The 71,365-nt window shown below is 41.8% G+C and overlaps 3 protein-coding genes and 1 long non-coding RNA gene across 8 annotated transcripts; 2 read left to right on the top strand and 2 right to left on the bottom strand.

Annotated features, from left to right (window-relative positions):
- Positions 1-643: 643 nt before the first annotated feature.
- On the bottom strand, positions 644-21,247 carry LOC106568986 (zinc finger protein 644). Of its 4 annotated transcripts, none has more exons than XM_014139917.2 (8): positions 20,978-21,247; positions 20,185-20,286; positions 19,295-19,395; positions 8,316-10,911; positions 2,557-3,126; positions 2,268-2,393; positions 1,954-2,059; positions 644-1,680 (listed from the first exon to the last, which is right to left on the bottom strand). In XM_014139917.2, the coding sequence occupies exons 2-8, from the start codon at positions 20,228-20,230 to the stop codon at positions 1,485-1,487; spliced, it is 3,741 nt and encodes a 1,246-aa protein (XP_013995392.1). In that variant the 5' UTR covers positions 20,231-20,286; positions 20,978-21,247; the 3' UTR covers positions 644-1,484. The 4 variants fall into 4 exon arrangements, with proteins under 4 accessions (XP_013995392.1, XP_045549828.1, XP_045549829.1 ...); XM_045693872.1 differs by having other exon boundaries at positions 20,890-21,246; XM_045693873.1 differs by lacking the exon at positions 19,295-19,395 and having other exon boundaries at positions 20,890-21,246.
- A 378-nt stretch (positions 21,248-21,625) lies between these two features.
- Positions 21,626-48,401, top strand: LOC106568985 (probable ATP-dependent DNA helicase HFM1). Of its 2 annotated transcripts, none has more exons than XM_014139915.2 (40): positions 21,626-21,798; positions 22,695-22,799; positions 22,925-23,037; positions 23,287-23,575; positions 23,833-24,101; positions 24,410-24,451; positions 24,603-24,673; positions 24,763-24,895; positions 25,161-25,312; positions 25,906-25,983; positions 31,740-31,895; positions 32,205-32,405; positions 32,525-32,613; positions 32,720-32,763; positions 32,889-32,990; positions 34,599-34,744; positions 34,943-35,037; positions 36,769-36,902; positions 37,355-37,402; positions 37,519-37,599; positions 38,033-38,124; positions 38,297-38,403; positions 38,490-38,537; positions 38,765-38,862; positions 38,986-39,120; positions 39,974-40,059; positions 40,284-40,367; positions 40,547-40,704; positions 41,017-41,120; positions 41,298-41,507; positions 41,654-41,716; positions 43,295-43,419; positions 43,630-43,697; positions 43,814-43,920; positions 45,992-46,075; positions 46,293-46,676; positions 46,937-47,009; positions 47,531-47,636; positions 47,847-47,983; positions 48,106-48,401. In XM_014139915.2, the coding sequence occupies exons 2-40, from the start codon at positions 22,729-22,731 to the stop codon at positions 48,170-48,172; spliced, it is 4,650 nt and encodes a 1,549-aa protein (XP_013995390.2). In that variant the 5' UTR covers positions 21,626-21,798; positions 22,695-22,728; the 3' UTR covers positions 48,173-48,401. The 2 variants fall into 2 exon arrangements, with proteins under 2 accessions (XP_013995390.2, XP_013995391.2); XM_014139916.2 differs by lacking the exon at positions 21,626-21,798 and adding an exon at positions 22,383-22,475.
- Positions 48,402-53,314: 4,913 nt separating this feature from the next.
- Positions 53,315-55,078, bottom strand: LOC106568984 (uncharacterized). Its single transcript, XR_001320426.2, has 3 exons — positions 54,379-55,078; positions 54,190-54,257; positions 53,315-53,757 (listed from the first exon to the last, which is right to left on the bottom strand). It is a non-coding gene; the product is annotated as an uncharacterized lncRNA (long non-coding RNA).
- A 5,973-nt stretch (positions 55,079-61,051) lies between these two features.
- LOC106568983 (putative RNA polymerase II subunit B1 CTD phosphatase rpap2) lies at positions 61,052-70,831 on the top strand. The gene is made up of 12 exons (XM_014139912.2): positions 61,052-61,185; positions 61,461-61,509; positions 63,445-63,559; positions 63,830-63,928; positions 64,037-64,102; positions 64,215-64,303; positions 66,009-66,044; positions 66,321-67,398; positions 67,672-67,757; positions 68,039-68,119; positions 68,876-68,944; positions 70,218-70,831. The coding sequence occupies exons 1-12, from the start codon at positions 61,131-61,133 to the stop codon at positions 70,399-70,401; spliced, it is 2,007 nt and encodes a 668-aa protein (XP_013995387.1). The 5' UTR covers positions 61,052-61,130; the 3' UTR covers positions 70,402-70,831.
- Positions 70,832-71,365: the final 534 nt, after the last annotated feature.

The raw sequence follows: 71,365 nt of genomic DNA on the forward strand, positions 1-71,365 counted from the left end.
GTGGCCTTTTAGGTGCACCTGTGTAATGATGTTTAATCAGCTTCTTATCAACACCTATCAGGTGGATGGATTATCTTGACATAGGATAAAATGCTCACAAACAGGGATAAAAACACATTTGATAGAAAAAAGCTTTTTGTGTGTATGGCAGTGGTGGAAAAAGTATCCAATTGTCATACTTCAGTTAAAGTAAAGATACCATAATAGAAAATAATTCAAGTGAAAGTCAACCAGTAAAATACAACTTGAGTAAAAGTCAAAGTATTGGGTTTTAAAAATACTTACAGTAAGTATCAAAAGTAAATGACATTGCTAAAATATACTTACGTACCAAAAGTAAAAGTATAAATCATTTCACATTCTTTATATTAAGCAAACCAGACAGCATGATTTTCTTGTTTTATTCATTTACGTATAGCCAGAGGCACACTCCAATTTACAAACAAAGTATGTGTTTAGTGAGTCTGCTTAAGTAGTACTTTAAAGTAGTTTTACTGAAGCATTTCACACCACTGGTGTATGGAACATTTATGGGATCTTTTATTCAGCTCATGAAACATGGGACCAACACTTTACATGTTGCGTTTATATTTTTGTTCAGTACAACAGTGGGCCACTGCTAAAGAAAACACCAACAGGTCAATCCAGATGACAAAACCATAGTTTTATTTAGAACGTCAAAAAATTGTTTCAGCATAATATCGGTATGATAATCATTTAAGCAAATTATTTAAAAACATTAAATACAGGTGACAGTTATTCATGAAAGGCAGCAACAATCCACGCTGTGACATCATCATCGAGAACACAAACTGTGACTGATAAACCCTATTCATTTAGGAGTTTGAGTTAATATGCAGATAACTGCTGTTTGTGACACTCTCACCCCCCCAAAAAAAGCCATCCGTGTTTTGAACCTTAAGTTCTGTGATTAACTCACACGCCATACTTACCGATATTGATAGTCATCAACTAATCCTCAGGCAGATTTCCTATCAATTTTTTTTACCCAGAATCCCCTCCACACATAAACAAATGGTAGCAATATGATCATGATTTGAATACAGAAGAGGATTGTATTTGTCCCATTTTCATGTGTAGCATAAATGTAAATATATTATTATACAGATAAAGGGTGCTCCCAAACTGGACCAAATGGACAGAGAATTGAATAATCTGAGGTAAGAGTTGTCTCTATTGGAAATGGCTTCCACACTACATTACTGCATAAACACAAGAAAACAGTCAGCCCACATGGAATCATATTCCTAACATGGGACATTTAAAATGCTGATAAAATGTAACAATATACCAAAAATAAAAATGTGTTTTAAGAGATTAGGTAGTCAAACTCCTGAAATTGTGTGTTGTAGTAGTGGCCATTTTTTTTCTTCAATTATGACTGTATAAAACTGAAGGAACATCCCATGTACAAACACATACACTCAGCTGAACCAAAATATATACTTTTTTTAAACCTTGGCTTAGGAGGCAGTGTGAGTTGCCAGTGACGGGGTCTGTCTGTCAGAGGTGGGGTAGGACGGGTCCCTGGGCAGTGAGGTGACCTCCCTCATGCCTGCTCCTGTGTGAGGGACACTGGCGTTCATAATGTGCCTTTGTAGATGCTTTATCCAGTCCTCCTGGACCGACAAGGGGCCCTGGAAGACCAGGTCACAGAATCTGCAGAGGATCCAAACACAGTAAGACCCCCCCATTCAGAAGTGGGCCTCAAAGACACTTAGACGCTTCAACCAACTCTTTGAAAGCAAATATCTTTGGTCAGCTTAACATTCCTTTTAAAGCATCACTACAAATAATGCATTGAATAGAGCTTCGCCCCAACTTAAAATCTGAGTAGTAAAAATGTAAATGAATAAAATACAATAATTTACACCAATGGCATAGAGAGTATGTGGTCAAACTTTGTGGCATATAAGATGAGGTACAGAGTACCTGCAGGTTAGTCTATACATCTCCTCCGGTGCGTGTGGCATAGTGGGGGACATCTTCTTCTTGGAACCAGGCCTTGATCTCTGCCTCCTTTGTTTACAGTCATACGCTGAAACATTAAGAACAGGGCAGAGCAATAGGCTCAGGTAAGTTCAGTCTTGACTGGTGACCATGTGTGCACTTAGGCAGGGAGTCTGTGTGAGGCAGTGACATTAAGGAAATCATTGTGTTCACTGTACAGTAGTAAGGCTGTAAGAAATGTGCAGTAGTGATGTTACTTTGTGAACATCTGCCGCTGATGACGCGAAGGCACTTACTTGTTCCCTCCAGCAAGGCAGTGCTCTTTCGTTTTGCGTATGCCCGCAAGTGATTGGACAGACTAACACCGCTATGGAAGGTTGCCTTGCAATGGACACACACCTTCCTGTTGAATTCACCTTTCTCTGTGAAACAATATTGAATGAAAATCAAGTCACATTTTTGACCACATCGGCAATGGTTTTGCACGCAAACATAATCCATTTGGCATTCACATCTTTCATGCTAATATTTTGTCTTTGGTTAACAGCCCTTTATCCCAAACTTTACATTTAGCCTTGGTCTCACCCGATGTAGAGTTTGAGAGTGTTGAGTTGACTTGTGCTCCTCTACTGTACTCGCTGGTGGAGGAAACTGCCAGGGCGCTTCTTGCCGTTTGAGATGAAGTCCTCAACTTCGAGTCCTCCTGACACTTCCTCTTCTTCAGAATTCCTATCAAGGCACTCGAGAGTGAACCCTTTACCTCCAACTTAGTCTCTGCCTGTTTCTTATCCAATGTTTCCCCTGATAGAGAATACATGGGCACCAGTGGTTTGGCATTGTTGTAGAGGTTCTGAATGGGATTCCGTTTAGGGGGTGTCAGGTGATTAGAGGTGACCTGCTTTGAGGGGATTCTGGAATGGGAGGGGATCCGTTTCTTGCCCAGAATCTGCAGAGCTCTCTGGAACTCTCTCTTGTCACGCATCAGCTCCCGGAGCAACAACATTGGGGACTTGGACTTAGTGGCAATGGTTTTTCCGAGCCGTTTCAGATGGCCCCGAACATGGTTAGATAGCCCAGTTTTATTATCAAATGAGTCCCCACATAGTGGACAGGAGTGCCCTCGGACAGGAGCGCCCTCAGACACAAACTTGGGTGCTGAAAACATAGCAACACAGCAGAAATAATTGGTCAAAACATTTTGTATTCCAAGGAAATTAGTTCCCATCCCCATTCAAAATTAAAGACAAAAAAAACGAATTATTGAGTAATGTTTTCCACAAGTACATAGAGTAGCAAGCCAAATATTATAAGTAACCAGCCAGGTTCCCTGGGCCGGAGAGCGAGGAGTTTTTGCCGAAGGGGCTCTATTTTGGTGGCCTCTGGTACATTCTAATGTCTTGATTCCATCCGAAATACACAGTGAAATTAATGAATAGTTTGAGTTTACCTCTCATATTGGAAAAATGTGTTGTGGTAATGTGTATTAAGACTTTACAATTTAAATGACTGAAAGTGTATTGTAGGGTGTCCAATCAAAAACGCATATTTTGAACAATGGTTCAAATAACATGTTAATTGTGTAGATAATCCTCTAAGAAAACAAATGGTCCAAACCTCATGTCTCTTATCATAATCCGTTAAACCTATTGGAGTTTTTACCCTTATAGAAATGGTCAAAATTAGGGTGCTTAAAACAAATGGAGAACACAGAAAAAAAAGTGGTCATAAATCAGGAAAATAGCATGGCATCAGCTAGGCTGGATGCTGTGTGAGAATTAAGGTTACAGACAGGTTCACCATTGAACTCGTCATCGTTCTTCTCAAATCCGGAGGACATAAAACAATATATAAAAAAGGTAAGCAAGATGATGATTTTGAAACAAGTATTTTCATATTTTAGTATACGCTGTTCATATTAATGCGATGTTCCTGTTATTTTTCAAAGACGTCTCACAAAAACAAGCGTATCTCTGCGAAATGTTAACGTGTGTACCCAACGCTTTTTATTTTCAATGCCTTTTACATTTAATTCAGCTTGTGTCATGCTAATTTTGCTATTTGCGACCCGCGGAAACAACAACTTGGAAGACACGACCACAAAATGTGAAATCCTAAAAAAAAAACTTTAAATTCACTTATTTACAGTTTTACTGCAATATATGCATTGCCGCAATGTTTGTTCTTCAAATTATGTATTTTATTAAAACTGAAAAATGAAGTAAATAGCCCACATTATCTTGAAACATGTATTAAAGGTTAAAATGAACAAATTAACATAGCCTATATGTATTTAAAATTATTATAAGGTAGGGCCCTATAAAATCTTTTCTTTTTTGTCCGATTCCATTTTCTCTTGTTTTTCCAGGTTTCTGGTTCCCCATTTTTTCGCTCTCAAAATCACACTACTAGAAAAACAACACAATTGGAGTCCACTTTTGAGGTCTGTGAATGATTTTTGGGTGTAGTTACCCTTTAATTCAAGTGTGCACCGAGCAAGAGGCTGTTAAGCTGCGTTTTTATTAGTGCACATGTGATGGTAGAGTTTGCAAAACAAATAGCCACTAGATTGATGAAAATAATCATGATATCAATATTCCAGGTAAGCATAGGCTACTTTGTAGTTAACATTTAATTGAGAAGGTTTTTGGGAAAGCCTCTCAATCTACCAGAAGACTGTTTTCATTAGCATCATCGCTAATGGCTATACAAAGTGTTAGACATGCATACTGCGCGCACACACACACACCCACACACAGGGGCATTCTCATTGCCTCTTCAGAAAGTTGCAGGAAATACGAATCACTCACGCATTCTGTTCATGTCCTATGATAAACTTGGGCAAATTAATCCATTTAGCAGTGTTGGGGAAGCTACTCTGAAAATAAACTCAGCAAAAAAAGAAAATGCCCCCTTTTCAGGACCCTGTCTTTCAAAGATATTTGGATTTTTACGAATTAACTTCACAGATCTTCATTGTAAAGGGTTTAAACACTGTTTCCCATGCTTGTTCAATGAACCATAAATAATTAATGAACATGCACCTACGGAACAGTCGTTAAGACACTAACAGCTTACAGACGGTAGGCAATTAAGATCACAGTTATGAAAACTTAGGATACTAAAGAGGCTTTTCTACTGACTCTGAAAAACACCAAAAGAAAGATGCCCAGGGTCCCTGCTCATCTGCGTGAACGTGCCTTAGGCATGCTGCAAGGAGGCATGAGGACTGCAGAGGTAGCCAGGGCAATACATTTCCATGTCCCTATTGTGAGACGCCTAAGACAGCGCTACAGGGAGACAGGACGGACAGCTGATCATCCTCGCAGTGGCAGACCACGTGTCACACCTGCACAGGATCGGTACATCCGAACATCACACCTGCGGGACAGGTACAGGATGGCAACAACATCTGCCCAAGTGCTTGTAGGCCTGTTGTAAGGCAGGTCCTCACTGGCAACAACGTCGCCTATGGGCACAAACCCACCGTCGCTGGACCAGACAGGACTGGCAAAAAGTGCTCTTCACTGACGAGTTGCGACTGGCAAAATGTGCTCTTCACTGCGAAGTCGCGGTTTTGTCTCACCAGGGGTGATGGTCGGAGTCGTGTTTATCGTCGAAGGAATGAGCGTTACACCGAGGCCTGTACTCTGGAGCGGGATCGATTTGGAGGTGGAGGGTCCGTTATGGTCTGGGGCGGTGTGTCACAGCATCATCGGACTGAGCTTGTTGTCATTGCAGGCAATCTCAACCCTGTGCGTTACAGGGAAGACATCCTTCTCCCTCATGTGGTACCCTTCCTGCAGGCTCATCCTGACATAACAATGCCACCAGCCATACTGCTCGTTCTTTGTGTGATTTCCTGCAAGACAGGAATGTCAGTGTTCTGCCATGGCCAGCAAAGAGCCCGGTTCTCAATCCCATTGAGCACGACTTGGACCTGTTGGATCGGAGGGTGAGGGCTAGGGCCATTCCCCCCAGAAATGTTTGGGAACTTGCAGGTGGAAGAGTGGGGTAACATCTCACAGCAAGAGCTGGCAAATCTGGTGCAGTTCATGAGGAAATGCACTGCAGTACTTAATGCAACTGGTGGCTGCACCAGATACTGGCTCTTACTTTTGATTTTGACCCCCCCCCTTTGTTCAGGGACACATTCTATTTCTGTTAGTCACATGTCTGTGGAACTTGTTCAGTTTATGTCTCAGTTGTTGAATCTTGTTGTGTTCATAGAAATATTTACACATGTTAAGTTTGCTTAACCTCTTGACGGTCGCCTAGGATAGGGGGCGCCACAGCGCATTCTGAAAAAAATTCGTGCCCATTTTAAACGGCCTACTACTCAAACTCAGAAGCTAGGATATGCATATAATTAATACTTGTGGATAGAAAACACCCTAAAGTTTCTAAAACTGTTTGAATGGTGTCTGTGAGTATAACAGAACTCATATGGCAGTCAAAACCCCGAGACAGATCGAAACAGGATGTTGAATTCTGAATTGAACTCAACTTCATCACATTGCCTATTAATCACACCGTGAGCTATGGTTCATTGAGCACTTCCTATTGCTTCCACTAGATGTCCCCAGTCTTTACAAAGTGATTTGAGTCTCCTACTGTGAAAACTGACAGAATGACACGCTGTGGAACGTGGTCACACGGAGAGGGCCATCACCATTATGACGCCGGCGCCCCTGGTTACCCTCCCCTTTCGAAATGTTTTGAAACACAATGCAATCGTCCTCCTCGAATCTTATTGGAGCTCTGGTTGAAAAAGGCCCTAAAGATTTTTGTTATACAACGTTTGACATGTTTGAACGAACCTAAATAAGAAAAAAATGCATTTTGTTGAAAGAGTAGCCCCGCGCACGTCGGAACTTTTGGTGCAGCCTTCAGAACGCGCTAACAACAACAAGCTAATGGAACATAAAGGATGAACTTTTTCGAACGAAAATACATTTGTTGTGGACCTGGGATTCCTGGAAGTGCCTAAGGATGAAGATAATCAAAGGTAAGGGATTATTGACAACAGTATACAAGACTAGATTTGATATGCGAATGTTCCAAGATGGCTAGCCTATTGCTATTGCTAGCCTATTGTTCTGAGTATCGCATCCCCTTTTATCGCAAAGTGTGATTACCCAGTAAAGATATTTTTAAATCTGGCATTACAGGTGCTTTCAAGAGATATTCATCTATAAATCTTACAATGACAATATTACATTTTAAAAATGTTTTCGAATAGTAATTTAGTAAATTGTAGCGCTGTTTCATCGGATGCATTTGAGGGAAAATAGTTAGTCAACGTTACGCACCGATGTAAAATGCTGTTTTTATATATAAATATGAACTTTATCGAACAAAAGAATGCATGTATTGTGTAACATGATGTCCTAGGTGTGTCATCTGATGAAGATTGTCAAAGGTTAGTGCTGCATTTAGCTGTTTTTTGGTTATTTGTGATGCATGTGGTTGGTCGGAAAATGGCTATGTGGCTACTTTTACGATATACTCCTCTAACATAATCTAATGTTTTGCTTTTGCTGTAAAGCCTTTTTGAAATCGGACAACGTGGTTCGATTCAGGAGAGGTGCATCTATAAAACGATATAATTTGAAAAAAGAAATTGAATTTTTTATTTTTATTAAATTTTGTTATGATAATGGCGATAGGATATTTCGCTGGATGTCCGTCCCGTATCCGCACAGGGGTTAAAATAAACACAGTTGACAGTGAGAGGACGTTTCTTTTTTTGCTGAGTTTATTTATGTGTCCAGGTTAAACGTGGGACATCCCTCATTATAAACAGTCGGTTAAATTCATGGTTATTGCATCATTTTCATATCTATTAGAAGTGATTAATAGACGGAACAACAATGTAATTTTACCAATTCACTGGCCAGAGATCAGGGCATTCATCAGCAAAGACGCAGTGCAAGCTGATAGTATTTGACAACCAAATTGAAGTCAAATGTTATTGATGAAATCAAAGTGTGTCAGCTGTACGTTGATTTACGATTCATAACTTACATTTTACCGGTACTACCAGTAGTAGGCCAACCGATAACACCACGATGGAATGCGTTTGAAGTAATGATGCGCCACCAAGAACAGCTATCATGTCCAGCAAAGTACATCGCCAGTGGGACGCTCACACTTCGTACAGATCAGCAGGTGGGGGCTTAATCACGCTTGATCTATATAGATCGATGCTTCTAATTGTGCATGTTATAAACCACTTTTTTTGATGATGATAGAGAATAACCTAATGGCTGGATTTATTGATTTTTTCCCCCAATGCTTAATTTAGATCAAGGAAAATAAAGGAAAAAGATAATGGAAAATAGTACCTTTTTTCAGTTGTATTGCACCCATCTTTCGACGGATGCGAGGTTTCCTGTCTTGAGAAGCCACCTGCTCTCGTGATACCACATGGCGTGCATTGTAATTCAGTCCAACTCTATGCAGATGCCCTCTCACGTGATTGGATAATCCCACACCTGACTCGAACTCTGCAGGACAGTAAGGACAGGTCTTCCGCTCCCCACCCCCTTCTGAATCAGCATCTAAAAAGGATTCACTTAGTGGCACCGAGTTGGGCGCAAGGTTCTCTCCAAAAACCTGTGTTTCTATGCACTCTTCCTTGACAACAGGCTTCTGCTGAGAATTCCTGTCTTGACCTTTCTCAAACAGGTCTTCAGAGGTTCCAAGGACTCCTTTCATAGACATTCTTCTGCTAAAGGAATTACCAATGTATGGTTTCTCTTGCTTGATTTCACTTTTAGCGAGAATTTTATTGGTGGCATTTGTGGTGTCATCACTATACTGAAAGACATCCTTATTATCACTGTCTTCCATCTCCTCCACCATATTTTGCATTTTCTGACTTTGCAAATGTTTCGGTAAAATTAAGTAAGAGTCCTGGTCAATAGTATTGCGATAAGGGGTGGACATTTTTCTTTTGGAAGGTGATTTTTTCATAACTGGCATTTCTACGACAAGTTTAGAGACATGCTTGCTGTTGAGGTCTGCACTATTACCTTCACTTATACTGGAATCACAGCCAGAATTTAAGATATTTTTCTCCAACTTAGATGCCAATAAATGTTTGTGGCCATTTGAAGAAGAAGTTGGATTTTCTGAAATTCCTGTCAATGTTAGTCCAAAATCATGATTATGGTCACCATTTGTGCCCTCGACAAAAAAAAATCCTGTGGTGACATCATTTTTTTCATTCCTCTGCTTGTCACGTCTTTGTCGAGACAATAGATTATTTATTGACTTGTCAAGTTTTGACTCTGTGGTTTGAGACTTGAAGCCTCTTTGCGCTCTGTGAACTACCTTATCCTTTTTGAAAAGATCAGAAATGTCATTTGAATCACAAGGCAAATCTGTTCTTTTTCTGAAAGCCAGTTTTTTCACAGATAATTTTGATGTCAGCTCTGAAGAAAATGAATTTACTACTGTGGGTTTCCTAATGGGGAAGTGCTTCTCAGAAGGCGATTGTGCATCCTCATTTCTATCTCTACTCTGGAAAACGTCATATTCCTCGTATGTCTGATTATGACGAATCTCAAGATGATTTTTAAAGATGTTTTTGCTTGAGGTGCCATAAGAACAATGGTTACAGGAGTAGGAATGAGGTGTTTTATCTTCCTTTGACCTAAACACTCTGGGTTTATCTGGTTCGTCCAGGTTTTTACAGAGACTGTGTTCTTTGTTCATGTGTCTCTCAAGTTCCAACACAGTCACAGCCATATAGTTACAATTCTTACAGTCATAGTACCGCTTGTCCTTCTCATGAGTCTTGGCATGTTGAACAAATGTATTCGGACAATTTGTTCCAAAAGTGCACTGGGGGCACTGTAGCCTTGCATCTGTGCCTTCATCCTTCAATTCATTCATGCCCTTGATCTCCTCCATGAGTCTCTCTCTTCTCTCCTGGTGAATGGTCATGTGACGAAGGAGAGAATTGCGAAAGCGGAACGACTGTCCACACTCTCTGCATATAAAAGGCTTTGGAATGTTGATCAGACTGGGCGGATCTGTGTGAGTCCTCATGTGCCGGTGCAAATGGTTCTTCTCTTTGAAATTGATGTTGCACTTTGTGCAAGGAAAAAACAGCGGCTCCTCCTCTGAACAAGAGTCAGTCAGCAGTTTCCCTTTCAGTGTTTTAAGCCTGTGAGCTACGCTTTTCTCATGTGGATTTCTTGCAGGCGCGTTGAAAATAAGTTGCTTGATGGCCTCTACAGTTCCATTGGGATACGGTGCTTTCTTCCTTGTCAGCGATTGAGGTTTGCAGCTTTTTCTCAAGGATTGGACCTTGTTGATGGGAACAGGGTCTTCTAGATCCTCCTCACCAAATACGCCCTTTGTTGACTTGAGGCTCAAATCAGAGAACAGTTCCTCTGAGGGATCTACCATGACCACCATGTCCATTTTGCGTTTCCTCCTCCTTTGGCTGTTTGGGGGAGGATCTGCCGTTGGTGGCTCCTCCATGGGAGAATCATCGTGGTCGTCCCACAGAAACTGCATGAATTCTCTCTGAGGGTCCCAGCTCAGGGGACCCTCATAATTATCCATTGAGTTCTCTGAAGATTCTACATCGAAACCCCATATCCCTGTAGTGTCAATGTCCTGCACAGTCTTCAACTGAGTAATACTCTTTTCCTCCTCCTTTTCTGTTGACAAGCTGTTGAGTTCATCTGATTCGAAGGCCTGGTGTAAAGGTTCATTCACAGACAACGCATTTGTGTTTGAGAGAACATCAAGGACACTGCTATTTTCTCTCAGAGGAGAAGTCCGAGGTCTGTCCAATGTTTCTATAAACAAGGGCGTCTGATTTCTCATTAGATCTTGAAAGAGATCTAAAGGGTCAATCACAGGATCTGCATCTTTCTCTTCTTCATCAATACCGGTCAGATCAGACATTTCTGCAGCTGAACTCTAGGAAAGAAAAAAAAAAAAAAAGAGAAAGTTGTTTACTTTGCCCATCAATCATCTAGCTGGCTACACTTGCCAAATATGGTACCTCTCCTTTAAGAACTCTCTACCACCACCAATGGTGCCTGCTGTTGGTGCACAGCAAAAAAAACATTACTTCTGGGAGCTGCTGCAAAATATGGTCTCAATTGTATTTATGTACAGTACCAGTCAACATTTTGGACACACCAACTCATTCAAGGGTTTTTCTTTATTTTGACTATTTTCTACATTGTAGAATGATAGTGAAGACATCAAAACTATGAAATAACACATATGGGATCATATAGTATTAAACAATCAAAATATATTTGAGATTCTTCAAAGTAGCCTCCCTTTGCCTTGATGACAGCTTTGCATTCTCTCAACCAGCTTCTTCCCTATATACATCACTGGCTACTTTAACCTCTCTTGGGTAGGGGGCAGTATTTTCACGGCCGATGAAAAACATACCCAAATTAAAACGGCCTACTAGTCAGGCCCAGGAACTAGAATATGCATATTAGTAGATTTGGATAGAAAACACTCTGAAGTTTCTAAAACTGTTTGAATGATGTCTGTGAGTATAACAGAACTCATATGGCAGGCAAAAACCTGAGAAAAATACAACCAGGAAGTGGGAAATCTGGTTCTTGTAGTCTTTTCAAGCCATTGCCTATCTAACACACAGTGACTTTGGGTTCATTTTGCACTTCCTAAGGCTTCCACTAGATGTCAACAGTCTTTAGAACCTAGTTTCAGGCTTTTGCAGTGAACAGAGAGCAAACAAGAAGGCCAGGAAGTTGGTGACTCAGAAAATGTCATGAGTTTTGTGGCGCGCGTCCACGTGATGAGGCATCTGTGTTCCAAAACGTTTTAAGACATTGGAATCGTCTGGTTGGAATATTAAAGTTTTATGTTAAAAAGGCCCTAAAGATTGATGCTATACAACGTTTGACATGTTTCAACGAACGTAAATAGAACTTTTTTGGGACTTCGTTTCGTGAAATTTTGGGCGCGCTTCCTACATTTGGAGTAGCTTACTGAACGCACAAACAACAAGGAGGTATTTGGACATAAATTATGGACTTTATCGAACGAAACAACATTTATTGTGGACCTGGGATTCCTGGAAGTGCCTTCTGATGAAGATCAAAGGTAAGTGAATATTTATAATGCTATTTATGATTTTAGATGACTCCAAAATGGCGGGTATCTGTATTGCCTGGTGTATGTTTCTGAGCGCTGTACTCAGATAATTGCAAAGTGTGCTTTCCCCGTGAAGCTTTTTTGAAATCTGTCACAGCGGTTGCATAAAGGAGATGGTTATCTATAATTCTTTGAATAACAATTTAATATTTTATCAACGTTTATGATGAGTATTTTTGTAAATTGTTGTACTGATTCACCGGCAGTATTGGAGGCAAAATATTTTCTGAACATCACGCGCCAATGTAAAATGCTGTTTTTGGATATAAATATGAACCTTATCGAACACAACATACATGTATTGTGTAACATTGAGTCCTAGGAGTGTCATCTGATGAAGATCGTCAAAGGTTAGTGCCTAATTTTAGCTGCATTTCTGGTATTTATGACCCCTCTCCTGCTTGGAAAATGGCTGTGTGGTTTTTCTTGTGTTGTACCTGTCCTAACATAATCTAACTTTATGCTTTTGCCGTAAAGCCTTTTTGAAACCAGACAATGTGGTTACATTAAGGAGAAGTGTACCTTTAAAATGGTGTAAAATAGTCGTATGTTTGAGGACTTTGAATTACGACATTTTGTTGTTTTGAATTTGGCGCTCTGATTTTTCACTGGCTGTTGAATAGTGTGAACCGTCCAAGAGAGGTTAATAATGGAACACTAGTCACTAATAGTGTTTACATATTTTTGCTTTACTCATCTCATATGTATATACTGTATTCTATTCTACTGTATTTTAGTCTATGCCACTCCGACATTGGTCATCCTAATATTTATATATTCCTTAATTCCATTGTTTTACTTTTAGGTTTGTGTGTATTGTTAGATATTACTGCACTTTTGGAGCTAGAAACACAAGCATTTCGCTACACCTGTAATAACATCTACTAAACATGTGACCAATAAAATTTCATTTGATGAGGAAGTCACCTGGAATGCATTTCAATTTACAGGTGTGCATTGTTAAAAGTTAATTTGTGGAATTTCTTTCCTTCTTAATGCGTTTGAACCAATCAGTTGTGTTGTGACAAGGTAGGGATGGTATACAAAAGATAGCCCTATTTGGTAAAAGACCAAGTCCATATTATGGCAAGAACAGCTCAAATAAGCAAAGAGAAATTACAGTCCGTCATTACTTTAAGACATGAAGGTCAGTCAAGCCGGAAAATTTCGCAAAAACCATCAAGTGCTATGATGAAACCGCCACAGGAAAGGGAGACCCAGAAATCACTTTGCTGCAGAGGATAAGTTCATTGGAGTTAACTGCACCTCACTGGCTGACCACACCGCTCGCGTGTTATTCAATTATTGCACCCACACTGCTCGCGAGCGTCTGCGTTGCCAAGGGCTAAAATAGAAATCAGTTCTATTTCTGATGCAGATCGCACTGCAAGTCCTGCCTCTCCCATCTCCTCATTGGTTTATAGAAGCAGGTACCCACGTGCCATCTCCTCATTGGTTATACCCACGTGGGTGAATGAAAGACGGACGAGGTCGGTGGCGGTAATGCACCTAATTTATGAAAGTTGCCAATCGCAATATAAAGTCATGAGAAGAAAAAGCCTGGAAGGAAGAGAGATGACTAGAAACAATTCGGTTGACCGTTTTATGTGTGGATTAATTGGTGGAGTAGAGGACCTTGTGCATTTCAGGTAAAATAACTCAATGTTTATATTCCAAGACAAATTAGCTAGCAACAGCAAGCCAGCTAAATAGGACAAATGAGCTAGCAAGTGCAAGCTAACTAGCTAAATTGCCATAAATGTTTAATGCATTTTGACCTGTCCCCAAATTAATATAATTGGTTCAGAGATTGTTTTGATATTTTAACCTGCGTGTCGTGATCGCGTTTGGTGTGGGTGGACAAAATACATTTATCCACGATGGCGCACAGCCGGTTTGGGTTCCGTGTCAGATTGCAGCCCCAATAAATGCTTCAGAGTTCAAATAACAGACACATCTCAACATCAACTGTTCAAAGGAGACTGCGTGAATCAGGCCTTCATCAAATTGTCACATGCGCCGAATACAACAGGTGTAGACCTTAGTGAAATGCTTACTTAACTGCATTGTTGGTTAATGGCTTGTAAGAAAAATACCCCAAAAAGATAAGAAATAAAACAAATAATTAAAGAACAGCAGTAAAATAACAAGTCTGGCTATATACAGGGGGTACCGGTACAGAGTCAATGTGCGGGGGCAGCGGTTAGTCGAGGTAATATGTACATGTAGGTAGAGTTATTAAAGTGACTATAATTGATAAACAGAGTGCCAGCAGCATAAAATAAGGGGGGAGGGGGGCAACGCAAATAGTCTGGGTAGCCATTTGATTAGATGTTCAAGAGTCTTATGGCTTGGGGGTAGAAGCTGTTTAAAAGCCTCTTAGACCTAGACTTGGCATGGTCGAATTGCTGCAAAGAAGCCACTACTAAAGGACACCGTGAAGCATGGGGTGGTGGTGTGATGGTGCTTTGCTGGTGACACCGTCTGATTTATTTAGAATTCATGGCACACTTAAGCAGCATGGCTACCACGTCATTTTGCAGCGATACGCCATCCCAACTGGTTTGCACTTAATGGGACTATCATTTGTTTTTCAACAGGAAAACACACCTCCAGGCTGTATAAGGGCTATTTGACCAAGAAGGAGAGTGATGGGGTGCTGCATCAGATAACCTGGCCTCCACAATCACCCGACCTCAACCCAATTGAGATGGTTTGGGATGAATTGGACCGCAGAGTGAAGGAAAAGCAGCCAACAAGTGCTCGGCATATGTGGGAACTCCTTCAAGACTGTTGGAAAAGCATTCCTCATGAAGCTGGTTGAGAGACCAGCTTCATTGAGAGAGTGTGCAAAGCTATCATCAAGACAAAGGGTGGCAACCTTGACGAATCTAGAATATATTTTGATTTGTTTAACACTTTTTTGGTTACTACATGATTTCATGTGTTATTTCATAGTTGAGGTCGTCATTATTATTATTAGAGAATTGTACAAAATTGTAAAAATAACAAAACCCTTGAATGAGTAGGGGTGTCCAAACTTTTTACTTGTACTGTATACTGAACAAAAATATAACATGTAAAGTGTTGGTCCCGTGTTTAATGAGCTGAAATAAAATATCCCAGAAATGTTCCATATACACAAACAGCTTATTTCTCTAAAATGTTGTGCACAAATTTGTTTATATCCCTGTTAGTGAGCAATTCTCCTTTGCCAAAATAATCCATCCACCTGACAAGTGTGGCATATCAAGAAAATTATTAAACAGCATGATCATTACATAGGTGCACCTTGTGCTTGGGACAATAAAAGGCCACAAAACACAATGCCACATATGTCTCAAGCTTTAAGGGAGCGTGGAATTGGCATGCAGACTGTGGAAATGTCCACCAGAGCTGTTGCCAGAGAATTTAATGTTAATTTCTCTACCATAAGCCACCTTCAATGTTGTGTTAGAAAATTTGGCACTGCGTCCAACCGGCCTCACAACCGCAGACCAAGTGTATGGCGTCAGGTAGGCGAGCTGTTTGCTGATGTCAGAGTGTCCCATGGTGGCAGTGGGGTTATGGTATAGGCAGGCATAAGCTAATGACAACAAACACAATTGCATGTTATCTATGGCAATTTAAATGCACAGAGATGCTGTGACAAGATCCTGAGGCCCATTGTCGTGCCATTCATCCGCCTCATGTTTCAGCATGGCCCCATGTCGCAAGGATCTGTACACAATTCCTGGAAGCTGAAAATGTCCCAGTTCTTCTATGGCCTGCATATTCACCAGACATGTCAACCATTGAGCATGTTTGGGATGCTCTGGGTCAACGTGTACAACAGCATGTTCCAGTGCCCGCCAATATCCAGCAACTTCACACAGCCATTGAAGAGGAGTGGATCAACATTCCACAGGTCACAAATCAACAGCCTGATCAACTCTATGTGAAGGAGATGGGTCGTGCTGCATGAGTTAAATGGTGGTCACACCAGATACTGACTGGTTTTCTGATCCACGCCTCTATCTTTTTAAAAAAGGTATCTTTGACCAACAGATCCATATCTGTACTCCCAGTCATGTGAAATCCATAGATTAGGGCCTAATTAATTTATTTCAATTGGCTGACTTCCTTATATGTTGCATGTTGAGTTTATATTTTTGTAGATAAGGATCACTTTTGATATTGTAAACACTTTCACAATGGAGAAGAAATCTACTGTTATTTAGCCTAGTTGTAAATAAAATGACTGATTTACAGAAATGTTTGATATGTTGTTGGATTACATTTCATATATAGTGCCTCAACCTGAATTTAAAAAAATTGATTCAATTGCACTTTTTTGTCACTGGCCTACACACAATACCCCATAATGTTAAAGTGGAATTATGTTTTTCGAAACTTCTACAAATTAATTAAATTAAAAATTAAAAACTGAAATGTCTTTAGTGACCAAGTATTCAACCCCTTTGTTATGGCAGGCCTAAATACATTCAGGAGTAAACATATGCTTAACAAGTCTCATAATACACTACATGACCAAAAGTATGTGGACACCTGCTCGTCACACATCTCATTCCAAAATCATGGGTATTAATATGGAGTTGGTCCCCTCTTTGCTGCTATAACAACCTCCACTCTTCTGGGAAGGCTTTCCACTAGATGTTGGAACATTGCTGCAGGAACTTGATCCATTCAGCCACAAGAGTATTAGTGAGGTCGGGCACTGATGTAGGACGATTAAGCCTGGCTCGCAATCAGTGTTCCAATTCATCCCAAAGGTATTCGATGGGGATGAGGTCAGGGCTCTGTGCAGGCCAGTCAAGTTCTTCCACACCTATCGACAAACCATTTCTGTATGGACCTCGCTTTCTGCACGGGGGCATTGTTATTGTTATGCTGAAACAGGAAATGGCGTTGCCACAAAGCTGGAAGCACAGAATCATCTAGAATGTCATTGTATGCTCTAGCGTTAATATTTCCCTTCACTGGAGCTAAGGGGCCCAGCACGAACCACGAAAAACAGCCCCAGACCATTATTCCTCCTCCACCAAACTTTAGAGTTGGCACTATGTATTGGGGCAGGTAGCATTCTCCTGGCATCTGCCAAACCCAAATTCGTCACATGGTGAAGCATGATCCATCAATCCAGAGAAAGTGTTTCCACTGCGCCAGAGTCCAATGGCGGCAAGCTTTTGTTCGGTACTGTTACATCGCTGGGTTCTTCTTTTTTGTCATGCTATGCCCTTGCATGGTGAGGATGTCCCTGGTCCCAACGATTGCATACCGCAGGGTAGATTGAACAATTCTGAAACTGGATGTTTTAGATAGGCGAGACGAGTTGGTTAGTCTGATTGAGTTTTCCAGTTTTGTTTTCTGATACGCCGACACGTACAAACTTGATAGAACACGATATTGGCGTTGGGGATGCTGACCTCATCCGTCAGCGGTTCTATAGTTTGTTCAGAGAAACAGCGTTGTCTGGATGCTGAGATCAGGTACATGTTGGAGAGTGATATTGCAGAGCCTTCTTTCTCCAGCTGGGCTTTTCCCTGTATCTTGGTCAGTAAACCGGATGGGACAAACACATTTTGTACGGACTACCGTAAGGTAAATAGTGTCACTAAGCCAAATTAATTTCCTCTTCCTCGGATGGAGGACTGCGTTGATCAGGTCGGAGTAGCAAAGTTTGTGAGCAGGTGCCACTGACGCGTAAGGCACGCAAAATCTCTGCCATTATTACACCCTCCGGTCTGTACTCGTATTTGGTTATGAGTTTCGGCCAGCGGAACGCACCTGCCACTTTACAGCGCCTTATGAATAGGGTTGTTTCCGGTCTGGTCGGGGGCACTGTTTGTCTGGACGATGTATTGGTTGAAGCAGGTACTTGAGGAGCATCGGTCCCGTATTCAAGCCTTGTTCGACCTCCTGGCTGTGGGTCGCCTCACTATCAACTTGGCACAGTGGGAGTTTGCTCAGGTGACAGTTACGTACCTTGGTAAGGTGGCTGGGCAGGGTGAGGTGCGCGTCCTGTTCGGGCTAAAGTGGTAGCTATTGGTGCTTTTCCACTGCCAACCACTAAAGAACTGATGCGTTTCTTGGGAACGATTGGTTATTATCGTCGTTTCAGTAGGAACTTTCTACCATAGTCGCTCCCCTGACAGATTTGCTGAAAGCTAAGTCGGTTTAAGTCTGGTCTCCTCTCTGTCGCAGGCTTTTGATGACGCAGAGAGGCTTCTTACCTCACCTTCGGTGCTGGCTGCTCCTCGCATGGCTTCGTCATTCCTCTGCAAATCAGGTGGGGGCAGGTGCAGTCCTGATGCAAGCAGATGTGTCCGGTGTTAAGAGGCCCGTTAGTTTATCTTCAAAGAAGTTTAACTGTTATAAGTTGAACAACTCCGTGGCGGAAAAAGAAGTGCTAGCACTCATATGGGCGCTACAACACTTTGAGGTGTATATCAAGTCGGGTGTTGTACCTAAAGTGGTCTACGCCGACCATAACCCTCTCACCTTGATGTCTATGATGTGTCCTAACCACAGGTAATGAGATGGTGTTTGTTTTTATGGGCATTCCATCTCGATGTGCTGCACAACAGGGGGTCTGATAATGCCGTTACTGACGCTCTCTCTCGTGCACCCTGTTCCTGAACGTGTCTGGTCCTATTGATCAGTGGACACGCATTTTCTTATGCGTGTGGTCCCAGAGTTGTGACGTATGCGTGTCATTTACGTGACCAGCTACAGCTTATTTTGTGTTTGTGTTGTCCTGTCATCGGTTCCCTGCTGTCCTCATTTCCCCTCCCCCTCTTTAAGGTTGCTTCCTGTGCACAAAGGTTGCTGAGGTCTGGGGAGGACAAGGTTGGCTGTGGCAGATGGGTTAGCGTTAACCAGAGCAGTATTTTGTTGCTGTTATATATATTGTTGAATATTTACATTTCTATTTTTTTGGTTGGTGTGGTGTTCCAGTGTCCTTGGTCTTCCCCGGTTTTATGAGGGGTGACGAATTCTTTCTCTCTGCTCGTTTTCTTAATAGGATGTCAGTGGGCGGAGCTGGGAGGGTCGTCAGCGAAATGGAACACCGGTTGGTAACAGTAGTAATGAATAAATTGGCAAGATTTCTTTAAACTGAGAATTCTGTGAAATGTCTTGTGCAAGTTTGACACAATACCTGTTTAGCAAAGGTTTCAACGAGAAATGATTCAGCTAGGAGCTTGCAGGGATCTGTAGTCTTGCATGATGTCTTCCTTGATGTTAATGAGCATTTCGAATCTGAGAGTAAATAGACCCAAATATATTGATAAGTCACCCTGTCCAAGAGAGATTTAGATGGTTATCAAAACGTCACGCCAGTGTAAGCCTACACAAAACACAGACCTTATTTTAAGTGTTTAAAAAATCCCCTATGTGAAAAATGAATGGTGGAAAAACAATTTCCCTCTTTGCCCGCTAGGTTTTATGGGTATTATGACACCTCCACTGTGGGGCTCTATACACCCCTGGTAAGCATCCCATGAGGGTTTGATTACCCACAACACTATATACAGATACATTTTTAATATAAAAAAAAATGTAATTTCTCATGTACATGACGACAGCACGGTGAGCGATGAGTGGGCTAAATATGCCCATTTAAGGACACCTGTCAAACAAGCCATAAATGCATGCATGTCACAACATATATCTTATAATAAAATGCTAATCGGTCACCCCTTGCTCAAGACCAATGGGTAACGTTGTTGATGAGCAGTTGACAGTTGTGCGTTCTATAGTTAACTTTCTAGCTATGCGTTGCAGAACTGTAGCCCAGCTATGCTAAAACAAAGCGCAACCTTTACACTCGAGCACCAACATAGTTCCTCGAGCCCCATAAAGATCCAAAGGTGCTTTATTTCTCTTTAAATCTTCCTGTTGTTGGACGCTTGTAATAGCCTAACGTTACCCAGTCCATAATGTCCATACCAAAACAAAAACCTCCACCAAAACCACACAAAAAACGCCGGACATGTTTGAGCAATACCGAGAGGTGACAATATTGTTAGAGAAGACTTGAAACGTTACCTTTGAACGGTGTAAATGCAAACGATATGCACTTCAATCGTTGCATTGAATTATTGCTCACTTTCGTCTTCCATCCATTCCACAGTCGCCATTTTCCTTGGTCTACGTAGGTTAAACCATTTTTTTGAGAGGGAATACAAGAACGACACAAATGCATTAATGAGTGCACTTTTTAATTGCACAACATTTTTTCCAGTGTAGAACTAGGGATATAATATAACATGCACAATGTAAGAAATAATTTCATTATACTTCCGTGATCTTTCATAAACTTTTTGTCACCGTGATAAGCTTCCCCCGCAAGTGAAAGTGGTTTGTCCCAGATAGGCGGCATGAAAAATCCCGAGTTGATGATCATCTACCTAGTTTATTATAGGTAGAAGATTGGGTGGACGCTACTGATCGCCGGTTTGAAATGGTTATTTTATTAAAATCGAAAACATTGACATGTTAGATGGTCATTTCCATTCAATGTATATATACACACGTCTCTTTTTTTCTCTGTCTGGATCACATTTGGGTTTGTGAACACCTTGCGGATAGTTATAGCTACTCCACAGTCATAGTAGCACATGATTACTGGCAATCAAGACAAATATTTACTCCCAATGTTTGATATTTTTTGTTTGTTTTACACAATTACACAGTCTCTTTATCCTCGCTGTGTAGTAACGTGTCAGCTAGACTACGGTTGTGAGCTCTTACCTGTTAAACATTGTAATATTTTTCCAATAATTCCCCCCCACTCATCGTTTTATAGGATATTCAAATAACGCATAACATCTTCATGTACCTTTGTATAGCCAACACTCAATGCATGTTGTTTTGAAACCTGCCAGTCGTTTTGGTGTCAAGAGGCAGCCGCAACGCGCGGCACACCAATCAATCAGCTGGCCTATGGCTTAGATATCTAGCTAGTTGTCAAATACATAAACGAACGGTCTATCGAGCAGCTTGATTCGAAATAGATTTTTACAATACATTCATTATTTTTGTGTTAAAACGAAAAACATGCTAATAATGTTTTGAGTTGCTGGCAAATCTATCTCCACAGATATAACAATAAGACAGATATTTCACCGGATGTATAAATGTGAAGCGTCCGCTTGGCGTTTCCACTCTTTACCAAATATGGTAGTGAGAGGAAGCTGACTGGCCGGCAGTGGAGAAGATGGAGCGAGATGGATTTTGGCCGACATTCTGCACATTTTCTCATCGATGAAACATTTTATCTCAATACAGTTTTCTGTTCCCAAAACTAGAATATGTTATGAACAAGGTGGATTAAGTTTTTAAAAATCGCGCTGTTTATAAGGGGTGCAAAGGCGAGTTGAATTATTGCACACGCGCACTTCACAGAGGAAGCGTCACTAACGGAAATATGCAGATGAGCTACAACGCGCCAATAGGATCTCGCTAGATCGTGCTTGGTTCTGCCCACCTCTTTTCTTGTTCTGCCCACAATTACTAATCAGTTCCCGTTGGAAACGACAGGCTGTGGTCTATCTTGGTTTAGTTATAGAAATATTTGCTATCTCCCTCGAGCAAAGAGCGGGTATCATCAGCGTCTTGGCTCGAGACTAGTTAGCTATAGTAGTACTCCCACCGAAACAGGTAGGCACAAAATTATTTTACTTACTTGAATTATCTATTTACACGCCACCCATCAGTTTGAAATATAATACGAATTAACAGGCTGTCATTCTTATGGTCATATAATACACTTTTATATTTTGTCAAATAAGTCGCTTAACTACATGAAAGTGAGCCAACTTGCCTGCCTAGTTAGTTAACGTTAGCTTGCTAGCGGTTTCCATTAGTTACCACAGCCACAAAGTCAAAATATTGTAAAAATTCATGAAAACAAAAATGTGCTTCTTGGTCTTAATTTAAAGTCAGGGTTAAGCATAAGGTCAGCAATGTGGTTAGGTTTAACATCTAATTTTAAGAAGATAAATTGGAGAAATAGGCGGGGTTTATGACTTTGTGGCTGTGGTAACTAGTGACGATCCTTGCTAGTCCTGACCAAGAGACTGTCATCTTGCGTTGATCTGGTGTAGGGGTTTCAACCCCTTAGGCCTTTTCACCTTTTTTTTTTTTAGGCTTTACAGTATGTTTACAATTAAGATATTTTATGAGGTCTAGTCAGGCTACTGACACATGTTTTACCTTTCTTACAATCTCTCCCAGTTGCTGCAAACCTAGGCAGTACCTATAAAGACTTTCCTGTTGTGGCAACATTGTCTGTCTCCTTGGTGCCCTGAAATGCCTGTCTGTGTCTGCTGCATACAGTGCGTTCAGAAAGTATTCAGACCCCTTAACTTTTTCCACATTTTGTTACGTTACAGCCTTATTCTGTAACGGGTTAAATACCCCATAATGCCAAAGCAAAAACAGATTTTTAGAAAAAACTAAAATACCTTATTCCCATAAATATTCAGACCCTTTGCTCTGAATACTTTCCGAATGCACTGTATACCGTGATTACATCTAACTTTGTAATTCTACAGATGACTGTTGCATAGGCCTACATGACCTAACGAGATGTTGGACTCAGAAGACTGCACTTTGTCCCTGGATAACCTGTTCTTTGAGAGGCCAGTTGTCCACAAAGTGTGAGTCGTAAGAAACAACCTGCATCCCACAGTCATGCCCCACTAGATTTGTATTTAGCAAGAGTAAAGTTCCTAGCCATGTTAAGCTTTGCTTAACCCTTTTCCTGCCCTTCTCCCGTCTCCAGAAAGCCACTTTGTCAAGAGCAGAGTTCTTGGCAGTTGGAACCCCCTCTGTCCCTCTCCCAGATCCCAGCCACTCAGGACATCCAGAAAGAGGCAGAGGGTCTTTCATCATTCAGTAAGTGGCATTTGAAGTGATTAAATAATTTTAGTAAATTCAGTCAATACTGTAAGGGCCAGTTTCCCGGACCCGGACTAAACCGAGTCCTGGACTAAAATGCACTTTCAATGAAAATTATATTTTGAAAAGGATTTTTAGTTCAAGACTAGGCTTAAACTGGGTCTTGTTTTAAGTCATGTTCCTTCCTGTCAATCATTGCATTATCATGTCATCTATCAAATCCCTTTCTGACCATCTCCAATGCAGGTTTCTCTCAGAAGCCCAACAAATTCCTTCCCCCTTTGAAAAGAGCAGTTGACGGTGATGGTTTCACTCCCAAGAATAACAAATTAAATCAGAATACCAGTGATGGAAGAAAAGAACCTGAGGCACAGGGCGGGTGTGCCCTTTGGGCTCAGGAAGACTTCATGAATAAATCCCAGGATACCACAAAGGTTAGAAGAGGTCAAACTAAAACCCCACAGGAGTCTGGTCATGCACTGGAGCAGAAACATTTCCCTCTGGAGTTCAGCCAAAGCCCACCTCTACGGAGAAGGTAAGCCGTTCAAATGAAACTAATGAGTGTGCATACTGTGCGTTCAGAATACATAGTAGATGTCAGTGTCCCCCATCATGTGTCTTCGTCAGATACTATTGTTTTGAAATGTAATGGCGTCTGTCAGAGCCCTTCTGAAATGGCACCTTCTTTATCAAATACATGGCTGTACTAGTTACATCATGATATGTGGGATATCACTGTAAGCACTTGTGATCTCTCTACCTATAAATTAAATAATCTCTTTGTCGTTACAGTTTGTTCAAACCTCCCAGTGGTCAGGTGTTGAACAGCAGCGCAAACTCAAACAGTGGCCTCAACCAGGCAAGACCCGGAGTGCAGCAAACCTTCGACCAGGTTTCTATGGCGACAGAGCCTCGGCTGGCAAAGCAGTCGGCAGCAGGCCCCGGGCCCCTCACCGGTCTGGGCCCGCCTACAGCCCGGGGACCACCACAGAAGACACAGGACAAGGGCACCAAGAGGGCTCATGTTCTCCCCATGACACCCCAACCCCTTCACATACAAAGTAGTACCGCACAGACTGAACCTAACACCATGTCTGTGTTTATATATATAAATCATATACATATTGCTATGATGAGGTATTGTAGCTGAAGAATGTACTCAGATGTAATGGTCATGGCAGCAGCCTGTCACTGTTCGTTAGAGCTTGATGCGGTGAAACGAGGTGAGCGCTACCCAATGCCCTCTTTGCTGTAATGACAGAAAAATACCACTAAGGGGTGTACAATATCTGCCATTTTGACTGGGGTTGGGTTATCACTGTCGGTGTGAATGTAAAATGAGATGTCTATGGATTTGTTTTCATATTAGGTACTTCTGGGCCTGGGATACTCCGACCAATCTCTGAAATCCGTATCCTTTCGCATCTGTTTTATCATCAGTAATAACGCAAGGAATGAAAAGTTAATGAATACTTGATTGATGCATGCTTGATGATGACTACATGAAATCTAGGGAACAATTGTGGGTTGTTTGTTGGGTGTCCTTAATCAAATGAACACAGCTGCTAAATTTAGATCGGTCTTCAAAGAGTTCCCTTACTTCAACTACGTTCAATCAAAAGCCCTAGATGACGTAAGCATTCCGAATTGTCATCCAATTAAGAACCGTAACAGCAAAACAGTCTCCTTGAGACATTTTTATGAGCCATGTATGTTTTGCAGGTTCTATACACGAGTAAGAACTTTGTGGCTTGTGCTCCTACGGGCTCTGGTAAGACTGTGCTTTTTGAGTTGGCCATCATCCGCCTACTGATGGAGACCACAGAGCCCTGGAGAAACGTCAAAGCTGTGTACAGTAAGGCCCTCCAATTACAGTACTTAGTATCCTTCTCAAAAGCACTAGGTAAAATCACTAAGACATTAAGAGCTGATTCATGCTACAGTATGGGTTAGCCCGTATGCAGTCTTGATATCTGGTTTGTTGCTTACATGTTGTAAGTCATTTATGACCTGACTACACCCATATATTCTACGTGTTCAAAATGTAAATTGATAACATTTTATAAAATGAAGACTGTATGATGAGATGGATTGATTGTGAATGCTTCTGTCGTCTTCAGTGGCCCCCATCAAAGCTCTATGCAGCCAGCGCTTTGAGGACTGGAATAAGAAATTCGGGCCTCTGGGCCTGAGCTGCAAGGAGCTGACCGGAGACACAGAGATCGACGACTTCTTTGAGATTCAAGACGCCAATATCATCATGACCACACCTGTGAGTGACACTGTATCCCAGTGTACAGTATACTGTATGTCGCATAGCCTGTCACTGGCGGACATTTTTATTTGTGTGTAATATGTAGCGCAATGAGGTGGCTGATCCTGTGACCATAGCAGACGTGATTTCCTTGTTGCAATAGGGGTTTGTTAGTGATGCGAGGATGGATCAATTCAGTTGTATCGAGAGAATTCATGGCCTACTGTCAAATTACCAAGTGACCTTATGGGTAGAATCTTCAGAATATTTGTCATCATTTCATAATTAGTCAACTTTTTTTTTTAAACTAGACGAAAATCCAGTGTTTCTATGTTAAACGGTTTTATTATATTTCAGTCTTCTGTGATGTGTAATATTGGGATGGGAACTCAAAATGGAATACATTTCAACTCTATATCTGACATGGTACAGGTGTTTGTTTAAGCCCATAACCATGTGTGTGATGTGTATACTTTTGTTTCAAAGTAGATTTGTTTAAGGCTACCAAGAAACACTCTGTGTGACCCAGATTTAACCCACTGCAGTAAAAGGTTAACACTTTATTAACCAGTTCATGATAAAGCACAGACACATTTCTCTGTTTCTCCCAGGAAAAATGGGACAGCATGACGAGGAAGTGGAGGGATAACTGCCTGCTGCAGTTGGTCCGGCTTTTCCTTATTGACGAGGTCAGTGGATACATTTTAGTATTTGATGTTCTGTTCAAAATTCCCTCAGGTAGGACTGCAACCATATACAGTACTTGACCAAATAACACTCTGAAACAGCTTGGATAGAGTGAAACATTCTTTCCCAGATTGTGATCTATAGAGGGCTTGCAGATGCATCATGTTGGAAGACCAAAGTCAGTCTGATGGAAGTCCTCCAATCGTCCACATGGCTGGCTACGTTTTGCTACCACCGGAAACGTTGGGAATATTGCCCATTATTTAGTTTGTCTAAGGACCTAGAAAACGAAGGCAGTGGGAGAACCTATTCAAGTAAGTAAATATATTTTGAAAATGATCGAAAACGATGTATTACTAGCTAGCTTGCACCAGAAACTTAGTGAGCTGCTAATGAAATGTTTGCTAGTTAGAAAACTTTACATACTGTATAGCTAGCTAAGTGAATTAAATTTCACCAGTTTGCTAACTTCATATTAGTTAGTTAGCTAGGTATTGTGATGTATTTATTGTTGTAACTCTAAATGTATTTGTAGCGAGGTAGCAAGCCAACAGCCATGGAATAGGGTGAAATGATTAGCTATCAGTCGCTGCTGTCAGAGAATGGAGAGTAGGCTACTCTGGATAGGGCAGGTACCTTTGTGGGAGGACATTTTGAAAATATTCTCCAGTTCCAGTCCCCAGCAAAAAAAACTAAGTACATAGAGATATATCTACATAATATTCAGTGCTGTCTAATTTGAGGATAATGCAGCCTGTTATTTTGTAATGTCTTCCGTCCTCAGGTACAGAGAGCTGTGAAACCCTGTCTGCAGATGAAGAGTTCCCAAGAGAATAAGGGGACATCCTTGTATACCATGGATTATATGTGTACCTATGTTCGCAAATTTAGTGAACAAAAATACAGTTTAAAAGTCACACAATATATAAACCTATTACAACTGGAGCAGGCCAACCCTGCTGGGTGTGCAGGCTTCTGTTCCAGCCCAGCACTAACACACCTGATTCAAATCGAATTTTATTTGTCACATACACATGGTTAGCAGATATTAACAATTCCCCAACAAGTACCTAATACACACAAATCTAAAAGGGTGAATGAGAATATGTACATGTAAGTATATGGATGAGCGATGGCCGAGCAGCATAGGCAAGGTGCAATAGATGGTATAAAATACAGTATATACACTACCGTTCAAACGTTTGGGATCACTTAGAAATGTCCTTGTTTTTGAAAGAAAAGCACACTTTTTGTCTATTAAAATAACATCAAATTGATCAGAAATACAGTGTAGACGTTGTTAATGTTGTAAATGACTATTGTAGCTCGAAACGGCTAATTTTTTATTAAAGAAGGAATAAAACTGGCCTTCAGACTACTTTAGTATCTGGAGCATCAGCATTTGTGGGTTCGATTACAGGCTCAAAATGGCTAGAAACAAATAACTTTCTTCTGAAACTTGTCAGTCTATTCTTGTTTTGAGAAATGAAGGCTATTCCATGCGAGAAATTGCCAAGAAACTGAAGATCTGGTACAACGCTGTGTACTACTCCCTTCACAGAACAACGCAAACTGGCTCTAACCAGAATAGAAAGAGGAGTGGGAGGCCCCGGTGGACAACTGAGCAAGAGGACAAGTACATTAGAGTGTCTAGTTTGAGAAACAAACGCCTCACAAGTCCTCAACTGGCAGCTTCATTAAATAGTACACGCAAAACACCACTCAACGTCAGTGAGTGAAGAGGCGACTCCGGGATGCTGGCCTTCTAGGCAGAGTTCCTCTGTCCAGTGTCTGTGTTCTTTTGCCCATCTTAATGTTTTATTTTTATATGGCTTTTTCTTTGCAACTCTGCCTAGAAGGCCAGCATGCCGGAGTCATCTCTTCACTGAAGTTGAGACTGGTATTTTGCGGGTACTATTTAATGAAGCTGCCAGTTGAGAACTTGTGAGGCGTCTGTTTCTCAAACTAGACACTCTAATGTACTTGTCCTCTTACTCAGTTGTGCACCGGGGCCTCCCACTCCTCTTTCTATTCTGCTTAGAGCCAGTTTGAGCTGTTCTGTGAAGGAAGTAGTACACATCATTGCACATATTTTAGCTTTAGTCCTGGACAAACATACCTGATTCAATTCAATAGGGCCTGATGATTAGTTGAAATAGGTGTGTTTGTCAAGGGCTACAACAAAACTGTACTATTGGGGGTACTCGAGGACCGGAGTTGGGAACCACTGGCCTACAGTATGATGGCATTAGCCTTATGGGCATTTGCAATGCACCCCTTGACATTTTGCATTTGAAGCAGAGAATAGCTTAACTCACACATTGTTTACATATTGTTCAGCTCTTTGTTCTCAATTGAAAAACAATACCAGTAGACAATGTATGAAGCTAATCAGTTACACTAAATTTTGTACATGCCATTGTGCAAATCCAACCCTTGTAATCCCGGTGGAAGCAGATAATGGGATCCTTCGCTTCAAACACACACAACTACTACTACCAAGTTCAATGCCAGATACTTTTCTCCCAGAAGGTCTGAGTGGCTACCACAGCAATTACATTGTCTCTGCTAAATGTGTTTAAATTGTAAAAGAAAGAAAATAGTTGGGCTATAAGAAATATTTTTTATTCAATGGGGCTAGTCAAAGCATAGGCAACAACGCTTTTCATTTCACCCATACAACAATACAGCCTATTATTAAAGTACAGTATGTTTACAATATCATAAACAGTATTTTACACCTTCCAAATGACATTTTTGGTGGTGAATCATTTTTGGTGGTGACATTTTTGGTGGACATTCTGCTGGTGAATCTCTGATCCACCTCTACGCAGACGACACCATTCTGTACACTTCTGGCCCTTCTTTGGACACTGTGTTAACAACCCTCCAGACGAGCTTCAATGCCATTCAACTCTCCTTCCGTGGTCTCCAACTGCTCCTAAACACAAGTAAAACTAAATGCATGCTCTTCAACCGATCGCTGCCTGCACCTGCCCGCCTGTCCAGCATCACTTCTCTGGACGGTTCTAACTTAGAATTTGTGGACAACTACAAATACCTAGGTGTCTGGTTAGACTGTAAACTCTCCTTCCAGACTCACATCAATCATCTCCAATCCAAAGTGAAATCTCGAATTGGCTTCCTATTTCGCAACAAAGCATCCTTCACTCATGCTGCCAAACATACCCTCGTAAAACTGACCATCCTACCAATCCTCGACTTCGGCGATGTCATTTACAAAATAGCCTCCAATACCCTACTCAACAAGCTGGATGCAGTCTATCACAGTGCCATCCGTTTTGTCACCAAAGCCCCATATACTACCCACCACTGCGACCTGTACGCTCTCGTTGGCTGGCCTTCGCTTCATAATCGTCGCCAAACACATTGGCTCCAGGTCATCTACAAGACCCTGCTAGGTAAAGTCCCCCCTTATCTCCGCTCACTGGTCACCATAGCAGCACCCACCTGTGTAGCACGCGCTCCAGCAGGTATATCTCTCTGGTCACCCCTAAAGCCAACTCCTCCTTTGGTCGTCTCTCCTTCCAGTTCTCTGCTGCCAATGACTGGAACGAACTACAAAAATCTCTGAAACTGGAAACACTTATCTCCCTCACTAGCTTTAAGCACCAGCTGTCAGAGCAGCTCACAGATCACTGCACCTGTACATAGCCCATCTATAATTTAGCCCAAACTACTACCTCTTCCCTACTGTATTTATTTATTTTATTTATTTTGCACCATATTATTTATATTTTATCTCTGAACTTTCTTCAAACTACAAATCTACCATTCCAGTGTTTTTCTTGCTATACTTTATTTTTTTGCCTTTACCTCCCTTATCTCACATCATTTGCTCACATTGTATATAGTCTTATTTTTGTCTACTGTATCATTGATTGTATGTTGTTTTACTCCATGTGTAACTCTGTGTTTTTGTATGTTGTCGAACTGCTTTGCTTTATCTTGGCCAGGTCGCAATTGTAAATGAGAACTTGTTCTCAACTTGCCTACCTGGTTAAATAAAGGTGAAATAAATAAATAAATAAATAAATTGTATACATCCATATGGTCTAAGGAGGCACTTTTGTCATGACGACAATGAGAAGGCGCTCTCTACTCAAATGGCACAACGGATTCATTGAAATTGTCCAAAGCACAGCATATGACAACCATCTCGTATAACTGAGGGATGTTTCCTCAAGTAGTAGACGCTGATGCTGCTGCAGCATTGCTCATCTTCACAGTGGGAATCCAGTCGATGTGGGTGTCTTGATAAGAGGTCAGCTGGTGAACCTACAGTAGTACATAAACCAATTAAAAGCACTCCTGATGTTAGAATGGTACTTATTCAGGTCGCCTATACCACCAGGGCTCTTAATTCATTCAGGTGTTTTAGTGTCACGTAAAGATTAAATCTATTGTTGGGATGGAACAGCCAATAGTCAACACGGCAGGTTGTCCTATCCCATTGAGGCCTCTGTCCTATGCTGTAATGTCCATACATTTTCCCTCTTATGAGTAAAGTTCTCAACCAATTATCATTAGGTTATCTTATGAATATATAATAACCACTGGAGTTATTTTGGTCAATAATTGTCCTCCAGGCTATATGGACATCATATGTTACAATTTGCATCTCCCCTTTTCATGGTTATGGCTAGAAGGGATCAAGCTTTTGTCAAATTAGTGTCATATTCTAGATGACATGGTTGCATTCGAGACAAGGTCGTTTTTCTTGATCTGTTGTCAGTAGAGTAAGCCATCGTATCAAATAATATTCTGCTAATGTCTCCAGTCATATAAAGTGTAGAATTGCATCAAATGTTTATCAAAGGCCACATTTTCCGGTGCTAAGCGTTTATTTATAGCCTAAATTATCACTATCCAATCTACTCATCACATTAGGAATAGTATACTTACAATAGTCTGCAAATGCAATGATAGAGGCATGCAATCCTTAGTTATAAAGGTGCCTTTTTATGGTGAAAAAAATGGCTTCCCCAAAACGTGAAACTCACTCTACACATGCTAATAGCTAGACTACAAGCTAACTAATTAGCTACTTTTCGCTAACTTAGTGTTGTTAACACCTGGATAGCATAACAGCTCAACTAAATTCGAAATTGATCAGACTTGATTTACCAGTGATGAAATGATCGTAGCAGACCCTGTACTGATAGCTGTCTGGATTCAGGTATTGACGGGGAAAAAGTTTTTTTCGCATTTCTGACAGTTGTTGAATCTTATCTCATTGGCATAACCAATGGTGTTTCATGATTGCGGGGAATCTGCAAACATATTTTTCCCCCGTTGTCTTTCCTGCCTTGTTAGAGCAGCCAACTAATCCACAGAAAATGACCGTGGTGATGAATAAACTAGTTTTAGGCACTGTTATCATGCAGTTTGGGGTAGCAACTCGGCTGTTGACGGAATCTTCCAATATAGCCGCTAGGAGGCATCGTATGTCAACTGCAAGCCTTCTATTGTGGCTTGTGTGGTCCAGCGGTTAAAACCACGGACCCCAGCACACATGTACAGCCTGCATAACCAGACGTCCTACTGCCCTTTTGACTCGCAATCTCTCCTACCTTTACTGTCTCCTCTTCAATGTCCTATAGAACATTTTTAAATAAAAAATGGTGATCTATTGTTTCTTGATTTGTCATTGTACTGAGCATATCTGTCTATTATTGTGTTATACATGTGTTACATTGACAACTAAATATAATCTATCTTGGCTCTGTGTTTCTAGGTGCACGTGGTGAAGGACCCAATGCGTGGAGCCACACTAGAGGTGGTGGTGAGCAGGATGAAGGCGGTCCATGCCTACCGTGCAGCAGAGAACCCTCAGGAGGACCTCTCCATGAGATTTGTGGCTGTCTCCGCCACCATCCCCAATACCAAGGATGTAAGTGGCTGAGGGTCAAAGAGGGGGGATGTCACACTTTGGCCATATGCAAATACTCTAAAGAGACTTCCTTCACTATAGTCATTCTTTCCCTTTATGTTCATCATTTGCCATTCCGACACATGCATCTCCGTGTCTTGTTATGTTGTTATTGTGTCCGCAGTCCTGTCTCCTTCAGAAAGAGTAAGGGAATAGGAAATGGGGAAGGCGGGAGCTCGATAGCATTGCTAGTTACTGATTATCATTAAACGGAGCATTTATTTGAAGAAATTACTTCTCCTTACTGTGTTCAATGGTTTGGCATGGCAGATAGCAGACTGGCTGTGTGACGACAGAGACCCTGCTACTTGTCTGGAGATGGATGAGAGTCACAGACCTGTGAAACTGAGGAAAGTAGTGCTGGGTTTCCCCTGCAGCAGCAACCAGACTGAGTTCAAGTTCGACCTGTCACTCAACTACAAGATGGCCAACATCATCCAGACCTACTCGGACCAGAAACCAACACTTGTTGTGAGGAACTCTTTTTGGGTCTCTGAAATGTAGACTTGACCAGTACCTTATTTATACGTTTCAGTAAGTATTGCCATTGTTAATATTTCACACATAGGATTATATATATTTTTTAACAGTTTTGTTCAACAAGGAAAGGAGTCCAGCAGTCGGCCACTGTTCTGGCCAAGGATGCCAGGTTCATCATGAGTATTGAGCACAAACAAAGGTTGAGCTACTTCCCTTTTCATTCTTTATAGATGTACAGGTATTCAATACACATTTCCTGCTGTTTAGTTTGATCTGATTGATTCGATGGAATCCTCTGTTTGCAGGTTGGTGAATTATGCAAACTCTCTCCTGGACTCAAAACTCAGAGGTCGGTGGAGAATTTATATTCCTTCTCTTCTGTACCATGTAGGCAAACATTGCTCATTGATTTGAATGTAACTATTTTTGCGTTAGAAATGTGAAATTACTAGCCCAGTGTTTTCTCTTTTCCAGATTTGGTGTTGTTTGGGGTTGGTTTCCACCACGCTGGAGTTGACGTGTCAGACAGGAAGCGGATCGAGGAGGCCTTCAACATGGGAGACCTGCCTGTGCTGTGTGAGTATCTGGGTAGTTCCATGAATAGAGTACATGCTAAAACAGTTATAGAGTTGAATTGCTGTTCACCAGACACTGGGAGATTCATTCACCTTTCAGCAGGACAATAACCTACAACACAAGGCCAAATCTACAGTGGAGTTGCTTACTGTCACGATATTCTCCTTCGTCTGAAGATATCTCAAAATCACTGTCAGAAAAAGTGGACCAATACGCAGCGGATTGCGTGCTCAACATCATTTTTTATTTAAATTATGATGTACACAGACAAAACAATAACCACGAATGAAACGGTGAAGTTTTACAGGCTGTACATAAATCTAGCAGTGTAAAATAAAACAACCCACAACCCAAAGAGAAAAACACACACACCTAATATATGACTCCCAATCAGGAACAACGATATCCAGCTGTTCCTGATCAGGAGTCACAAGACTAACACAGAAACAGAACAACTAGAAACGACATACAATACAACACACAACTTCTGCCACGTCCTGACCAAATACTAAACAACTACTCCCTCTGCTGGTCAGGACGTGACACTTACCAAGAAGACCGTGAATGTTCCTGAGTGGCCGAGTTACAGTTTTGACATAAATCTGCTTGAAAATCTATGTCAAGACTTGAAAATGGTTGTCTAGCAATTATCAACAACCAATTTGAAGAATTTGGGAAACAATTATTGCCAAATATTATACAATCCATGTGTGCAAAGCTCTTATTAGAGACTTACCCAGAATGAGTCACAGGTTTAATCGCTGCTATAGGTGATTCTAACATGTTTTGACTCAGTGCTGTGAATACTGATGTAAATTAGATATTTATGTATGTAATTTTCAATACATTTGCATACATTTAAAAAAAAACTTTCTCATTATGGGGTATTGTGTGTCGATGGGTGAGGAAAAAACATATATTTAATCCATTTTGTATTCAGGCTGTAATACAGGAAAATGTGGAATAAGTCAAAGCTGGTTCTACTCTTTTTGGCAATTTTCTGGTGTTTTGTGGTGGAAAACTGAGCGTGTCGAGAATAACACGTCCCATAGATAGATAGGCTAGAAATGCTTTTACACACAACAAGCTTCACAAGGGGATTATGGCTGGTTTAAGATGAAAACTGTAACCATGTTACGGTCAATCCAGTTAGTTTCATGGCACTTACTGAAGTCATTTTATTTAACCCCTTGAGACGGGAAAACATGTTTTTTATGAAGTTGAACATCTGCTCTTCATGAGAGAATGTTAAAATGACATTAAATGAATAGTTATTTTTTTGTATGAAGTTACACTACCTAAAATGTACTCTATTCGTGGAACGACCATTCTATCCTCCATTACAGGCCAATCATATGTGTTACTCATCACAGTCATGCCAGTATAGAGGGTTTAATAAAGATTAGTGTCAAAATATACTGTGGATGTGGCTAAATATAGAAAAGCTTTTCAATATCTCAGTCTATATTTAGTGCATCCTTTACCGACAATCTTCCTCCATACTTCAGGATCAGAAACATTATTGACCTTAACATTGTCATGGCACATGTTTATGTCATATGAAATACCAAAGAAACATTGTGTGAAGTTATTGGGGAAATGTCTCAGTTACAACTAGCACTCTGGCGATGGGGGTGAACCTGCCAGCCCACCTGGTGGTAATCAAGTCCACCATGCACTACATCGGGGGCGCCTGTGAGGAGTACAGCGAAGCCGACATGCTGCAGATGATTGGCCGAGCAGGCCGGCCACAGGTATGGAGCACAGACAAACCCTCAAGTAGTCCCAGACTCCCAGCATGCTTAGCTCGTCAGTGTACTGTAGGAGTGCCCAGTCTTAAAACAGCCCCATAGCCTTATTCACCTTTTCCTTTGCTTTGTGAACTGTTTGTGTACTGCTCGCAAAAAGCATAACCTCTATCTACAGCTTTGCCTTCGATGTCTCCTCTCTAGTTTGATACATCAGCGACCGCAGTGATCATGACCAAGACTCAAACCAAAGACAAGTACATGCAGTTCACGAATGGAGCGGAAATCATCGAAAGCAGGTATGGGGACATTACATTTTCCAAGACCTCCAAAACCTCATTCGACTTAATTTTGGGTTACATGAATTTACAGTTGAAGTCGGAAGTTTACATACACTTAGGTTGGAGTCATTAAAACTCGTTTTTCAACCACTCCACAAATTTCTTGTTAACAAACTATAGTTTTGGCAAGTCGGTTAGGACATCTACTTTGTGAATGACACAATTCATTTTTCCAACAATTGTTTACAGACATATTATTTCACTTATAATTTACTATATCACAATTCCAGTAAGTCAGAGGTTTACATACACTAAGTTGACGGTGCCTTTAAACAACTTGGAAAATTCCAGAAAATGATGTCATGGCTTTAGATGCTTCTGGTAGGCTAATTGACATCATTTGAGTCAATTGGAGGTTTACCTGTGGATGTATTTCAAGGCCTACCTTCAAACTCAGTGCCTCTTTGCTTGATATCATGGGAAAATCAAAAGAAATCAGGCAAGACCTCCACAAGTCTGGTTCATCCAATTTCCAAACGCCTGAAGGTACCACGTTCATCTGTACAAACAATAGTACGCAAATATAAACACCATGGGACCACGCAGCCGTCATACCGCTCAGGAAGGAGACGCGTTCTGTCTCCTAGAGATGAACTTACTTTGGTGCGAAAAGTGCAAATCAATCCCAGAACAACAGCAAAGGACCTTGTGAAGATGCTGGAGGAAACAGGTACAAACGTATCTATATCCACAGTAAACCGAGTCCTATAATGACATAACCTGAAAGGCCGCTCAGCAAGGAAGAAGCCACTGCTCCAAAACCGCCATAAAAAAGCCAGACTACGGTTTGCAACTGCACATGGGGACAAAGATGGTACTTTTTGGAGAAATGTCCTCTGGTCTGATGAAACAAAAATAGAACTGTTTGGCCATTATAACCATCGTTATGTTTGGAGGAAAAAGGGGGAGGCTTGCAAGCCGAAGAACACCATCCCAACCGCGAAGCACGGGAGTGGCAGCATCATGTTGTGGGGGTGCTTTGCTGCAGGAGGGACTGGTGCACTTCACAAAATAGATGGCATCATGAGGTGGGAAAATTATGTGGATATATTGAAGCAACATCTCAAGACATCAGACAGGAAGTTAAAGCTTGGTCTCAAATGGGTCTTCCAAATGGACAATGACCCCAAGCATACTTCCAAAGTTGTGGCAAAATGGCTTAAAAACAACAAAGTCAAGGTATTGGAGTGGCCATCACAAAGCCCTGACCTCAATCCCATATAACATCTGTGGGCAGAACTGAAAAAGCGTGTGCGAGCAAGGAGGCCTACAAACCTGACTCAGTTACACCAGCTCTCTCAGGAGGAATGGGCCAAAATTCACCCAACTTATTTTGGGAAGCTTGTGGAAGGCTACCCAAAACGTTTGACCCAAGTGAAACAATTTAAAGGCAATGCTACCAAACACTAATTGAGTGTATGAAAACTTCTGACCCACTGGGAATGTGTTGAAAGAAATTAAAGCTGAAATAAATCATTCTCTCTACTATTATTCTGACATTTCACATTCTTAAAATAAAGTGGTGATCCTGACTGACCTAAGGCAGGGAATTCTTACTACGATTAAATGTCAGGAATTGTGAAAAACTGAGTTTAAATGTATTTGGCTAAGGTGTAAACTTCCGACTTCAACTGTATATGATACTTGTGAAGATGATGGTGATGATGATGTCCTATTGTTTGACCACAGCCTGCATACCCACCTGGTGGAGCACCTGAACGCTGAGATTGTCCTCCACACCATCTCAGACGTCAACATGGCCCTGGACTGGATCCGCTCCAGCTTCCTCTACATCCGAGCTCTGAAGAACCCCAAACACTATGGTCAGTGCAAGGAGAGACACTGGACAGACCCCGGTCTCTATTAGTATTAGCCAGCAAATGTACAGCATGGTACAGCATTAGCATGGATGCTAGTCTATTACATTACCGTTATTAGCCTGTGCTTACATCTCACAACATGGTGTCAAACAGTTGCTCAAAAGACATGAGGACATACAGTACCAGACAAAAGTTTGGACACACCTACTCATTCATGGGTTTTTCTTTATTTTTACTATTTTCTACGTTGTAGAATAATAGTGAAGACATCAACACTAGGAAATAACACATATGCAATCATGTAGTAACCAAAAAATGTGTTAAACAAATCAAAATATATTTTATATTTGAGATTCTTCAAAGTAGCCACCCTTTGCTTTGATGACAGCTTTTCACACTCGACTGGTACTGTACATGAGGAGAAAACAACTTACTGTCCTTTGCGTTTTATGCAGGCTTTTCCACTGACTTGGACCGATGTGGAATCGAAGCCAAATTGCAAGGTGTGGCATTGCTGTTTTTTTCTTTGTTATATGGACTTCTTATCTGAAAAGACAGAATATCTCCATCATGATAGCATTTGTGTGACTGAAAAATCTCTCTCCCCATCCTGCTTCAGAGCTCTGTCTGAAGAACTTGAATTCCCTGGCCTCCATTGGTCTGATCTCCATGGATGAGGATGTTAACATCAAAGCTACAGGTTGAGAGAGGCTGACCATTTTGGTTCAAGAGGCTACTATGGCCATTTACTGTTTTGTTACATTGTTTATTGTCAGAAGTGTAAAACAACTTACAAACCCTGTACATGTTTGGTGTTATTCAATGATACAGATGGATGTCTCCTTAATCTCTCGTGGACAGACTAGGTAAACTTAAATGGCACCGTAGACCTGTCATGATACAACAGGATGCGTGAGATCGAGCTGCATTCGTTCCGGGGCTTGGGTTTTTCATCACTGGTTATTTGGACAAATCACGATTTCGCAGGTGTTGGCATATTTCGAATTTCGTCAGGGGACGGGGACATTTGACCCATAGACTTGCCCGAAACTTGCATGTGCTTTCCAGCATCCCAAAGCCGTTAATTGAAATCTGTTATTTTCTTGACGTGTAACTGTGTTCATCCCGTACAGAGGCAGGCAGGCTGATGGCAAGGTACTGTGTTGCGTTTGACACCATGAAGCAGTTCAGCAAGGTGACTGGCACTGAGACCTTACCTGAGCTGGTAGGTATACAGTAACACTGTAGCGTCTCTCATTATGCACATACACTGTTTATATTGAGTTTCTGTATTGTGTTTGTTGAGTTTGTGTTGTTCGTTACACAGGAAATTTGAATAGATGAATTGAGTAGATTCTGTATTCCACTCAAATGGAAGCTGGGTCTTCTTCACACAGATAGAATTGATGGCGAAGGGCAGAGAGTTCACTGACGTGCAGCTGAGAGTGAACGAGAAGAGAACCTTGAACACGTTGAACAAGGACAAGAACAGGATCACTATCAGGTTATAGTGGAATTCAATAAATGATATTCAAATAAAATGCCCTGAAGGTAGTGTAAATGCTGCTATCTGGGCTTTTGTTTATCCAGGTATCCCATGGAGGGAAAGATCAAAAACAAAGAGATGAAGGTGAACTGGTAGGTCAAGCAGAGAACCCTACATTGTACCAACATGAGAAAATGGAGGGTGACACTGGAGAAGGCCATGTATTCTCTTTGGGTGAATCTCAAAAGTCTTTCCTTGAACCTTGGGTCTTTTCCTCCGTTGCGTTTTGAGGCGGAGACGAGGAATTAGGCACATGAGGAATCAAGGAAAGACCTTTGAGATTCATCCCTTCTGTCTCTCTACCGGTCTTCCCCCTCAGTTTGATTCAAGCCCAATTTGGCTCCATTCCAATCCAAGAGTTTGGACTTGCACAGGACACTGGGAGAATCTTCAGAAATGGAGTCCGAATCAGCAGATGTAAGTCATCAATCACTTCACATTAACAGTAGATGATTAGCAGTGAGCCTCATCTGACAGACAACCTTCGCTTGAAAAACACTCTTCAGTAAGATAGTGTCTATGTGTTTTGAACTACATTAGGCTTGGCAGAGTTCCTAAACCAGCGCTCCAAGACAGGATTCTCTGCTCTACTCAACTCCCTGATACTGGCCAAGTGCTTCAGGGCCAAGCTGTGGGAAGACTCTCCTTACGTCTCAAAGCAGCTGGAGAAAATAGGTAAGGAGACATAGAATACTGTCAATGAATACAGAACGTGTGTGCAAAATACTGTCAATGCTTGTAGAACAGTAGTAGGTTATCCTACTGTTGCTATGAGACCACAGGAGGTTGGTGACACCTTAATTGGGGAGGACGGGCTCGTGGTAATGGCTGGACGCGGAATAATGGAATGGTATCAAATACAGCAAACGCATGGTTTCCACGTGTTTGATGCCAGTCCTTTCGCTCTGCTCCAGACATTGTGAGTTTTCCTCCCCTCACCAGCCTCCACTGTCAGACACCCCTTTTACAAACGGAGTGGCTGCGGATCCGACTTTTTTTTTCTCCTGCGCATTTATATATTCTCTACTTTACGCACAGAGAACAGGCTACTCAGGCGAATGGGTCTTGTTTAATCAAGCTAGATCAAAGCCAAATCAATGTCGGCAAGGTCACATAAAGATAGTATTCTACATAACAGAACCCAACATAATAGCATAGTGTAACATTACTGGAAGACTGTAAGCATTTCACTGTAAGCATTTTCTCTCGTGTGGCCAATACTCGACAGCGCGCCAATACTAGGAAAATACACAGGTCGGCTAAGCTAGTTTGTTAACGCCATCTGCTCTGGAATTCGCTCAGTTCAAATGGTCGGTATGCAGATGCCGGATCCGCAGCCAAGGCCTTTTAAAAACCCATTGATCAACTGATTTTATTCCCAGACAAATGAAAGTCATGAAAATTGCTGTAACCATAGACATATGATGACACTGAGATTGAGATGCTAAATACTGAGATTTTATTTATAATATAATTTTATATATATATATGGCTGTAACAACACAGATAACACAGATATCTGATCCAGGGTTGTCTCTGTCGACGGCCATGGTGAACGCTGGGCTCACCACCTTCAACAAGATACTGCAGACCAACGCCAGGGAACTGGAGCTGGTGAGAATAGCATCAACTGAGAATGACTGTAACTACAAAGTCATTAAACACCACTGTTGTCTCTATCTCCAAATGGTTTATTGACATTTCCCCTGAGACCAACATGCAGTGTCATGGCTTTCGATCAAATGTTTTGCTTAAAGACCTTTTTACATCGACAGTTGTCACAATGTGCTTTCACCTCCAATAAAAGCACATATTTGTTGTCTGTTTATGTTTTCTAGATTGTCAACAGACATCCTCCGTTTGGAAACCAAATCAGAGACGCTGTCATCAATCTACCCAAGTACGAAGTTAGTTTGGAGCAGGTAAAAAGCTTTGCTTTGGTTTAATTGTAGTTTGAACGGAAATGGTCATCAAGATGAATCGTTATAGAAATATTTGGTAGCAGGACGTAGCAGAATATGTTCCATACTTATATCATTTAACATCAATGAATACATCTCCCCAACAAGCTTTCATTTCGTGTTTATTTTTCACGTTTTAGCTTCCAAGATACAACATCGCCACCGCAGAGATTGTCGTGACCGTGAATGTGAAAAACCACGAACAGCTACTGTCAAAGAGAACCACTCATGACCACCACTATGTCACAATGATCATCGGGGACTGTGACAACAACGTGGTCTTCCTGCAAAAACTCACGTAAAGATTAGGACTGGCATTTCCAGAAATGTCGTCACACACAGACACAACCTGATACACACATGCATAGAGACACACTTTACCTAAAGCTTGTAGGTAGAGACAGAACATATTAAAAGTGTATTATAAAACATTTTAAAGGGTCGTACATGCTTATAACAAGTTAGAAAGCATTGTACCTGCAGGCTTTAAGTCAAATGTTACCGTCATACACTCATACAAGGAAAAGAGTGAAGGAAAGAGAGCAGAAGAGAGGGAGAACAAGGGAAAGAAATATGTAAGGGAGAGCGACTGTATTGTGTGTTCATCCAGAGACTTGATGCTGTTGAAGTCGGGAAACTGGTCAAAGAAGATCGAAGTGGCAAAAGCCTTCAAAGGAGAGGAGATCAGCGTGAATCTAATCAGCTCAGAATACGGTCAGGCAGTTAACTGTCAGGATTTTATGTTTGTTATTGTTCAAAATACATTTGTACAAACTACATAAAACTTCTAAAAGGCAGTTTAAGTCGAATTAAATTGTTTCAGTGAGAATTGTAAAAAGTAAGAATATACACCTCCTTCTATTACCTACTTTGAGATCTTCCTCTCTGCAGTGGGGTTGGACATTCAGCAGAAGTTTAGTGCCTTCTACTCTGGACCAAAGAGGTACGGAGGTGAAGCACTCACACCTGAGCAACGTGACACGATGCAAATAGCACAGGCTAACGCTCAGAGATCACAGGGTGCAACACAGAGAATACAGCCAACAGGCCAGCAAACACAGGCTACGGCACAGAAGAGAAACTCCACATCCACAGAAAAGGGTAGGCTGATTTTACACTAAACATTAGAATGCTTTGAGCTATTACTAAGTTGTACTTGCAGACTCACAGGACTGTTTTTGTTGTTTTGAAACAAAATTTGCTATATATTTTTTTTTCCTGCTGAAATTCCGGTTCCTCACAACCAGTTCCAGGCAAAAGGCAATGTAACCACTTCTGCAAAAACAAGGATCAGTGTGGCCACGACTGCTGTGAGTCAAATTTTTTGTCCTCAAAAACTGTCCATTCCATTTCTCAATTGACACTTAGAATAATTAAAATGTTTGATTAAAGTATTATAGTGTACAGTGCCTTCAGAAAGTATTCATACCCCATTACTTTTTCCACATTTTGTTGTTTTACAGCCTGAATTCAAAATTGATTACCTTCATTTTTTTCTCTCATCGATATACACACACTACCCCATAATGACAGTGAAAATATGTTTTTAGACATTTTTGAAAATTCATTTAAAGTTAAATACAGAAGTGTTCACACCCCTGAGTTAATACTTTGTAGAAGCACATTTGGTGGCAATTACAGCTGTGGGTCTTTCTGGGTGAGTTCTAAAAGCTTTCCAAACCTGGATTGTGCAACATTTACCCATGTATTATTTTCAAAATTCTTCAAGCTCTGTCAAATTGCCATAGATTTTCAACTCGCCCACTCAGGAACATTCACTGTCTTCTTGGTAAGCAGCTACAGTGTAGATTTGGCCTTGTGTTGTAGGTTATTGTCCTGCTGAAAGGTAAATTCATCTCCCAGTGTCTGGTGGAATGCAGACTGAACCAAGTTTTCCTCTAGGATTTTGCCTGTGCTTAGTTCTTAACGATTACAAGCATACCCATAACATGATGCAGCCACCACTGTGCTTGAAAAGGTGGAGAGAGGTACTCCCTAATGTGTTGTATTGGACTTGCCCCAAACATAACACTTTGTATTCAGGACAAGAACTTAATTGCTTTGCCACATTTTTTGCAGTATTACTTTAGTGACTTGTTGCAAACAGGATGCATGTTTTGGAATATTTGTATTCTGTACAGGCTTACTTCTTTTCACTCTGTCAATTAGGTTAGTATTGTGGAGTAACTACAACGTTGTTGATCAATCCTCAGTTCTCTCTTATCACAGCCATTAAACTCTGTAACTGTTTTAAAGTCACCATTGGCCTCATGGTGAAATCCCTGAGCGGTTTCCTTCCTCTCCGGCAACTGAGTTAGGAAGGACACCTGTATCTTTGTAGTGACTGGGTGTATTGATACACCATCCAAAGTGTAATTAATAACTCACCATGTTCAAAGGGATATTCAATGTCTGCTTTTTTTATTTTTACCCATCTACCAATAGGTGCCCTTCTTTGTGAGGCATTGGAAAACGTTCCTGGTCTTTGTGGTTGAATCTGAGTTTTAAATTCACTGCTCATCTGAAGGACCTTACACATAATTGTATGTGTGGGGTACAGAGATGAGGCAGTCATGTTAAACACTTACTGCACACAGAGTGAGTCCATGCAACTTATTATGTGACTTGTTAAGCACATTTTTACACCTGAACTTATTTAGGCTTGCCGTAAGAAAGGGGTTTAATACTTATTAACATATTGAGTAAACTTTTATAAAAACACAGTCATTCCACTTTGATATAACGGGCTATTGTGTGTAGGCCAGTGACAAAAAATGTCAAATGAATACATTTTTTTATTCATGCTGTAACACAACAAAATGTAGAAAAGGTCAAGGGGTCAACTTCCTGAAGGCGCTGTATTTTCATTTCCTAATTATGTTTCCCAGGTCAAAATGGAGTGCCGGTGGTTCTGAAGAGGCCTATGAATCAGCATTCAAGTTTCTCTTCCTACCTCCAAGACTTGAAGACCAGGAGTGACACACTGACGGAGACTCCAGTCAAACGCCTCAAAGTGAGAGAACAACTGACAAGAACTGCAGAAGTCCTTTAAAATATGACCCCTTTGGGCTGAATTCTAACTTAAGAGACTCACACAAGACTCATTCATACTTTGGCTTAAATCGTGCATTGAGATCAAAGGCGTGACTTGTTTTAGCTTTTTTTAATGTTTTTATGTGTCAACTGAATTTGTGTTTTGTCTGCTTGTTGCTTGTTCCTTTAGATGAGAATGAGTGGTAGGACTGGGGCTACGAACATTCAGCAATTTTCTTATACGCCTGCTGCTTGCAGGTACATACACTCTTTTTCCACATCCAAAACATACAGTTCATCAGGTTGAAGTTAATTGATTACCAATGCAAACTGTATCTGACACTGTCCTCATCTTTTCTTAAAATGTTTTGAAGTTATGTAGGTAATCATTATGGTGCTTCAGCAATACAACAGAGTGTGGAATCAGCTGAGGACTTTGCCACGCCCCAAGAGATGGCATATCTTGAGAACTATGACCATGGTAGGTTTAGTATCAGAATGCTTCTAGAGCAGAGATGGGCAACTTTGATGGGGGTGGGGGCCACAAAAAATCGGAACTCATCATGAGGGGCCGCAGTGGCTCGTGGGTCTGCGTACCCTAATCCATACCCACACATGCAGTCAGAGCTGGCCCTAGCCTTTTGGGGTCCCCAAGCAACATTTTGTTGTGTGGTCCCTCACCATACCTTGCTAGCAAAAACATTTTAGTGCCCCCCCCCAATTGACTGGAGATCTTTTTTTTTTTTTTTTTAGAGTTAATTTCCTGCAATCCTACACATTTTGCCATATGCGTAGAGAAATATTTAGAGTTTTTAATACGATATCTGAGTGAAAGTAACTAGCAAAATCAATGGGGCCCCCCGGTGGGTAATTTGACCATGATTACTACAAGTTTAGATAGCTTTCCTCTAACTTACCAATCTATACTGAACAAAAATGTAAACACAACATGCGACAATTTCAACGATTTTGGTGAGTTACACTTCATATAAGGAACTCAGTCAATTTAAATAAATTCATTAGGCCCTAATCTATGGATTTCACATGATTGGGCACGAGCACGGGCACAGCCATGGGTGGGTCTGGGAGGGCATAAGCCCACCCACTTGGGGGCCAGTCCCACCCACTGGGGAGCCAGGCCCAGCCAGTCAGAATGAGTTTTTTTCCCTACAAAGGACTTTATTACAGACAGAAATACTCCTCAGTTTCATCAGCTGTCCGGGTGACTTGTCTCATACGATCCCGCAGGTGAAGAAGTCCTGGGCTGGCGTGGTTACAGGTGGTCTGCGGTTGTGAGGCCAGTTGGACGTACTGCCAAATTCTGTAAAACGACATTGGAGGTGGCTTATGGTAGAGAAATGAACATTAAATTCTCTGCCAACAGCTCTGGTGGACATTCCTGCAGTCAGCATGCCAATTGCACGCTCCCTCAAAACTTGAGACATCTGTGGTATTGTGTTGTGTGACAAAACTGCACATTTTAGTGGCCTTTTATTGTCCCTAGGACAAGTTGCACCTGTGTAATGATCATGCTGTTTAATCAGCTTCTTGATATGCCACAAGTGTCAGGTGGATGGATTATCTTGGCAAAGGAGAAATGCTCACTAACATGGATGTAAAAAGAATGTGTGCACAAAATGTGAGAAACATTTCTGTGATCTTTTAATTCAGCTCATGAAAGATGCGACCAACAATTTATATGTTGCGTTTATATTTTTGTTCAGTATACATTTTTTTTGCTTTCAGTGACTGACATAACAAGAGAAAAGCTGCTGATGCACAACCAAATTGCACCTTGTGTATTCTACTATTGTAACTCTTTACTATTTATATTTGACTACTTTTTCTTCACTACATACCTAATGAAAATGATCTACTTTTTACTACATACATTTTCCCTGACACCCAAAAGTACTCACTCATTACATTATGAATGCTTAGCTGGACAGGAAAATGGTCCAATTCTCGCACTTATCAAGAGAACATCCCTGGTCATCACTACTGCCTCTGATCTGGTGGACTCACTAAACACAAATTCTTTGTATGTAATTTATGTCTGCGTGTTGTATTGTGCCCCTGGCTATCCGTCAATAAAAAAACAAGATAATGGTGCCATCTGGTTTGCTTAATATAAGCAATTTGAAATTATTGATACTTTTACTTTTGATACTTAAGTATATTTTTGCAATTACATTTACTTTTGATACTTAAGTACATGTATATTTAAAACCAAATACTTTTAGACAAGTAGTATTTTACTGGGTGACTTTCACTTTTAATTGAGTAATTTTTTTTAAAGAAATCTTTACTTTTACTTAAGTATGACAATTGGGTACTTTTTCCACCACTAGTATTCTAACTCTCAACATATTTCTATGAATTATTCATTTTTGGGGGGAAATTGATCGACAAAAGAGGGGCCATGCGGGCTGCCAGTTTCCCATCCCTTTTAGAGGCTCGTACCTCCATTCACATTCTATACAGCAGTGTGGAAAAGTAATGGTAGTTAATGGACACTTGAGAGGAGTAACTGAAAAGATATCTCTCTACAGAGTATAATGACTTCCTGGAAGACATATATCAGACAATGGAAGAAGAGGAACCCCCACCTATTCAAACCCCTACAGAGTCACAAAGTAGGACTTCTCAGTTACTAAAACTATGTCATACTGTATATTTTATTTTTTCAAGACTTGATTCCAAGTCGTACACCCTTGTAGATTCAATACTGTTTGCACATACTATTTTCGAGTAGACCACTTACTTCAAACACTGCAAACAGACATACATTTTATATCTCAGACAACAGACAACATCTCATCTCTCAACATTAATCAACATCTATGTTTTCAGGGACTTCAATGTGGAGGAAACCCAGTGCCTACAACAGAGGGTCCCTCAGCCACAGCATCCCCCAAACCCATAGCATGGGTTACCCCCAAAGTCATTTCCCCCTTCAAAACCAGAGTAGGGGTTACCCTCAGAGTCACAATACCCCCCAAAGCCAGACTAGCGGTTACAGCACTCCCCAAAGCCAGAGCAGGAGTTACTCTCCGAGTCCCATCATAGACTTGACCGATGACAGTGGCTTCCTCTTGTCGTCACACACCCCCAGCGTGACCTTTGACCTGGGAAACGAATGGGATGATTTTGACGACGACAACTTAGTTCACGCCAGTGAGACATCATGCACCACTGTAGCTAAAACTCAGGGGATGGACCGTGACAGGCTGAAAGGTATCCTACTACAGAACATCCAGGGTTGGAGTCAATTTAATTTAAATTCAGTCAATTCAGGAAGTAAACATTCATTCCAATTCTTCCTCATTGAAAATAATTAAGAAACGTTGGAATTTAAATCAAAATTTCACTTTACTTCCTGAACTGACTGAATTGAAATAGAATTGACCCCAACCCTCTGTTCATCAATTACAGTTTGACTGCTAATTTTGATCTGATCTTCAATTAATTATGAAATGATGGAAACGTGTTTTCAGGTCACTCAACACCACTACCATCCACTTATGTACAACCCAAACCCCGCTTCACTGTGTCCAGTGCCCCACTCAGGTGAGTTCAACTTGTACCAAACTTCACTGTGTCACAAGATGTCAAACCACTGTCATTACACTGAATTAAATATCTATTATATTTGCCAGTAGGCTAAATTTAGCATGGGACGTGATAGTGATGTTATTTCCCGGTTGTATGCCAACCAGTTTCTGGTTATAGAGATGTCAGCAAGTAGAAACTTGGTTATTGTGTTACAGATGTAGGATCTTAATTTGAGCCAGTCTGCTACAGCAGGAAAATAATCCTGCAGCAACAGGAAATGTGGATTATAATGAATGCATTTTTTTTGAGAGTTGATACATATTTCATAAGGGGAAATCAAATCTGAAATTTCTAAGTGGAAATCACTAACTTCAGAAGCCTTTTTAATCCTCAAATACACTACTAGTTTTACATTTCAAAGTTCTCCTGCAACACGGCGATCAAATTAAGATCCTATATCTGTAAATACTTGATAAATGTGTCCTAAACCAAATGATTATCAATATAAAATGTCATGTTTGATTTGTGTGTCCCAGGTCAACCTCCCCAGTTGTTCCTCAGATAGCAGTTACTAGTCTCTCAGTCAGACCACATAACCTCCAGGCTTCTGCTCCCTGGAGCCACTCTGACAACAAGGCCAGAGTGAGTTACTAACTACCCCTAGCAACTCAGTTGACTTCATCTCAATGCTGAATCTGACGTCAAAATTATACTGACAACAGACAAAGCCAAGGCTTTTGTTATGATATAGAATGAAAGTACGTTGTTTTTTATACACAAATCACATGATTTTAAATGTTTTAGCCCATTTGTTTCCAAACACATTTGAAAGGTTATATTCTCCCTCTGCAGAGGACATTCAGTGAACCCTCTGTGAAAGCACCCTCCTTCCCAAAACAGACTGATACAAGCATGGCTCCGCTGGGAGGACAGTTTGATTTCTTCTCAAAGACGACTACCCCAAACAATGACAATGTGACTGGCAAAAGGTAAGGAGGAACTATAGAGAAAGAATACTTAATTTCCTTTATTTTTTATCAATACATCTTGTAAGCAGATTATGCATTAACTTGATATCATTGATAGATAGCGTGATTCCTCATCATTGCAGGCTCCAGGGAGAGGACAACAGCAAGGAAGTGGAGGCATTCATGGGTATATTTGATGGACTATTTTAGAAGTGTTTATAGTTGGATGGACGGGTTCCATGACAACGTTTCATGTTACTGTGCATGTTATACTTTATTTCTACTGTTTGTTGTTTGAGATGAACTGTTAGATTTACTGTTGATCCTATTTGAAAATGTTGCTATCATTCAATCATCATTAGCAGGTGGTCTAAAAAGGATTACAAAAAAGTATTATATATCTATGTACTTAATTTAATAAACACAATATTTATTCAGAGGAAGTCTGAGGGGATAGTATCTGAATATTATCATTTTTATATTGATATCTAGAAAAGTATCAAACCTGAAAAAACGTGTGTGCGTGGACAATCCTAAGGGTGGAGTGTTTCAGCATGATATAGGTAAAGTTTAATTTGGTAGGGGGGCTCACGAATGTTTTATTTTTTTTTGGGGGGGGGGGGGGGGGGTGTAGAAGTTAGTAAGGAATTATTTGGTTTTGAATTTTATTTTCATGGTTGTATAGAATTGGGCAGATCATGATTGTTCGTACACAGTGGCGATTTTAGCATATAAGTCTTGGTGGGGAAAACTCCAATTTAATTTTTTGTTGTTGTTGATGCATGCCAGCAAAGCCACTACACAACACGAAACAATACATTAATTGCACTATGACGGTGACACACGGTGCCCACAAACTGTTAGGGCCTACGTAAAGCTGTCCCAACAGCAGAGCTTTCTTTCCAGCACAATGGAGTGAATCCTTACCACTGCTATACCTGGCTATCAGCGGAGACTTGTCTGGCAGCGAAACAGTTCATTCAGCCTCATTTACTGTCTTTTTTAAAAACAGAGCTGATATGGCTGACTTGCAACAAGTGTGGTTTCTACGGACAATTGAGATGTACAAACCTTGGCATAAGGGAACGGTGAGTGGATAAGAGGCAATACGTAATTTTGATTAAGACATTAATGAGCGAGCTAAGACGGACGTAGTCAATATAACTATTCGTTCAGCACTTTTGAAATATACAGTCACAAAATTCAGAACATGGGGCATTCTTACAGTATTCTCACTGTAACGGTAGGATAAGTAAAGGGAGCATATAGGAAGACAATGAAAGCTCTTACAATATTCGATGATGACATTTCTCTAAAACAGGCTATATGATACAAGTCAGAACAGTAGACAGGAAAGGGACCAAATTATTAGGGTGAGGCACATGGGCTACTGACAGCTTACTACACAACATACACTTAGTATTACTTTCTTAACTACAGTATACATATCCCCTTCGCATATTACATCCTTTCTGCAGCAGCATATAAGACATTTTTGGACTCACCTTGTTGTGCAGTGCTCACTTGAACAGGACAGTGGCGCAGCGGTCATTCTGGTGGTCAAATGTTGTAATCAAAGTCTGGCATTCTCTGGATTTATGGTGCTTTCAAGACAACTGGGAACTCGGGAAAAGGTTGCTTTAGAAAGAGGCACAAGTTCCCTTGGAATTCCGAGTTGGATGACTGTTCAAGAGCTCGTTTTTTTCCGGGTTCCCAGTTGTTTGAACTCACTGAAGTCTGAGATTTTCCTGTTCTTAGTTTTTCAGTTGTTTTGAACATGGCAGAAGTCATGCAGGATTGACAGCATGGCCAATGAATTTAACATTTTCTGGCCCATGGTGTTGCATGTGAATGTTTATCCTTTTAAGCTTGGAAAAGATACCCTTAAACCCAGACTTGGACCACACACACTCTTCAGTGAATAGCAGGCTAGTGATTGCTTTGCAACGCTTGCAGTTATCCACTGATTCCTTCCAAACCACTCATTGTTGAATTTATGATTTCCAACTTGTTGTATAAGCACCGATACGGGGTGGCAGGTAGCCTGGTAGTTAGAGCGTTGGGCCAGTAACTGAAAGGTTGCTAGATCGAATCCCTGAACTGACAAAGTAAAAATCTGTCGTTCTGCCCCTGAACAAGGCGGTTAACCCACTGTTCCTATGCCGTCATTGTAAATAGAAATTTGTTCTTAACTGACTTGCCTAGTAAAATAAAGGTAAAAAAGAAAAAACAAATCTATGATTTCTCTTCATGTGACAAGGCTTGAAAAGGATTTGCCAGTAGATTGTTGACTTGATTCATGATGATGACTGCTTTCTAGCTAAGATTTTGAAAGTATGATGTTGACATTTTATCTGTGGCCAATGACCTTGAGCCTTCTTGGATGGGCACTTGTTATGTAAATCTATGGCAGTACCCAAGGGGCATGAATTTTCGAGCTCTACCCGTAGATTTTGCAGTGACGTAGTGTGCCCATGAGTGACAGAACACTGAGCCAATCACGGTGCAACTAGAGAATATTACCAACCCCTACGCTTCGTATTTTCCGCTGGCTGCCCCACCACCACAGAATGCACTGAGCTAGGCTGAAACACCTGCATTTTGGAGCTCTATTACTCAAGAAAGCATCAAAGAAGCCATGTTTGTATATGACTTAATTAACTTTTTTAAACATTTTTTTACATTGTTTGCAAACTGTTATGTGACACGTATTAATGTCAAAATAACATGCAAATATATTTTTTTTTAGCTAAACAGGTGGGGCTCAAAACATCTGAGTGAAAATCAAGGGGGGTCCCCTGTCCATAATTACTACAAGTTTAGATAGCTGGCCGCTAACTTACCAATCTATACTGAACAAAGGTATAAGCGCAACATACAACAATTTCAACTATTTTACTGAGTTACAGTTCATATAAGGAAATCAGTCAATTGAAATAAATTCATTAGGCCCTAATCTATGGATTTCACATGAATGGGCAGTGGTGCAGCCATGGGTGGGCCTAGGAGGGCATAGGCCCAGCCACTTGGGAGCAAGGCCCACCCAATCAGAATGAGTTTTTCCCCGCAACAGGCTTTATTACAGACAGATATACTCCTCAGTTTGATCAGCTGTCCGGGTGGCTGGTCTCTTACGATCCCGAGCGTTTCTCCATTGCCAAGATAATCCATCCACCTGACAGGTGTGGCATATCCAGAAGCTGATTAAACAGCATAATCATTACACAGGTTCACCTTGTGCTGGGGGACAATAAAAAGGCCACTCTAAAATGTGCCATTTTGTCACACAACGCCACAAATGTCACAACTTGAGGGATCATGCAATTGGCATGCTGACTGCAGGAATATCCAACAGAGCTGTTGCCAGAGAATTAAATGTTAATTTCTTTACTATAAACCGCCTCCAACGTAATTTTAGAGATTTTGGCAGTACATCCAACCGACCTCACAACCGCAGACCATGTGTAACCACGCCAGCCCTGGACCTCCACATCCGGCTTCTTCACCTGCGGGATCGTCTGAGGGGGGGTGCTGCTGAGGCGTATTCCTGGGCCTGGCTCCCAAGTGGGTGGACCACCCAGTCATGTGAAATCCATAGATTAGGGCCTAATGAATTTATTTCAATTGACTTATTTCAAATTGTTGCATGTTGCGTTTATAGTTTGTACACTTTTAAGAGTACAAATATAGAGCAAAATATTTTGTGAAACTTTTTTTTATAGACACAACTACAAACTTCAAGAGTTGGTTTGATGGGTTTACTCCAGTTGTCATCGTCCTCCCCCTTGCATACATTTTATTTATTTAAAACAAATCTGACATTTTTCACATTTTACAATCATAAATAGTTAACATAAATACAATTCAACTTTCACATCAATACGTTCGAGTTCGTAATTACATAACATGATTTAATAGTGTCCATGGAAGGTTTTAGAGTCCATCTTATTTTTAGTTCCATTTTGACAAAAAGTTGTTTTTATAGTCATAATGCATCTTGTTTCCCAAAGTATACTGTACACAATATTATCCACCATAGTTATTTAGTAATGTCAATGCATATTATTGTCCACAATAATTATTTAGCAATGTCATCCATGTGAATATCTAAGAAACTGTGAAAGACAGACTTGTGATTTATACAGTGGGGAGAACAAGTATTTGATACACTGGCGATTTTGCAGGTTTTCCTACTTACAAAGCATGTAGAGGTCTGTAATTTTTATCATAGGTACACTTCAACTGTGAGAGACGGAATCTAAAACAGAAATCCAGAAAATCACATTGTATGATTTTTAAGTAATTAATTTGCATTTTATTGCATGACATAAGTCTTTGATACATCAGAAAAGCAGAACTTAATATTTGGTACAGAAACCTTTGTTTGCAATCACAGAGATCATACGTTTCCTGTAGTTCTTGACCAGGTTTGCACACACTGCAGCAGGGATTTTGGCCCACTCCTCCATACAGACCTTCTCCAGATCCTTCAGGTTTCAGGGCTGTCGCTGGGCAATACGGACTTTCAGCTCCCTCCAAAGATTTTCTATTGGGTTCAGGTCTGGAGACTGGCTAGGCCACTCCAGGACCTTGAGATTCTTCTTCTTACGGAGTCACTCCTTAGTTGCCCTGGCTGTGTGTTTTGGGTCGTTGTCATGCTGAAAGACCCAGCCACGACCCATCTTCAATGCTCTTACTGAGGGAATGAGGTTGTTGGCCAAGATCTCTTGATACATGTCCCTTCCATCCTCACCTCGATACGGTGCAGTCGTCCTGTCCCCTTTGCAGAAAAGCATCCCCAATGAATGATGTTTCCACCTCCATGCTTCACGGTTGGGATGGTGTTCTTGGGGTTGTACTCATCCTTCTTCTTCCTCCAAACACGGCAAGTGGAGTTTAGACCAAAAAGCCCTATTTTTGTCTCATCAGACCACATTACCTTCTCCCATTCCTCCTCTGGATCATCCAGATGGTCATTGGCAAACTTCAGACGGGCCTGGACATGCGCTGGCTTGAGCAGGGGACCTTGCGTGCGCTGCAGGATTTTAATCCATGACGGCGTAGTGTGTTACTAATGGTTTTCTTTGAGACTGTGGTCCCAGCTCTCTTCAGGTCATTGACCAGGTCCTGCCGTGTAGTTCTGGGCTGATCCCTCACCTTCCTCATGATCATTGATTCCCCACGAGGTGAGATCTTGCATGGAGCCCCAGACCGAGGGTGATTGACCGTCATCTTGAACTTATTCCATTTTCTAATAATTGCACCAACAGTTGTTGCCTTCTCACCAAGCTGCTTGCCTATTGTCCTGTAGCCCATCCCAGCCTTGTGCAGGTCTACAATTTTAACCCTGATGTCCTTACACAGCTCTCTGGTCTTGGCCATTGTGGAGAGGTTGGAGTCTGTTTGATTGAGTGTGTGGACAGGTGTCTTTTATACAGGTAACGAGTTCAAACAGGTGCAGTTAATACAGGTAATGAGTAGAGAACAGGAGGGCTTCTTAAAGAAAAACTAACAGGTCTGTGAGAGCCGGAATTCTTACTGGTTGGTAGGTGATCAAATACTTATGTCATGCAATAAACGTAAATCAACGGCTGGAGAGCAGCAAAACCCAGTCAAAGGCAGAGGAAATGACAGATGCGAGTAGACTGTATGCAGATGTTCCTCTGCCGGAGGGCGTAGCTTCATCTTATATGGCGAAACCCCCGTAAAATCTCAGCCCTGGGATAGAGCTGGTAGAGTTGCCTGGTGGCACGTGGGCCTGCCATGAAGCAGATGACACCACAGATTGTCGTCACCTACGAAGGAATCAATGTGTTACCTGACTCTGTGTAGATATCACGTGTAAAGGTGACAATGTATTATGTAACTTTGCTGAAATGTCACTTGTAGGGTGGGAGGATGTGTTGTGTGGCTGTAGTCAAGAGGCATGGGTATAAAAACCAATGTAAAAGATAGGGAAAGGGCGGAGATTCTGGGGAAGACCGATCAGGAGCTGATAGATGTGTTAGCAGACTTTTGGAGTAAGGTAAGAACAGAACTTAATTAGTATTGTTAGAAGTCCCATTGTAATTGCTATATATATATATTTTTTTTAATCCATCAGTTGTGAAGCTGTGGAACCAAAAGGGAAGTGTTACTGGTTTTCATTCACTAGTTAAAGTAGTTGTTGAATAAAGTGCTGAAGAAGAAAAGTAGCATTAGTACAATTATAGGCTCAGGGGGTTCACCTTAGGTGGCCCAAGGCCAGACCATATTGTGGGCTCGAGCAGGAAACCACAGGGGAGCACTAGGGTAACTGTGTAAAAAGCACACAAAAAGGAGTACTGAGTATCTATAGTGCGCTCCCTTAAGAATAAATTCAAAGAAATGTGATTTAGCTGAAACCCTATACCCGGGACGTAGCGAGTGTGACTCACCCGTGATGGTGTTGTCCGGTCAACTAGAAAGGGGAGGACCAGTCACTAGCATGAGTGTCTGAGATTATGCCACGTTTATAACAAAACATTGTTTAACCCCTTCGCTGAACGTATCCTGTGTGAATGGCGAGATAACATGCCCGGGCCACGCTAAAATAGTTTAGGGTAGAAAGACAGGGACCGGGAAAGAAGCTCATACCGCAGGATAATCCAGGTATACAACGCGCGGTGGGAGTTGCCCCACCCTGTTTGGTAAAGAGAAGATCCACAGACAAAGGCTACCCGAGTGTGAACCGAGTAGGGCCGTCTGCGAGGCGGACAATACTAGTCACCATGACAATTTGAATTGGCTGCCCTCTAGTGGTTTTGTACTTGCGTACTCTATACCAGATCCCGAATTTATCCACAGGTTTCACTGCAGGTTGTAAAATAGTGCAGTACCCGTTTAGAAACAGTTCGTCATCGTGATCTGGAACTTTTCCCCATCCAGAACTTTACAAAGACCATCTTAACATCCAGCTCAATGGAGGACTCCACTGTACTGTACAGTCCTTCCACTTTGCAGCTGTCTCTTTGGCTGACTGGACTACTAGGAAGCGGCGTAATGGGGGTTCTTCCTTAAAGACGAGCTATAACTCTCCTATTCGGCAGTGCAATGAATGCATATACAGTGCATTCGGAAAGTATAGAGACCCATTCACTTTTTCCACATTGTAATACATTTTTGAATCAGGCTGTATGGACATAGTTTTTTCCCCTCATCAATCTACACACCTTACCCCATAATGACAAAGCAAAAACAGGTTTTTAGAACTTTTTGCAAATGTATTAAAAATAAAAGGGTAAATATCACATTTACATACACTACCGGTCAAAAGTTTTAGAACACCTACTCATTCAAGGGTTTTGCTTAATTTTGTACTATTTTCTACATTATAGAATAATATAATATAGTCAATACAGAACATTTCAAGAACTTTGAACGTTTCTTCAAGTGCAGTTGCAAAAATCATCAAGCGCTATGATGAAACTGGCTCTCATGTGTACCACCACAGGAAAGGAAGACCCAGAGTTACCTCTGCTGTAGAGGATAAGTTCATTAGAGTTACCAGCCTCAGAAATTGCAGCCCAAATAAATGCTTCAGAGTTCAAGTAACACACATCTCAACTTCAACTGTGTGAATCAGGCCTTCATGGTCGAATTGCTGCAAAGCAATTCAAAGTAGCCACCCTTTGCCTTGATGACAGCTTTGCACACTCTTGGCATTCTCTCAACCAGCTTGACCTGGAATTGTTTTCCAGCAGTCTTGAAGGAGTTCCCATATATGCTGAGCACTTGTTGGCTACTTTTCCTTCACTCTGCGGTTCGACTCATCCCAAACCATTGCAATTGGGTTGAGGTCGGGTGATTGTGGAGGCCAGGTCATCTGATGCAGCACTCCATCACTCTCCTTCTTGGTCAAATAGTCCTTACACAGCCTTGAAAAACTAATAATAGTCCCATTAAGCAGGGTGGGAGGTAGCCTAGTGGTTAGAGCGTTGGGCCAGTAACCGAAAGGTTGCTAGATCGAATCCCTGAGCTGACAAGGTAAAAATCTGTCGTTCTGCCCCTGAACAAGGCAGGTAACCCACTGTTCCTAGGCTGTCATTGTGAATAAGATTTTGCCTTGTTAAACACAAGGTTAAATAAATAAAACATTTTAAAAAGCGCAAACCAGATGGGATGGCGTATCGCTGCAGAATGCTGTGGTAGCCATGCTGGTTAAGTGTCGCTTGAATTCTAAATAAATCACAGACAGTGTCACCAGCAAAGCACCATCACACCACCTCCTCCATGCTTCACGGTGCAGAGATCATCCGTTCACCTACTCTACATCTCACAAAGACACAGCGGTTGCAACCAAAAATCTCAAATTTTGCCTCATCAGACCAAAGGACAGATTTCCACAAGTCTAATGTCCATCGCTCATGTTTCTTGGCCCAAGCAAGTCTCTTCTTCTTATTGGTGTCCTTTAGTAGTGGTTTCTTTGCAGTAATTCGACCATAAAGGCCTGATTCACACAGTCTCCTCTGAACAGTTGCTGTTACTTGAACTCTGTGAAGCATTTATTTGGGCTGCAATTTCTGAGTCTGGTAACTGTATAATGAACTTATCCTCTGCAGCAGAGAACTATGGGTCTTCCTTTCCTGTGGAGGTACTCATGAGAGCCAGTTTCATCATAGCGCTTGATGGTTTTTGCGACTGCATTTGAAGAAACATTAAAAGTTCTTGAAATCTTCCGCATTGACTGACCATGTCTTAATGTAATGATGGACTGTCGTTTCTCTTTGCTTATTTGAGCTGTTCTTGCCATAATATGGACTTGGTCTTTTACCAAACAGGGCTATGTTCTGTATACCAACCCTACCTTGTCACAACACAACTGATTGGCTCAAACGCATTAAGAAGGAAAGATGCCCGACAGGATGCCCTGCAGAACACACACACACACACACACACACACACACACACACACAATTACAGGAGAAGTAGGATTAGCCCTATATTAGTTATGCCTACCCCTATACAGGGTGAAGTTACCTCTAGTTGAATGAGAACTTGTGTGAAAGTCAAATATAATCATCAAGAATAGTATGAAAGAGCTAGCCTGTTTCCAGATCGGTTTGTGCTGTATAGCCAAAATTAACCGGCCCCTACGGTCCTTGTCAATGGCGGTAGGATTTGGATATACCGTATATCATATGCGACACAAACAGATCAGGAACCAGGCTATGAGAGGAGCAATGGTCACAATCTAAGCAGGATTCTTACCAGAATCTATGTGGCAAAGTTCCTGAGGGGAGATTCTGCTAGGGATTCAGGACCCTTCAGCTGCACCACCAGAAGAGGTTCACAAAGACTCTTCATACTGCTAGGGAGACAACATACACACACTGTAGACAGAGACTCTATTCATGCAGCTATGAACACATACAGTGAGGGGAAAAAAGTATTTGATCCCCTGCTGATTTTGTACGTTTGCCCACTGACAAAGAAATGATCAGTCTATAATTTTAATGGTAGGTTTATTTGAACAGTGAGAGACAGAATAACAACAAAGAAATCCAGAAAAACGCATGTCAAAAATGTTATAAATTGATTTGCATTTTAATGAGGGAAATAAGTATTTGCATACTGTATCAAAAGCCTTAGAAAGATCACTAAAACGTGAGACACAGTGCTGTTTTTTGTCTAGGGCTTCAGTGATATCATTTAAAACCTTCATGGCTGCTGTAATTGTGCTATGCTTCTTCCTGAAGCCCGATTGGTACATTGATAAAATAGAGTTAGTAAATAAAAACTCTTTTAGCTGTTCACTCACAAGAGTTTCAAGTATTTTCACCAGGGGTGACAGCTTTGAGATTGGCCTATAATTATTTAAAAGAGTTGGATCTCCCCCTTTTAAAAGTGGCAGGACAAATGCTGATTTCCAGATCTTTGGAATTTCATTACATTCCAGGGTTAGATTGAACAGATATGTAAGTGGTTCAGCTATGAAATCAGCTGCCAGATTTGAAAAGCAGGGATCCAGAAGATCAGGACCTGCAGGCTTTCTCTGATCTAAGGATTTCAGGGCTTTATAACATTAACATTCAATGTATCAAAATGTATGATCATACACAAGGAATGTGAGCAATATTTACAGTAATACACATACAATATTCAATTAGGATTTTAAAAAACTATTTAGACTTATTGAAACTATAAAAACGGTTTCAAGTCGAACTCCTCATTAAGGCCAAGAGGAAACGGTGTGTTGAGCCTGTGGATTCAGAAAGATTCCCTTTGAAGAAGTTTCCTCTCAATGTCTCCTCCCCTGCATGACATCTTGACTATTTATATTCCAATGTATCTCAGAGAACTAATAGGATGTCCAGCTTGTACAAAAGGAACAGCAACCTGATTTTTTTTTTTTGTCTCACCTGTCCGTATATTGCTGTGGTGCTCACTGATCCGTGTCTTATGGCTTCTACGGGTATTGCTGATAAGGGTATTACTTGGTTTAAGGTAATGATTAAAGAATTCCACCCTGAAACATAACTACTAGTGATTATTAGTTTATGTAACACGTATAATGAATAATGAAAGTGCTAAACGTAAGTCCAATAAGGTTCGGTAGAGATAAGTGAGGGAGAGAAGGTGTGTGTGTGTGTGTGTGTGTGTGTGTGTGTGTGTGTGTGTGTGTGTGTGTGTGTGTGTGTGTGTGTGTGTGTGTGTGTGTGTGTGACTAAGAAAATACCGAGAACAATTAAACTGTGTATGACCTGACCTCGCTAGAACTCTGAGAAACTTACAGCATGAAAGGGAGTCCCATCAAGGTCCGTCTAATCTTGGGGGAATGGAACTGCCAGCTGGGTAGTGATAAACAGTGGTGAGAACCATGGGGAAGGATAGACTACCTACTGTTTGTGTGTATGTATGTGTGTAGAATATCTACTGTTTGTGTGTAAGTATGTGCGTAAGTAGGGAGGGAGTGAGTTATAAAATGGCATGTCTTTGTATCATGGACTTTAGAACGTTCTCATGAATAAACTGTACGGACCTTTTGCATAAGCTGAGTCTTTGCCTAATTATTATTAAACCCAGGGTCTTACAAACCTCAGGGATTGGTCAAAGCTTATTGACTGTTAGTTATTACCATTGGGATGGGAAATTCTCGTGACAATTCCCTATGTAAGACAGACCACAAGAACATTTCAACATGTAAATAACATTGGTGGACATGCAGGTAATCAGGCCCTTGATCTTAAATCGTTGTCCTGTGCTGGGGTGGGTAAATGAGTTGCATTTGTACTTGAAGCTGCATTGAGCACATTTGCTACATTTGTAATTACCCTCCGGAACCTTGTCCAAGAAAGTTTCCCTTTTCTCTGGAGGGTAATCAGATTTAACCACAATGTCTCACGTTTGGGGGTCTTCTAAAGACCATATGTGGGGGATATTTAAAAATGGGTTTCAATTGTGAGTCCATTTTTCCTGATAATCGTCCTTAAATGCCTTCCCCCATGGTGAAGCATGATGGGACATGTTCTGCTTTTTCTTTAACTTTTGGTTGAATGCTTTCCAACTGTGTTCGTCCTTCAAAACGATCATTGGCATGTTTTACCCAATTATCTTTGTACCCCCTTTCCTTAAACCTTTGTGTGAGGTCCCTGGTCTGTTTCTGATAAGAAGCATCGGAGCTGCATATTCTTCTGATGTGGACTGAATTTACTTGTATTGAGTGGACGTAGATGAAAGCTGTCTCCTCTAAGGAGGGTATTCTTGTCCGTAGGTTTCCTATAGAAATTTGTAGGGGGTGGTTTTGTCCTTAATAACCATCACATCAAGAAAACGGATTTGTGATAGGTCATTGTTAATGGTGAAATTAAGGGGTTAATTTACAGAGTTTAGATAAGCATGGAATTCCAAAAGTTCTTGGAATTCAACGAAGGCCTACGAGTCGAAACGTTGTTATAAATAAATATCACCTGGGGAGCATGATGCAGCACTGTGCGGCGTTTTCCGTTCTGCCTCCAACTCCTGCGGAAAGTACCTGGATGTGCGTATGTTCTTCAGCTTTACTACTCAGAACCTGAACATTATCTCCCCTTTCTATACAGGTACGTCCAGCCATCTGGAAAACGTCATAATCCTCAATCGTATAGTTGTCATCCTGGATGGCTTGCTATGACTGATGGATAGGGAAAGAGAGAGAGGAAAAAAAGAGCGATGGAACGGGGGTTAGGTTGGTTTGTCCTTTACTAACCTCGTCCCCAAACTATTGCACACAGCACATAGGCAATACCGAGAATCCGTGCCTGGGGAGGAAGTCTGGTGCGTGAGACAAGTTATTTTACACAACGCTCGAGTGGAACTCATTTGCCAGAGGGGGGTTTTAAGAGTCATGATTTACACATCTCTGGACAACATCGCTAAACACTCCTGTGAGGGGGAAAATGCCTCTTGCACTGAGATGCAGTGTTTTAGATCCTAAATTAACAAGGAAGGAATGGTAAAATCATCCCTCAATTATTGTAATCGTTTCATAAATCTACAAAGGATCTACAGGCATATTTCCATTGTAAAGTATTAATCGATTTAATTAATTAGGGGAATTTTTACATTTCAATTATCGGAGATTGAATAAATCGCATGTGTTTTTGCTGCGTTTACTCTGATGCTTGCCGTCGATTTAATGTCACAAGTCAAAATTAGCACAAAACCAAATATTTTTTATACCTAACCAAGATAGACCACAGCTTGTCGTTTCCAATGGGAACAAATTAGTCTTAGTGGGCAGAACAAGCCCGCGCTAGCGATATACTATTGGTGCGTTCTAGTGACATCTATATATTTCCATTAGGGAACGCCTACTCTGTGAAGGGCGCGTGTGCAATAACTCACTTCGCCTTTGCACTCCTAAACAGCGCAATGTAATAAAACATTTTTTGCAAAGGGTGAAGTCTAAAAAACTGTCCGTTCTGTTCATAACAGATTTTAGTTTTGGGAACAGAAAACTGTATTGAGATCAAATGTTTAGTTGATGAGAAGATTTGCAGAATGTCGGCCAAAATCCATCTCGTTCCATCTTCTCCCACTGCCCGCCAGTGGACTTCCTCTCACTACCATATTTGGTAGTAAGTAGAAACGCCAACCGGATGCTTCACATTTATACATCCAGAGAAATATCTATATCATTGTTCTATCTGTGACAAAACATTTTACCAGCATGGAGAACGAGCCACGAAAAAGAGTCGCTCGCTCTTCAAAACCAGGCAAAAGGGGTTTGTTTTTATAAGATAATACCGGTCTGATGATAACATTGTGTTTAGATGTTGTTGGGTCTCTGTGGGTCCTCAAAAAGTGATGGAAACGAAGCTATCGTTCTTTCAACTAACGTTACGGTTGTGTTTACGTAGCTCTAGCTAACTTAGCTAGTAAGCTTCATATGCAACCATAGCATAACGTTAACTGGCTAACGTTACTTTTATGGGCAAATTACAGTATACAGCTAACTTCCTTATATGAGCGCTGACACCTAATTTCACTTATTTGACAGATGGGAAGAGTGTCAAAGAAGCACAGACCGCTGCAGAGGAAGCAAGAAGGTATTTAACGTTAGCCTTGGTACCAGTCTCTTATGCTAGTTACAGTGCCTTCAGAAAGTATTCATACCGCTTGACTTATTCCACATTTTGTTGTGTTACAGCCTAAATTCAAAATTGATTCAATATTTTTTTTCCTCAATCATCTACACACAATACTGCATAATGACAAAGTCAAAACATGTTTTTTGGACATTTTGTCAATTGTTTGAAAATTAAATATAGAAATATCTCATGTACATAAGTATTCCCACCCCTGAGTCAATACACGTTAGAATCACCTTTGGCAACGATTACAGCTGTGAGTCTTACTGGGTAAGTCTCTAAGAGCTTTGCACACCTGGATTGTATGATATTTGCACATTATTCTTTTAAAAATTGTTCAAGCTCTGTCAAGTTGGTTGTTGATAAACAGCTATTTTCAAGCAGATTTATGTAAACTGTAAGTAGGCCACTGAAGGACATTCAATGTCATCTTGGTAAGCATTCCAGCGTATATTTGGCCTTGTGTTTTACGTTAATGTCATGCTGGAAGGTGACTTTGTCTCCCAGTGTCTGCTAGAAAGCAGACTGAACCAGGTTTTCCTTTAGGATTTTGCCTGTGTTTAGCACTATTGTGTTTCTCCTTATTTATTTTTTTACATTTTACCCCTTTTTCTCCCCAAATTTTATGATATCCAATTGTCCCATCGCTGCAACTTCCCCTATGGACTCGGGAGAGGCGAAGGTCGAGAGCCATGCGTCCTCCGCAACATGACCCCGCCAAGCCGCACTGCTTCTTGACACACTAATCGTTTAACCCAGAAGCCAGCCGCACCAATGTGTTGGAGGACACACCGTCCAGCTGGCGACCAAAGTCAGCTTGCAGGTGCCCGGCCCGTCTTAGACCACTGCGCCACTCAGGGGGCCGTTTGTCCTTATTTTGAATTGAAGCTATACAGAGTTGGTTACAATTCCAATTTTATCCTCCCAGAAGAGGCAGCATCTGTATTACAGCAAATAATATGGCTAAACTCCAATATACTGATAGAGGATAAACCAATTGTCTTGGAGAAAATGTATAAGAAAGATATCAGGTTTATGAATGACATTGGAAACAACGAGGGTAGAATTATGTCATGCAACCAATTAATTCAGGTGTATGGAAATGTATGTTCAATACAAAATTATCACCAACTCATCGCTGCCACAAAAATGGAAAAGGCAATTACTTAAAAAAGGAATTAATTAAGTTTGTCTGCCACCAATCATTTTTTTTAAATAAACGGCTTAAAATGACTAATATAAATCATACAATGTATCAGTTTCACTTACGGTCAAGAGGGTTAATAACTATGCCACATAAAATTCAAGATAGTTGTCCCAATACCATGGCATCGGGTTTATGAACTGATATACAAAGCAACAACTGATGAATCAATTCACTCTTCAATTTAAGCTATTATATAACATGTTCACTACAAAAATAATGCTCAGTGTATGGGGTGTTCAACAGTCATTCCGGTGCAGAGTCTGACTTGTGGAACCAGAATCAATAGAGCATCTCTTTGTACTGTTCATCGCTGCCTTGTTTTTGGAGTCAGGTCCAGGAATGGTTGTTGTGCCATAATATCGGGGGGGGGGGGGGGCGTGTGAGTACTTTCTGAAGACACTGTACAACCACGCCTTGTCATGCCAAACAATTTGGCAATATGACACGGAGTACAAGGAGTGGAATGTTAGCACAAAACGGGTCTGGATTTCAGGCTAATATGACATCAGTGGTTCCCAAACATATGAAGGTTGCTGTTGTCTTCACATTTTTGGGGTTGAATGCCATTACCAATGTTGCTGGACTCCCATTTGTGAGCAGTGTTTGTCCCTGATCTGGTCACACCCCCATGCGTCTCTCTGACTTGTGGCGCTGACCGGGTAGAACCCCTGTCTCCCTAACCCCAGGAGAGAGGCAGTGAGGGAAACCCTGAGAGAGAAGCTGGATCTGGAGAAGAGGGCTCTGCAGGTGGTGGAGCGTCTCTTGGAGGACAGCGTAGCAGACGACTTCCTGGTTGACTGTGTGAGTACCGTAGAGGTCAATACACTGTCTACCTCTATGGTCAATACTGCAGGGCGATCCGTGGGTAAGATGGCGACTGCAAATGGATGATGCACGCAGAGTTGGAGCGGTCCCAGTCTTGTGAATTCTAAGAGGATCTGTGACCTCATGGAAATATTCACCGTCCATAGATATCAGTTGATGGAGGAGCACGGCGTTGTTATTTTGAGGTGGCGTGGGGGGTATCTGCCATGTGTTCATGATGTTTCTTTCAATGTCCTTGATTTGCAGGCAAGGTTGATCACTGCTGCCAATTACAAAGACACAGTTGAGGAGAGGTCCATTGTGAAGCTGTGCGGTTATCCTGTCTGTTCAAACAAACTGGGCAAGGTAAGGTTTTGTGTATTTCTAAAGGGCTTTACCTTTTTAACCTGTCTTCCAGTTCATGATTGGTCAAAACTAACTTATTCAGGTATTTGTTTAATTTTTTTTTACTAGCTCTCCACTCAACAGTTCAAAATTTCCACCAAAACCAATAAAGTCTATGACATCACGGAACGCAAGGTAAGTGCTCAGTCAGACACAGAGTCAGATACTTTGCTGTGTGGTGCCCAGCACCGCGAAAGAACGTGACTGACGTAAGACCGAAACGGTGCCCTTTCCCCCTCTGACCCAGAGTTTCTGCAGTAACTTCTGCTACAAAGCCTCCAAGTCTTTTCAGCTGCAGATATCAAAGAGCCCTCTGTGGCTGAGGCAGCACGAGAGGTAAGCCTGCACTGTTTTACTTCAGCATATATATATATATATACTGCTCAAAAAAATAAAGGGAACACTTAAACAACACATCCTAGATCTGAATGAAAGAAATAATCTTATTAAATACTTTTTTCTTTACATAGTTGAATGTGCTGACAACAAAATCACACAAAAATAATCAATGGAAATCCAATATATCAACCCATGAAGGTCTGGATTTGGAGTCACACTCAAAATTAAAGTGGAAAACCACACTACAGGCTGATCCAACTTTGATGTAATGTCCTTAAAACAAGTCAAAATGAGGCTCAGTAGTGTGTGTGGCCTCCACGTGCCTGTATGACCTCCCTACAATGCCTGGGCATGCTCCTGATGAGGTGGCGGATGGTCTCCTGAGGGATCTCCTCCCAGACCTGGACTAAAGCATCCGCCAACTCCTGGACAGTCTGTGGTGCAACGTGGCGTTGGTGGATGGAGCGAGACATGATGTCCCAGATGTGCTCAATTGGATTCAGGTCTGGGGAACGGGCGGGCCAGTCCATAGCATCAATGCCTTCCTCTTGCAGGAACTGCTGACACACTCCAGCCACATGAGGTCTAGCATTGTCTTGCATTAGGAGGAACCCAGGGCCAACCGCACCAGCATATGGTCTCACAAGGGGTCTGAGGATCTCATCTCGGTACCTAATGGCAGTCAGGCTACCTCTGGCGAGCACATGGAGGGCTGTGCGGCCCCCCAAAGAAATGCCACCCCACACCATGACTGACCCACCACCAAACCGGTCATACTGGAGGATGTTGCAGGCAGCAGAACGTTCTCCACGGCATCTCCAGACTCTGTCACGTCTGTCACGTGCTCAGTGTGAACCTGCTTTCATCTGTGAAGAGCACAGGGCGCCAGTGGCGAATTTGCCAATCTTGGTGTTCTCTGGCAAATGCCAAACGTCCTGCACGGTGTTGGGCTGTAAGCACAACCCCCACCTGTGGACGTCGGGCCCTCATACCACCCTCATGGAGTCTGTTTCTGACCGTTTGAGCAGACACATGCACATTTGTGGCCTGCTGGAGGTCATTTTGCAGGGCTCTGGCAGTGCTTCTCCTGCTCCTCCTTGCACAAAGGCGGAGGTAGCGGTCCTGCTGCTGGGTTGTTGCCCTCCTACGGCCTCCTCCATGTCTCCTGATGTACTGGCCTGTCTCCTGGTAGCGCCTCCATGCTCTGGACACTACGCTGACAGACACAGCAAACCTTCTGGCCACAGCTCGCATTGATGTGCCATCCTGGATGAGCTGCACTACCTGAGCCACTTGTGTGGGTTGTAGACTCCGTCTCATGCTACCACTAGAGTGAAAGCACCCCCAGCATTCAAAAGTGACCAAAACATCAGCCAGGAAGCATAGGAACTGAGAAGTGGTCTGTGGTCACCACCTGCAGAACCACTCCTTTATTGGGGGTGTCTTGGTAATTGCCTATAATTTCCACCTGTTGTCTATTCCATTTGTACAACAGCATGTGACATTTATTGTCAATCAGAGTTGCTTCCTAAGTGGACAGTTTGATTTCACAGAAGTGTGATTGACTTGGAGTTACATTGTGTTGTTTAAGTGTTCCCTTTATTTTTTTGAGCAGTGTATATATAATCTCAGTGCTGAGGTAGGCAGCCATTTTTCTTTACGTCCAAATTTGACCTAAATGTTAACTCCTCGTCATTTGCAGCCCCCCAGATGTGAAATTAATGAAGAAAGGAGATGGGTATGTACATAACTTTTTCCAACAATGTCATTCAGTCTGGATGAATTGATACGATGTGGAGCTGTCATTCAACTGATTTAGAAGGTTTGGATGGATGGATAGCTATTGATCCATTTATCAAATCCATTCCTCAATCGTTTACGGCATAAAAATTCAATAATTCGCAGACTGTGAACATCAAAAAAAAATGTAACTACGGAACCATGGATATATCGATTGAGTGATTTGCTTGACTGACTGACTTCCTTCCCCCGGATTCCCTCCCCCTCTGTTTAGCGGTAGCACCGGAGAGGAGGTGAGGCTGGCTGAGAGGCGTCTCAGAGAGGACGATGTGGAGAACCCCCTTCCCTTGGACTCCGTGTCCCCAGAGGACCCCAGGCGCTCCCCTACAGCCGGCAACAGCGACGACAGCGACGCAGAACATGACTTTGTCTCAAGCGTGGTCTCCCAGCGACGGGGACCCACGGTGCACTGGGGCGATCTGCCCAAGCGTACCGCCGAAGGGGAGGGTAGGGAACCTGGAGAGGGGGAGGACCGGGAGAGAAGGTCGGGAGGGAAGGACACAACGGTGCCCAAGCAAATACAAACAAACGAGGCGGAAGACGAGGAGGAGAATACAGAAGGATCACAGAAAGCACAAAGGAGGCCAAGCAATGGCACAGATGGACACCAACAGCACACCACAGATACGAACCACCAGAGTGAGCAGCAATCTTTCCTGGGAGAGAGAGGGTCGCCAGAGGGCCAGTCTATGGAGGAAGCCGCAGAGCTATTGAGCCAAGTTACAATACAGGATCGAGCCACAGCTACGTCTCCTGCACTAACAGCCTGCAGTGTACAGAATCAAGACCCAGCTCCAAAACCCAGTCCACAGGGGGACCCAGCACAGCCCACCCAGCCTGGCATCAACATCACCCAGGTGGGCATGAGCAGAAGGGGAGCCCAGGGGCTCCGGGGGCTCCTCAAGGGCCACGAAGCCGGGACTAAACCTGTCTCAGTCCGGCTGAACCTTCTAGAAGGCCTAAGGAGGACCTTCACTGAATGGATGACTGAGGAGACTATGAAGTTCCTATATGGCCCAGACCACTTTAGTAAAACACTGATAGAAACAAATGAGGAGGAGGAGGAGGAGCTAGATGAAGATGACTTGGAGGACATTGTGGAGGGTGGTGGGGGGGGAGGTGAGACTGACTCCCAAGGGGGTCCAGGAAGGCCCTCGGCCCCGGCCCCAGACTACGACATCCTACGCAGGGAGACAGAGGAGATGGGGCTGAGGGTGAGGGAGTTCTACAAAGGGACGGAGGAAGTCCAGCGGGTGTCAGGGAAACAACATGCCAGAGGCGGAGACTCAGAGGTGAGTGGGGGAGGAGTGTATTGTAGCAACTGCCAGTGTCCAGATGGGGGCACTCTGTATAAGCATTGGAGAGATGTGACATGAAACTATCTCCTGTCGCTCTGTCCCTGTCTGTTGCTCTGTCCCTGTCTCTCTCTCTGTGTCTGTGTCTCTCTCTCTGTGTGTGTGTGTGTCTCTCTCTGTGTCTGTCTCTGTGTCTCTTTCTCTCTCTGTCTGTCTCTCTCTGTGTCTCTCTCACTCACTCATTGTCTGTATTCCTATCCTCCTCTCCAGAACCAGGGTGGGGCGCTCCCGTTGGTTGACTCCCATGCCCAGCACCTCATCCAGAAACGGATTACGGTGGAGAAGCTCACTAAAGGGTGTGTGTGTGTGTGTGTGTGTGTGTGTGTGTGTGTGTGTGTGTGTGTGTGTGTGTGTGTGTGTGTGTGTGTGTGTGTGTGTGTGTGTGTGTGTGTGTGTGTGTGTGTGTGTCTGTATGTAAACACTGCAACGGTTTTCAAAGTGCAAAGAACTGGGTTTCTGCGACGAAAATATGGTCACCGATGTGCTGACAATTGACAAAATAGAATTTAACTTAGCGTCTCAGCATATGAAGAAAGTAAACAAAGTTGTTCTGTCTGTTTCTCTTTGCGGTCCGAAGCCTGAGAGACATCGTGGGCCCTCTGCGTCTCACCATGACTGACGTCTCCAGTGACCTCAACAGGCTGGTCAGAACCTTCAGGTTAGTGTGACCTTTCAACACACCTTCTACAACGTCCCCAGACTGCGTCTGGGAGACTGGAACGTTGTACAGTCAATATTTTACCTGGGCCTGTATTCATAAACAAAGTAGAAGTGCTGATCTAGGATCAGTTTTGCTCTTTTAGATCATAATGAATAAGATGACACGGACTGTTCCTAGATCAGCACTCCTACTATGAGACACTGTGAATACGGTATTTATGGAGAAGTTATGTGGTATCAAGGCTTCCACGAACTGCGTGGACCTTCTGGGGAGCCCCAAATGGGCCAGAAGTGAACTCTGCTCTTGTCGTGGGCACTAACTAGGGTCTGATTGGCTGATTTTTACGTGCTGTCAACAGGAAGCGGCGATTGGCAGAGTGCTATTTGACTTCCTGTAGCTCAGTTTTTTTTAATAGCGTACCACTTGTCACACCTCCAGTGAGAGGCCTGTTTCCAGGAATTCACCACTAGCTCCTGAGTCCTGCTGGAACGGCCCCCTGAGCTCCAACAACAAACTGTCATATCAAACAACTAGAATTGTTTTGTCTGTATGATTTTGTCTCCCACATATGGTTGGACTTTATGGTGATTTGGACTGCCAAGTTGAAGGAAAGGCCAGATATTTCGACTTGTTTTTATTTACATTTTTATGGAGAATCATAGTATTGTCAGGCCTAATGGCAGCACTCATTTCTCTCAGCTTGTAAAAACTACTTTTTTTACTATACTGTCTCTCTCTTTATTTCCATGGCAGATTTACAAACACCAACATCATCCACAAAGGCCCAGAGTGGACCCTGATTGCGGTGGTGCTCCTCCATTTGTAAGTGCACCTTCCCGTGTGCGTGTGTCCTGTTGCAGGAACAGCTGGAGAGCCTAGGCCTCTGTAGGATCAGTACAGAGGAAACCAGGGAGAGAGGAAAAAATCCCTGGAGGAACACCCTCTCAACAAACTCTACCTAGAGGGATTTATCTCTGTGTGTGTGTGTCCAGGCTGCACTGCAGAGAAGTGTGTGTGTGTGTGTTCTTTTGGATGTCCTCTTTGATAGAGCTCAAACAAAGTGGAAGTCAACCTGTAAAAAAAGTATGGTTTCATTTATCAACATATGCATACAATGTGTACATTATTCTGAAAAACGCATACACAGGCCCTCATAGATGCAGCAATGCAAAGGTTTATGTGTGTGTGTGTGCGCATGTGTGTTTATGGTGGCCTTTGATATATATATATATATATATATATATATATATATATATATATATATATATATATATATATATATACACACACACACACTGCGGTATACATTATATGGCACTCTGGTTTGTGTGTGTGTGGCATCTACAGTGTTTGCGTTCCCTTGCGTTGTTTGCCCTGTGCCAGATGGTGTGTGTGCGCCCCGTCCCCGGGCAGGGCGTGAGCCTAGCAGGCGCTATGTGGGACAGTTCCATGCTGCTCCGGTTTGTGTACACACAGACGCCTCTCTGCCTTACCTCATCCACCTGATTGCCCCCCCCACTCCAGATCCGTGATGCAACACAGCCAGGGACGACGACACACACACACAGGCAGGCCCTGGGAATGTCTTGGGGGGGGGGGGGCACTGCCGTCTTGACCTAATATTACCTGATCTACTAATGTGGTCTTGATCCAGTCCTGTAGTCGCTGACTAGTAAAGCAAGACGCCCTATCGAGTAAGACGCTGACGAAACGGACTAGTTGGAAGTGGCGCTGCTCTCAGGCGCAGTTTGGTTTCGACTGACTCAAAATGTCTGTTACTTAGCCCTGAGCATTAAGACGTGGTCGTAATAAGACACCTACGAGAGAGACTCTTAAGAACACGTTTTACGTTGCGTTATAAGCTCATCGTAAAGCATCATACCTGTTCACAAGGCAATGCGGTGAATTTCCAGTCGCTCCCAAATCCTGGTCAGTGTGCCCTTAAACCTTTAAAAAACATGTGCATTTCGCTGTTGGATGAGATTTCTGTAAATGGTCACGTTAGCCGTACTGCCATCTGAACGTCTTGTACTTATTACTTCTTTACTTCAGAGGCCTTTGTTTCGTTTTTTTCCTGACCGTGTTTGTTTTGCAGGTTATCAGAGGTGTCCCCGGTGGTGCGGGAGGCCCTGGAGAGGCCGGCCTCAGTCGATTACCTCTCTACTCTGATGCAGGAGCTCCCACTGCTGGACCGGGACCTGCAGAGCCTGCTCCAGCTACTCAGAACCGCAGAGCTCTGTCCACACGCGCACAAAGAGAAACGGCAGACAAATCAATGAAAGTCTATTCTTCTTCTGGACAACATTTTCCCCTATTATAAGAGTTGCGGTGGAAGGGAGACGTCAGTCCCCGTTATCCTTTTTTATTTGTTTTGCTTGCTTTTTCGGTTTTGTTGATTTCAATTTGATTGATTGTGTTCTATTTTTTGAGAATTAAGAGTCAAATAATGACTCATCTTCTCTCGGGAAATGTAAAGTGCTTGATGTGGTTGTAGTTCTCTGAAATGAAGACCGTGTAGGCATACCGTATCACTGAATAGGCTTGTTTTCAAACAGAAATTCTTACACTTGTGCATCGTTGAGTGAATCTGTGGATACAGTGAATCTGTTGAAGCTGTAAATGTCTAAATCAAATCTTTAAAGTTACAAGCCTCCAATGTTGAACCCTGTGCCTCTATACAACCAAATAAAATCACACTCAGGTTTCCCACTTTGTCTAAAAACGTCATGTTTCTCCCAACTTCCTTAACATGAAGTTTATGGCAGTGTAATCTCATTTTTTCCAAGTGTGTTAACAAAGCGTGTGTCTGATTTTAATATTTGGTTTGGACCAGGTAGCTTGCACGAATGGGAAATTAACGTGAATCATTTTATTTGATTCAAACATTTTAGGATCATACAGATATAGCCAAGTAGTTCTTAAGCATTTTGCTTGTAGGCCTTGAGTAAAATATGTTCATTTTGCTGGCATGAGTTTTTCTTTTCTTTTTCTCTGGTTCATTTCAAGAATGTGGTGAAGGTGGTGCAGTGGAATTGTTTAAAACTGTATCAACTCACTGACAGGCATACTATTCATTAAGAATATGTCATTTTAACATGTTTGGTTTAGATTCCTGCACTTTTGAACTTAAGCCCTTCTATGTTTTACAAAAGATAAGGGGCCATTAAAATGTGTATTGGATTTTGTTACACACTAAAAATGATAGTGACAGTGTTATAATTTAAGCTGGAATAGAATAGGCAT

The sequence above is a fragment of the Salmo salar genome, chromosome ssa14 (genome assembly GCF_905237065.1).
Source record: "Salmo salar chromosome ssa14, Ssal_v3.1, whole genome shotgun sequence".
Taxonomy (NCBI): Eukaryota; Metazoa; Chordata; class Actinopteri; order Salmoniformes; family Salmonidae; genus Salmo; species Salmo salar.

What these genes read in the sequence shown, in the direction of transcription:
- LOC106568985 (XM_014139915.2), top strand. Translation starts at nt 22,729, where the DNA reads ATGTTGGACTCAGAAGACTGCACTTTGTCCCTGGATAACCTGTTCTTT. An exon ending in AGCCCACCTCTACGGAGAAG is followed by an intron (nt 23,576 to 23,832) that starts GTAAGCCGTTCA and finishes TTGTCGTTACAG; the next exon opens with TTTGTTCAAACCTCCCAGTG. An exon ending in ACGCCAGGGAACTGGAGCTG is followed by an intron (nt 40,060 to 40,283) that starts GTGAGAATAGCA and finishes TATGTTTTCTAG; the next exon opens with ATTGTCAACAGACATCCTCC.
- LOC106568986 (XM_014139917.2), bottom strand. Translation starts at nt 20,230, where the DNA reads ATGCAACGATTGAAGTGCATATCGTTTGCATTTACACCGTTCAAAG. An exon ending in TGCATTTACACCGTTCAAAG is followed by an intron (nt 19,396 to 20,184) that starts GTAACGTTTCAA and finishes ATTTACTCTCAG; the next exon opens with ATTCGAAATGCTCATTAACA. An exon ending in TTGAAACCTTTGCTAAACAG is followed by an intron (nt 10,912 to 19,294) that starts GTATTGTGTCAA and finishes TTTCTTTCCTAG; the next exon opens with AGTTCAGCTGCAGAAATGTC.
- LOC106568983 (XM_014139912.2), top strand. Translation starts at nt 61,131, where the DNA reads ATGGAGAACGAGCCACGAAAAAGAGTCGCTCGCTCTTCAAAACCAGGC. An exon ending in ATGACATCACGGAACGCAAG is followed by an intron (nt 64,103 to 64,214) that starts GTAAGTGCTCAG and finishes CCTCTGACCCAG; the next exon opens with AGTTTCTGCAGTAACTTCTG. An exon ending in GCGGTGGTGCTCCTCCATTT is followed by an intron (nt 68,945 to 70,217) that starts GTAAGTGCACCT and finishes TTTGTTTTGCAG; the next exon opens with GTTATCAGAGGTGTCCCCGG.